The sequence below is a fragment of the Gossypium arboreum genome, chromosome 13 (assembly GCF_025698485.1).
Source record: "Gossypium arboreum isolate Shixiya-1 chromosome 13, ASM2569848v2, whole genome shotgun sequence".
Classification (NCBI taxonomy): domain Eukaryota; kingdom Viridiplantae; phylum Streptophyta; class Magnoliopsida; order Malvales; family Malvaceae; genus Gossypium; species Gossypium arboreum.
The window spans coordinates 880,686-952,774 of record NC_069082.1 but is presented as its reverse complement, the minus strand read 5'-3'; the positions used below and the strand labels follow the sequence as shown (position 1 = coordinate 952,774).

The 72,089-nt window shown below is 34.3% G+C and overlaps 3 protein-coding genes across 3 annotated transcripts; 2 read left to right on the top strand and 1 right to left on the bottom strand.

The window, feature by feature from the left end:
* Positions 1-6,074: 6,074 nt before the first annotated feature.
* On the top strand, positions 6,075-9,766 carry LOC108463184 (cationic amino acid transporter 7, chloroplastic). The gene is made up of 3 exons (XM_017763130.2): positions 6,075-7,300; positions 7,371-7,596; positions 8,973-9,766. The coding sequence occupies exons 1-3, from the start codon at positions 6,350-6,352 to the stop codon at positions 9,542-9,544; spliced, it is 1,749 nt and encodes a 582-aa protein (XP_017618619.1). The 5' UTR covers positions 6,075-6,349; the 3' UTR covers positions 9,545-9,766.
* A 48,468-nt stretch (positions 9,767-58,234) lies between these two features.
* On the top strand, positions 58,235-59,277 carry LOC108463374 (protein GL2-INTERACTING REPRESSOR 1-like). The gene is made up of 2 exons (XM_017763321.2): positions 58,235-58,452; positions 58,684-59,277. The coding sequence occupies exons 1-2, from the start codon at positions 58,315-58,317 to the stop codon at positions 59,071-59,073; spliced, it is 528 nt and encodes a 175-aa protein (XP_017618810.1). The 5' UTR covers positions 58,235-58,314; the 3' UTR covers positions 59,074-59,277.
* Positions 59,278-62,601: 3,324 nt separating this feature from the next.
* On the bottom strand, positions 62,602-71,638 carry LOC108464073 (pentatricopeptide repeat-containing protein At5g04810, chloroplastic). Its single transcript, XM_017764157.2, has 10 exons — positions 70,632-71,638; positions 70,157-70,284; positions 69,562-69,702; positions 68,176-68,262; positions 67,322-67,475; positions 65,848-65,907; positions 64,755-65,183; positions 63,997-64,292; positions 63,725-63,854; positions 62,602-63,278 (listed from the first exon to the last, which is right to left on the bottom strand). Exons 1-10 carry the CDS (start codon positions 71,517-71,519, stop codon positions 62,754-62,756), a joined length of 2,838 nt encoding a protein of 945 aa, XP_017619646.1. The 5' UTR covers positions 71,520-71,638; the 3' UTR covers positions 62,602-62,753.
* Between the last annotated feature and the right edge of the window lie 451 nt (positions 71,639-72,089).

Sequence of the window (72,089 nt, the reverse complement as noted above, 5' to 3'; positions counted from 1 at the left end):
TTTCACTGAGCCTCTACTATTGGGCGATATTTCATCATCACTAAAAGAAATGAAATTATCCGCATTCAAGTTGTTCATCCATCTAGTCAGTTTTTCAACGGATACATTGTTTGCCACATAAGCTTGATTTAACACTTTCAGCAGAGCATTTCGGTGTGGTTCTGAATTCAACAGCAGAGATATTACTGAGATTCGCACTGGCTGCTTACTCAATTATTCTACCACTATGCTTGATAAATTTTAAGAATTCACGTGCTTCCTCCTCGTCCACGTGGATTTTTAGCTTCTTGTCGGCGCATTTCATGCTCATCATCATCCGTGCATCGGTGCTTTTTCTTTCTGTTTCAAGTCACGTTCTTCTTTATCTCCTTGAATAACATCTTCCACTAAGAGTGAAATGACCTACTTCCCGACGTTTCCAGTCATGGCTTTGGGCTTTTCATCTTGAGTGTAACGATGTTGACATCGATACTTCCACGTCTTGTTTTATTGTCCTTATAAGAGAAAGGAGATGGTACTTCAATTATCATTTTTGGTTTCACCGGCTCCTTCTTCGCGTCATAATAGATTATTAACGGTCGGTCGGCGCTATATGGGAAACCTGATGATTGATTGTGAGAGGCACATATTTCTCTTTCATTAGTCTCTTCCCTTTTGTTAAGGACCTTAATCTCTTTATTATCCATCCGGTCTTGAAGCAACCTTTTAAATTCCTCACACGACTGAATGTCGTGTCCCACAATCCATGGAAATTGCAAAAACTTTGACCTTCTTCTTCGAGAATTCTATCGGGGTGACAAAGTAATCCTTTCTTAACTAGTACCTCCCAGATTCTCTGCAGAGGTGTTTTTATTTCAGTAACCTATCTTCTGACTTTCCATTCGTCCACTTTCCCCACTATGCTCACATCCCTTTCGGTATGGTTAGGGAATGGGTTCCCAGTTGCATTACTGGCACTATCGAATCATAGGATACCTGCATCAATGAGTCATTGAACTCTTCTCTTAAAGGCTAGGCAGTTTTCCGTGGAATGTCCCTGGTTTCCCGTATGGTATGCACAACTAGCGAATTGTATGTTTTAACCTCAGCGAATGAGTATGGAATATGCAATGAATGAATGAATGCATAAATGAATGCATGAATGTTAAATGAATGTCAGTCATGAATGAATATACAAAAATTTGGTGTTAATTTCAAGATAGCCCCTATTTAGGCATTTCCTTAATCAAAGGAGTATTACACAACATTTCGGTCACTCGTATAATTGACTCCTCTATTAGAAACCCGTTTTTGGCAACCAATCTCTAATCAACACCTTCCTAACAAGATGCCTTCGATGCATGATGAAAAATAAAAATACAGACAAACGACCTTGGTTAGCGCAACACATATAAACATAGAAAAACTGTGGAAAATCTAACAAATTAAGCTACTTGGTCCAGTGGACTCGATTCCCTTGCTTAGAAAGCACAAATGTAAAAGAAATAGAAGGTAAGATGTGCTTTTCCCGTGTACTTATTTCGGTGACTACTAAACGAGCGGTGGTTCGGCATGGCTCTAGTTAGGTGGCTCATATAGTTTATTATATGCGATTTTGGTTCTAGATAGGTACTCGAATTGTCCGTATGTCATCTGCTAAGATTAGTACGAAGCCTCAGTCATAACCCATCACAGGCTCACGAGTTCAATTCGAGGGATTACATTTACTTATGCCTATGCGGAGGGACAAGTTAACTCACGAAAGCATAAGTCATATGTAACCCGAAAGTATTCACTAGCTTTGTGCGGAGGGACGAGTTAACTCACGAAGGCGTAACGTTTACTTTCACTTAAGCAGGGGCCGGAGCCGGGTATAGAGCTCATGTTATGCAACAAAATGCACGTGCACGTGTGTGGGGAGAAACTTGCAAACCTTTACATTTTATTTAAAAACTAAACCAAAACTAAAATCACAAAAATTTAAAGTGAAAAACAACCGGATAAAACAAGTTAGAATATATACAACACGATGCAAATGCATGATTTTTTGAAAACAAAAATTTGAGGATCACGACTAAATGTTAATTTGAACAAGGAACTTTGAAAATTTTGACAACGCGAGTTTAATTCGACTCGACTCTCAAAACGGGTCCCCGATTGGAGTCGCCAAATGTAGTGACGTAAAAAAATTTTTAGTTTCGCTTGGTCGCTAATTGTGGCGATTTATTAAACATTTGAAAACCAACTTTCGATTTTATTAACAAAGGAGTCGCCACCGATCCTTTTTATAGGTGTGATCGGACACCTAATAAAATTATTTTAAAACAAAAAGAAGGCCAAATTTAGGTCTACATGAAAGTCCAGAGAAAAATTGGGGTTCGGAGTCGATTCTGCGTGAGGAAGGTATTAGCACCCTCATGACGCCCAAAATTGGTATCTCATAAACATGTGTTAACTTGATTTTCAAAATACGAGTTCAATATAATATTTAATCGTGATCCGATTGAAAAATGAGAATTTTAGTTTTCGATTTTTTTTAGAAAGGGTGTCCGTTTTTTAACACAAGCCGATTTAATTTCACCCAACATAGCAATGAAATCAATGGCTTAATATTAAATCGGTACATTGCCTTATTTTTGAAATTAATTAAAACATGAGAAAAATATTCCTAAAGTGAGAAATTTAAAATAGATAAAGGACGAAAAAAATGATATCATTAATGAAAAATATTAACATGGAATACTAGAATATTAGAATAACAATAATAATGATATTTATAAAATAAAACAAATCATGTACTAATAATAAAATAGGAAAAATGATATATTTGGTAATAATAATATAAAATAATAATATGTACATAAAATACATATATATATATATATATATATATGTGCATATAATAAAATATGTAATAATAGTAATAATAAAATCTACAATAAAAGAAAATATTAGGAAACGTACATAAAAAATATATACATAAAAATTTACAACAATAATATAAAATGATGATATGTGCAAAAAAAAAAATATATATATATATATATATATACATATGTACATAAAATATACACTAATATAATAATAGTTATAATAATACTAGCAATAGTAATAATTTGTAATAATAATATATACACAATATGGTATTTAAAATATATATATATATATATATATATATATATAATAGTATTTAAGAATATATACATAAGAAATATATAACTAATGGCATTAAAAATATATACATAATACATATAAAATACCTAAAAAAAAGGGGAAAAGAAGAGAGAAGGGAGGGAAAAGGAAATCCGGCTAAGGGGGCGGTCACGGTCGATCGTCGGTCGCCGCCATCGTCGTGGCATGCCACCACATATGGTGGCGGAAAAAAATTCTTAACAATATATGTATATATAAAGAAAGAAAAAACACAACACAAAAAAGAAAGAAAAAGATTCGAAAGAAAAGGAAAAAAGAAAAAATGCAACCTTTTTATTGATTTTTTTTTGTGTTCAAAATTTGAAGGGATTTTTGTGTTTTTTCCTTTTTCAATCTTTCTAAAAATCCCCCCTCCTCCTTTTTTTACATGATTTTTGAATGGCTTTTTATAGCCATCTTTTACATGATTTTCTATTTTTTTTTTCTATTTTGTAGGTGGTGGTGGTAGACAATGGGAGGAAAAATGGGGCAAGTAGGAAAGTGGTTAGGTGGCTAGGTTTTTTTATCTTTTTTTGTTAGGTTTTTCTTTTTTCTTCTTTTTTTTTGGGGGGGTTAGGTTTTTTTTGGGGTAGGTTTTTCTTTTTCTTTTTCTTTTTTTTTCTTTGTTTTTTTTTTTGGGTTAGGTTTTTTTGGGGGGGGCTTAATGGGCTTTTGAATTGGGTTTGGGTAAATGTAAATGGGTCATGGGTTAAGGGTTTTAGTGGGTTTAGAGGTTTGGTTGGGTTTTCATATAATTGGGCCCGGGCAATTTGGGCTTCTACACTATGGATGATATTAGATCTAACAATTCTTCTCTCATCTCTAGTGCTACTGTCACTATGAAGAATTACTCTAACATTAATCAATGTGCAAAGAATAAAGAGGTAAACTATTAGTCGGTTTAAATTCCTCATGTATGTGTTCTTTATATGGTAGATTATTCATGTCAAATTTATTAATTTGAACCTTTTCTTCTTCTTTTGTTAAGAGTCTCCGAGTAAGTCCATGCAAGTCCCAATAAGTTATTAAAATCGGGCAAAATCTGATGATACTCTTAATAAAGGAATTCATTTCAATTTATCAACTTTTTATGTTTTTGTGGGTTTCTTTTTTTTTTTTTGTCTTTTTTAAGGAATATTATCGGAGAAATGCTTAAAAGATAAGTTTGACTGAAACCATCAAGAAGAAAACAAAAAAAAAGCGTAGATTTGAATTCTGAGTTAACTCTGATAGGCCTACCCCGAAAAGATCCTTTATCTACTAACCAATGTCCGGAGATCTCATTGGCATCACTGTCGAAAACGTCATGCATGCTTCTGAATCAACAAGACTCTTCTAGTGAAGAAATTGAGTTCAGCTACTCAAGAGTAGAGGGGTCGTCACTTATGGTGATGGCTTGTACTCGTTGTTTAATGTATGTAATGGCATGTGAAATCAATCTTAAGTGTGCCAATTGCAAAACCTCTTATCATCTTCTCGATTTATTTCGCGACCTCCCTCAGTCCCCTTTAAGAAATCAAGGAATATTTAGTTTATTTTAATTTTAATGTTGTTCTCCTAGCTATATAGGTTAGGTTTTAAGTTTAAGTTTAATGTTGTTGTCCAATTTATATATCTAATGTTTGGTTTCTAAGTTTTAATTCTAATTTTAATGTTGTTCTCCAAATTATCTCTTAAGTTTTAATTTTAGTTTTGTTATATGTTATATATTACTCTATTTATTTTCTCTCTCCTTTCAAATTATTGTTAAATTATTTATGATTTCGTGGCTAAATTAGTTGTTAATTAATAAACGAAAAACTGAAACTTAATTATAAATAATTTGAGCTCTAATTATATGTATCCAATCGGTCCCCGCTAGCTCATTGAAATTATAAATGAATTGCATTTAGAATCAAATGAGTATAAATAGATAGAAATGATAAAGTTAGAGAAATAAGTTACATTCGAAATGAATGTATTTTCTCACTAAGTATGGAAATGACCGAGAATTTTTAAGTTTTTGAAATATTATTTAATTAAATAATTAAAGTTCGAAAATAAAATAAAATTAATTTTCATTGGGAATTAGGATTAGAATTGAATTGAGAAAATTATTTAATTGAAAAATAATTTAAATTAATTTAATAAATAATATTTATTTTGGGAAGTGAAAAATATGTATTAAGTTGGATTAGATTATAAAGTATTGGATTAAAATCTAAGAAGCACATAGGAAAGACACAAATCCCTTATAATAAGCATGAGGAGTGACAACCCTAGTATACTTAACTAGGGTTAGACGTCCTTCTCTACTAGTAGAACTAGTTTATTATTTATATTCTATTAATTCAATTAGGATTCTTTAATCTGGACTTTTAAATAGATCACACTAGTATATCTATTTACATAAAAGTTTTCAATATTGTTATTCTACCTAAAAAGAATAAAATAGTGAAAAATTCTATTTTTGTAAATAACAATTCTACCTATTTATATATAGAGAAAGAGATTTACTTTTCTAGTGAAAGTAAGAAAATTATTTTTAATTCTGCCTTTATTTCGTGATTGTTCGAGTCTACACACGAATCGATTCATGATATAAGAATAGCGAAGAATATCACGGGTTAAAAGCAATAAGCGTTTAGGAGCTGCCTCGCACTTTATAAGAAAAGTTTATTGTTACAAATATCACAAAACGATTCAATTTTCAAATTTTTATTTTTTTGCAGTGAAAGAAAGTCGTTTTCAAATCAAATTTTTTTCCAATAGTTTTTAGTCGTTAGAAGAATTTATTTGACGCATTTAATGTAGCTTACAATAATTATGTCTCGAGACCACTCGATCTAATTAAATTAAAATTTTTTAACATTTTTTTTAAATAATTTATTTAATCAAGAGTTATACGAAATAATCATATTGAATGAATTAGACTTAAATGGTATAATCGGTTTCAAGAAGGATTGAATTTTGAAATCCTTATTTTAATTAGTTGCAGAGTGTTGTTTTCTAAGGATCAGACAATTCGAATACAAGGAAGGAACTACAAGTGAAACTAAAACCTTTCTAAAGGAAAAATACTCCAAAACTGGCTCCTTAATCTTTTCTCTATTGTCTCCATAAATCGTCAAATGCAACCAACCCAAACGCCATAACTCTCCCTACACTTCACAAACTAAACCCCATCCTCCACCTTCCAATGGAGTCCCCGCCTTCCTCTTTCTCTACTTTCCGGTCTTACCTCAGGGCCTTGGCTCAAACCCCATCTCGTTTCGCTCATCGTGCACCCTCTGTTTCTTCCTCATATGAAGAGTTAAGTTGGGTCAAGTCCCGTTCCGGCTCCAATATGCACAACTCCCTCCGATGGTACGACTTAATTGGTCTTGGAATAGGAGGTATGGTCGGAGCTGGTGTTTTCGTCACCACCGGAAGAGCTAGTCGTCTCTATGCTGGCCCTGCAATCTTAATCTCTTACGCAATTGCTGGTCTTTGTGCTCTCCTTTCCGCTTTCTGCTACACTGAGTTCGCTGTCCATATGCCCGTCGCGGGCGGCGCCTTTAGTTACCTACGTATCACATTCGGTGAGTTCGCCGCGTTTTTAACCGGAGCCAATCTGATAATGGAATACGTAATGTCAAACGCCGCCGTTGCTAGAGGCTTCACCTCTTATTTAAGCGCCGCAATCGGTATACCCACCGCAAAATGGCGGTTTACAGCTGCAGCTCTCCCAAAAGGGTTCAACGAAATCGACTTGTTGGCCGTCGCCGTCGTATTAACCGTCACTCTCATAATCTGTTACAGTACAAGGGAAAGTTCAATACTGAACATGATACTCACCACATTACATATCCTTTTCATAATCTTTGTAGTATTAATGGGTTTTTGGAAAGGAGATTGGAACAATTTCACTCGTCCAATGAACCCAAACAGCCCTTCCGGTTTCTTTCCGTACGGACCTTCCGGTGTCTTCAATGGTGCCGCCATGGTTTACTTTAGTTACATTGGATACGACGCCGTATCCACCATGGCTGAAGAAGTAAGGTACCCGATCAAAGACATTCCCATTGGAGTAACAGGCTCCGTCGTTATCGTCACCATTCTGTATTGTCTCATGGCCGCTTCCATGTCCATGCTCCTCCCTTACGACAGGGTAGTACTTTCTAACTTTTTGTTTATGTTTTGGTTGGTATTATTTGGTCAACTAATTGCCGAGCACGCAGATCGATGTAGAGGCGCCATTTGCGGCGGCGTTCAGTGGGAGGTTGGAGTGGGTGTCGAAGGTGATCGGGGTGGGGGCCAGTTTCGGGATATTGACGTCGTTGCTGGTGGCGATGTTGGGCCAGGCTCGGTACATGTGCGTCATTGGACGTTCAAGCGTGGTCCCGACATGGTTCGCCAGGGTGCATTCTAAAACATCTACGCCTCTCAATGCCTCCGCTTTTCTTGGTACGTATTTCTTTTTATTTACTGAATATATTTCTTTTCATTAGGGAACTGTTACCGATGAGGGAGGATTAATTGGGCTCTATGTGCATTTTCATTGATTTCTGAGTTCAGCCTCGGCCGTTGCAGTTGAACCCACTTGAACCGTTTTTGTTCATGCTGGTGCTCTTTTTTTTTTTTTTTTTACGTCTAAATGACTACAAAATCCGTTTTTAATAATAATTATCTCACAGTCACTGAAAGAATTCTTTTAAAAAAAGTAGATATATTTATAGTTTTATTTTTAAAATTTCTTGAATTTGAAATTTAAGGTGGATTTGAATGAATAGTTAGTATAAAAACAGTAGTGACGATGAGATTAGATATTGCAATAGTACTGTAACGTAAAATAAAAAATAAGCTAAATAGATATTCTCGCGTAATATTGTAATGATTTGCGGTTAGTATAAACACAACACCGAACCTATATCCCAAGTAACATATGTTGTAAGGATCAAGTCAAAAATCAAATTGACTGAATTTCCTATTTTCAATTCAATTGGTTCAATCAATTCTAACCCTTTTAAAATATATAAAAGAATAAATTAATCATAATTAACAAAGCTCTTTCATATCTATTTAGGGGGGAAAAAGGCACATGGGTCTACATTATTGATTGATAATTTCAGCATGGCCTTTCACACAACCTCTTTCATATCTATTTTGAACTAAATTAAGGTTTATTATGAATCTATATTAGTCTATACGTCTTCAATTTTTGGCCCATTATTGATATTTGATAGTGACGTCCTTTCTCCTCAATTTTCATCAACAATGGTAAGGTTTATTATGTATTGACTCCTAGTTTAACAGATATTATTGTTATTCTATTAATCAAGAGGATATGATTTAGTGAATTTTCGTGTATTTTTTTTAATTTAAAGGTTAGAGATAGATTAATAGAGGTAGCTGATAAAAGTATTATAAAAGTTATTGTATTAAGATTCAGATTGTATTTTTCCTCTATAAAAAAAATAAGTAAATTAATCATTATACGTTAGATCAAAGAGTAAATTGGTGTTTTTGTTAAAAATTTTATCAATTTCTATTATTAAAACTGATCTTTATATGTCGGTATGAGATATGCATGACACATCATATATTCTTGGTTATTTAATTCAATCATATCGGTTTTAATGGTACAAATTTATGAAATTTTTAACATAAAAAATTAATTTACTTTTTGATCTAATATATAGAGATTAGTTTTAGTGAAATACAATCAAACTCTTAATATATAAACGTTTATAATACTTTTACCAAGTAGGCCTAGTATAAAAAAATTGTTTTACTTATCGTAGATATTGCTGTTAATTATCACAATTCTTCTTCATTTTCAGGAATTTTCACGGCTGCCATTGCCCTTTTCACTGATCTAAACATCCTCTTGAACCTCATGTCCATTGGCACACTCTTTGTCTATTACATGGTCGCAAATGCCGTAATCTACAGGCGATATGTCGTTATCGGGACAACAAAGCCGTGGTCTATATTATCCTTCCTATGCCTATTGACCCTCACTTCCCTTCTATTCACCCTGTCGTGGCATTTTGCACCCTCAGGGAGTTCGAAGTCCTTTCTACTTGGCCTATGTATCGGACTCGCCACGGCTATAACACTAATTTTTCGTCACACGGTACCGCAAGTGCGGAAACCCGAATTTTGGGGTGTACCTTTCATGCCTTGGCTACCATCTATATCAATCTTCATGAATATATTTCTGTTGGGGTCTTTGGATGGACAGTCGTATGTCCGGTTCGGGTTCTTTTCGGGTTTAGCCGTGCTCGTATACGTCTTGTACAGTGTTCATGCTAGCTTTGATGCTGAAGCAGAGGGACTTTTAGGTGTAAAGAATGGTGAAATGATCAGAGAATCATCAGAAAGTGAAGAAGACCCAAATCACAAGGTGTAAGAACTTTGGCTCACCTTTTTTAATTTAATTATAATATAATATAAATACATCATAATATAATATAATCGAGTAGACAGCAACTTATCGTACACTTGGTGTCTTGAAATAGGCTGATTAGATTCTGATCTTTATTTTGTACATTATCATGTGATCATTATCATTATTTTAAAGCTTCATCGTAAATTGGAAATTTTACATCAATGGAAGAGCAAATTAAGCAAAGCAGTGATAAACTAGTTTTACAAGGTAAGCAAAATTTGATTTTGCTGGAAAAATCGAATTTTTTTTTTTAAATTGTGAGGTAATCGAATCAAGTTATTTAATTGAGTTTAATTTTTAACTTAATTCAAATAAGTAATTTAGTTTTTCGAGTTAGAGTTAAGTTTACAAATCTAATAATTTGAATAATTCAAATAATAAATTTGTGTAATTATCCTTTGATAATTGTCAATTTGAAAGATGAATAAATTAGTCTCTTTCAACAAAAATACAAAATAATTTTAAAAATTAAAAATTTATAATTTCATTTCAATATTTCATAATTTTTAAAATAAAAATTAAAAAATTCTAAAGAGTATGTAAAAAGCTAAAAATTTTATTTTTTTTCAAAAAATAAATTTGAGGACCTAAATAAGTAAATTATCAATTCAAATTTATTACACTAAAATATCTTTCTTTTTTTTCTTATATATTTGAAAAGTTCTCAAATATATACGGTTTAAATTATGTGTTCTATCGTGAAATTAATTAAACTGTAACAAGATTTTAATTTGACATATTTATTTTTTTTAATTTAACTTGAATAATTTCACTCGATTCAAAAAAATTTCAGATTAAGTTTAGATGATAAAATAAGACTCGTTAACTCAATTAACTTGAAATTTTAACACTCGATATGATTGTATTCGATTAGATCAAACACTCACCCCTAGTTTTCCACGTGGAATGGGTTGGGTTAGATTCAGGTTGGGTCTATGTATGATAATAGTACGTAGGGGCAAAGCCAAAATAGTTTTTAGGAGTCAGAATTGAATAATAATTTTTTTAAGGGATTAAACATAATGTATTAATTTATTATTCATCATTTTTAAGGGTTAAACATAATTTTCTCTATTTTGAAAGTCAAAGTACAATTTTATCATAAACAAATGTTTAATTTTATTGTATTATAGAGGACTTAAATAGAAAATTTTCATTTAAGGAGGCAAGTTTGCCCCTTACGCTTTATGTTTGTTCAAATTCATGTGACTTAAAATGAGAGTATGAAATTTTGTCAAATTTTGTTTATGTTTATAAATGATTAACCTATATCCATTTAATTAGGTCAGTTAATATTATTATTTTAAATGATATATTATTTATAATTTCATATTTCATATTTTAGATTTTAGATTTTTCATTTATTTTATATTTAATTTTGCGATATAAATTATACAATATATAAAATTATATCTTAAAAGTATAAAATTGGTTGGGTCGACTGAGCTCAAGTTTTAAATGTTGAAATCCAAGCTTGATCTATATTTTAAATAAATTTAATTTTTTGTTCAAGCCTATTTTTTGAGTCTTATATTTTATTCAAACACTCTTATATTTCGAGCGAGCTTCGGAGTTTAGAAAAATAACCCAATCTAAACTTATCCTATATACATGAATGTACAAGACTTCACCTATGCGAGAGAAACTTGTTGAAACCTATAATTATTGAAATATTCAAAAATAAAGTTTTGTTTAAGTTATTTAACTATTCAAAAGTTTTTATTTAAGTCATTGAGTTATTATTATTTTTTAAGAAAAGTCTGACTAATAAGCTCCAAGCAATGATTCGATGATAGGTACAGTGGATTGATACTCATTGATGAGTAGAAGAATATACATTAAATCCAAGTCAATTTGATAGTTAGTGTCGAAGATCAGAGAAGAAAACTATTTGAATTTTGATTTGCAGATTCGTAATATTCAAAGTCGTTTCATGAAAAATGAGTTGTAAAAGAGAAGGGAAAAAAAAAGTTTAATTTGTGTAGGTGATGCGAATAGAGAATGCCATACAATAACGATTTTAATAATTCAGTAACTTAAATGAAATCTTTTGAATAATTTAATAATTAATTTGTAATTTTTAAAATTAAGTAACCAAAATATAAAGTTAAAAATAATTTAGTAATTATTTATTTTTCTAATAATAAGGAAACTAATCAACATGCTTTTGTAGTTTTTGTTTTTTTCAACCATTACCTTTTATTTTATTTTATTGGGCTTCTGGGCTAATTTGATTGTATCTCTGTTAAAAGAAAAAAAATACTGAAATTGTCAAAAAAAAATTATTGATTGATGATAACATTAAAATTAGAGGTTTCGACATTTAAAACGTGGTTGCTGCCATAAAAGAAGTGTAAAACAATTGGTAAATGATAATTCCACAAATGATTTCTAACCACATTCTCAACTTTTTTTTTATAATTTGAAAATTAAAAAAATTTGTCAGAATTGAAGATAAATTAGGAGAGTTTTTTTTTCTTTGTTAAATTATTGGTTAAAGAAAATTTTGAAGTTTTAGTATTTTAATTTTTTATTTTTACACGTGTAGTGCTAATAGAAGTAGTAACGACCTCGTTTAGTAGCTGTTGTCTATGAGAGTGGGGTTGAGTGGTTTTAAAAAATAGTCTCAAACTAATATTGAAGCAAAGTAATAAAAAATAAATTATTTAGAAAATTAGGAGTTTCAACCCCAAAAATTTATTGAAAAGAAAGAGTTAACCAAATTTGAGATAACAACAAACTTGTTTCAACTCAACAACCCCAACTTTAATAAATAAAAAGTTGTAACTGTTAAGGTAATTAATATGAGAGAATCCATATATTAAATATCACATTTAAAGTAATTTAATGTAAGATATTATTATAGTGTAACTGAATTTAAAATAATATTATAAGAGTCGGTTAAGTCTTAACTTAATTTGTATGAGTATTGTTTTCAATGCAGGAGGACGTGGATTTGAGTGCGCACATTATCTTTTTATTTATGGGTTGGAGAGAGACTATGGATAGATATTGTGTCAAAAAAATAAAAAATTAAATACCTTTAATTAAGAGAAATTATCATTATTAATGATAGGTAAAAATCATTAAAGATATATTATTTAAGATGGTCATATTATAAAAATGAGTAATCAGGAAGAGGTCCAAGATATAATTAATGATAGCATCCCATAAGAGACATGAGTACTTGAAAATAATGAAAATGAAGAGATTTCGATAAGTTATGTCATTACGAGGAAAAAGATGAAACCAAAATGAAATAGTTGTTAATAATGTTTTTTCATATAATGTTTTTGTTGAAATAATGGAAAACACCGAGGATGTTGAACTTAAATCTATTGAAGAGTGTAGATATAGATATGATTGGTGAAAATGAAAAAAAACAATTCAAGCATAATTAAATTCACTTTTAGAGCATGAAGTTATTTCTATCAATATTTTGAATAGTCGAAAGAGTAGAAATTATTGGGAATAAATGTGTATCTCTGTGAAATGAAATTAGAAAAATGAAATTGTAAGATATAAATCACAATTAGTTACAAAAGGCTTTTTGAAAAGGTCTAGTATTGATTATGGGAAGACATATTCTCCTATAATGTATATAATTACGATTAGATATCTTATCAGTTTAGTAATATGGGGAAAACTAAATTTGCATCTAATGGATATTGTTATAGTCTATTTATATAGCTCATTCGATAGTGCAATTTATATGAAAATTCTTGAAGCATTTAAAATGTTGTGTTGAATCGAATAGTTGATAATTGGTAAGTAAAACAAAGTGCTAGAATGAAAGTGACAATGGAATTGGGCATTTATGATGACACCACATAAAACAAAAGAAAAGCAAAGGACAGTGAATTGTTTACGCAATTTGATTTCCCAACTCCTGTAGAGCTTAGCTCATCCACTATCTTTAATCACAATACAACAAGTGATCTAAGTCCTATCATGCCCCATTATAACAACCTCACTGTTTCATCTAAAGACTTGATCTCTCAACTTTAAATTCTCCCATCGAGAACTTATGTTGTAAAACTAAACAACAACCTAAATTTACAATCTCAAATGCACTCTCATCAAAATGTTCCTCTATAAATTTATAAGTGCTTTAATACTTAGTACAAAAACTATAGAGCAACATTTATAAAATAGAAAAATACAATATACAAAAAAATACCAAATAAATGGGACAATTTAGAAATATGTCTTAATGATATCTCAGTCCATTCCCCACAATCTAAGGGATCTGTTTGCTTAATCCGGATTGATCTTTATTGATAGGTTTGAATATTTCATATAATTAGCACTGAATATAGCCCCAAAGATTTTGTTTCAAAAATTACAAACTTTCAAACATGGGAAGTGGGAACTTCTATTGGCACATAGAACCAGTTCAAAAACTTGCCTTAACAATCTCCCATGTGATAATTTTTTGAACAAAACCAAACAAGACATGAAGCTAATCAACAAAACATCTATGGCTGCACTTTAGTAGAATCCTTAATCCAACAAACTTAATTTAGAACATTTTAATGCTTTGCCTAGATTTTGGATCAATAATTAAAATACTATAATTATATTTAAGTAAGATGCGGATAAGAAAATTTGCACAAAAGTAAATCATCCAAACATTATAAAAGTTCAAAGTTCATGAGTACTAGAGTTCAAAAGAAAAATAGAAATAAGAGCAAAACTAAAAACAATATCTCTACTCGAAGCTTTGCAATAATGCGATTGTGTGAGTCAATGGAACAAGTAAGATGATGAACCATCATCTTGTTGAAACCAACAGAATTGGAAGCAGTGCTTGTTGTAGTGGGCAATTCAGGAGCACTTTGAACTGGTTCATCTGTACTTTTTGCTTTCTAAATTTCATCAAGTAGCTTTTCAGGGTCAGTGGTAGTGTGTTCTCCCTCAAGCCATTTTGGAGAGAACTTCAATTCAGCAATAGTTCTTTTAATATGCTCAGTGGCTCTAACGAGCCTTGGATTCTACTTTAGTAGAACTTGAAAGATGAGGAAAGGAAATGGTAGTAACTATTATCCATGGACCTTTTCAGTATGCATGACAATTTCTTCATCAATAATAAGGCCTAATTCGAATTCCACCATTTCAACCACTTTGTTAAGTTTCAATCAAATGATCAATGAAAACAAAACAAAGAAATTTTGTGTTTGAAAACTTAAAACAGAAGCAAAATTGGATGAACAAATTGAGATAACAAGTTGGCAACTCTCATTACTTGAAAAGTTCAAATTACATGTACATAAGTAGAAGAATTACATAGAAAGAAAACAAAGCTTGCTTGTGCAAGTATCTAAGCTATAAAATCAGCATAATTACAACTTAAAAGCTACTAAATTAGCTAAGCATCTAACTAATTCTTAGCAAATACAAAAGGTTACATTGAAACAATAAAAGTTAACTATCACATGAACATGTCTATCGAATTACCCCTTGAACAATAGCATGTTGCAGCTGTGATGCTCGGTCACTTGCTTGCTCCTGCATGGTTGCATGGTTGCATGCATGTTGCTGCTGTAGTTACCACCTTTGAACACTCCTCCTTGGCTACAAAGCAGCTAACTCTAATTTCCTTTCTTAAACACTCGAACCTTGCAGCAGCCAATGGCTTGGTCAGAATATCAGCAAATTGCTCTTTCGAACAATAATGGACCAAGCTCATTTCCTTAGTCAATTATGCTTCCCTCACAAAGTGGTATCTGATCTTAAAATGCTTTGGTTTTCCATGGAACACAGGGTTCTTGGCAATAGCAACAGCTGACTGATTGTCAACTTTGATCTTTGTTGCTTCCACTTGACCAGCATTCAAGTCATCCAATAGCTTTCTATGCCAAATGGCATGATTAATAGCAATAGCAGCTGCAATATATTCAGCTTCTGCATTGGACTAAGCTACTGTCTATTGCTTCTTTGGGCTCCAACAAAAAACCCTTGAGCCTAGGGTAAAGAAGTAGCCTGATATGCTCTTCATGTCATCAGCTAAACCAGCCCAATTACTGTCTGAGTAACCAACAAGCTTTAGCTCCTCTGTCCTTCCAAACTTCACACCAAAATTCAAGGTTCCTTTGACATATCTTAGAACCCTTTTTGTTGCTTTAAAATGTGTAACATTACAGCAGTTCGTGAACCTTGAGAGAAGGCTAACAGCATACATAATGTCTGGCCTTGTTGCTGTTAGGTAGAGTAGGCAACCAACCAAACTTCTGTACTGCTTTTCATCAACTCGATCATGCTTGTAGCGACGTAAAAATTGGTTTCGGGGTCGCTAAATTATGGTGATTTATTGAAAACTTGGAAATTGAAGTTTAATTTTCAAATGAAAAAGAGGGGTCGCCACCGATCCTTTTTATAGGTATGATCGGACACCTTATAAATTTATCTTTGAAATGAAAAGAAGGCTGAATTTAAGTCCACGTTAAAATCCAGAGAAGAAATTAGGGTTCGGGAGTCGGTTACGCACGAGGAAGGTATTAGCACCCTCGCGACGCCCAAAATTGGTATCTCATAAACACGCGTTGTCTTAATTTTCAAAAATAAGAGTTCAATGTAAAATTTAGTCGTGATCCGATTAAAAGAATACGAGAAATTTTAGTTTATTCCGATTTTGAGAGGGTATATCGATTTAACACGAGTCAATTTTCGTTCACCCAACATAGCGATGAACTCGATGACTTAATGTTAAATCGATACATTGCCTTGATTATTGAAATTATTTAGCAAAACAAGAATATGATTTTCAAAATAATGTGAAACAAAGTTGATATGTAATAAGAATAAATAAATGGAAGAGCTATAAATATATTGAAACAAATAACAAATATGACAGAATATTGAAGGAAAACACTAATAATGCATGCAAGATTAAATGTGATATAGTATTGAATACAAGAACACAAAGAGAATACGATGAATATACACATGAAAATAATTGAGAGTATATATGTAAAATATGTATATATAAATATTAATGGTATTAGAAAGATATATAAGATAATAAAATATATAACTAGTAATGTTAAATATATATTCATAATATTTACATATGTACATAAAATAAATATTGAGGAACACATGCACCTAAAGAACATATATATACCAATGTATATAATAATATTATGAAAGGGAATGAAACAAATAATGCATAAGATTAAAACAAAGTTTTGAAAAATTATTACCTATATACGTATATAATAATAAAATGGATACATGAAATGACATGAGAAATATACGTATGAATTTAGTATACAAAACTAACAATTAAATAGAATCATATACGTATGCGATATTAAAATGTATATACATACATAATAATAATGTTGGGACACCTATTAATAATATTACATAAATATATACATATATGTATAATAATGATGAAAATAACAATAATAATAGTGAAAATAAATAATATAATAATAAATATAATAGTAAAAAAGATAATACTATATGAAATGTGTATATATATAATAACATATATATGCTAATATGAATAATAATAATAGTACTAATAATAATAAAATACGAAGAAGTATATATAATATAATAATAATATTAAAATACAATAATTAAAATAATATTATATATAAATATATACAATATTCACATGTAAAAGAAAATGTATACTAATATATAATAATAATAATAATATAATATTGGAAATAACAATAATCATATTAAATAAGGAAACAAAAGAGGACCAAAAATGAACTAAAAACAAAGCTTTGGGGCGAATTTTAAAAAAATTAAAGGGGAAAGGACCTATTTGAATGCGGGTAAAACCATGGGGTATTAAAAGTGCAAAATTTCAAACTTTCCAAAACGCTGCGCATATACGGGGGTTAAATTAAAAACTGAGCAAAATTCTAGGGTCAATTCATAAACAAACATAAACCTAATTTAAAACACTAAAAATGCGGAAGGGCCAATTGCGCAAATAGCCCTTTCGCTCTTAAAAACACGCGGATCCTTGCTGGGGCGGGTCGGGTCGACCCGACCCATCCTTGAAACGGCATCGTTTTATTGGTTAAAAGGGGGGACCAAAACGCACCGTTTTGGTCATCTATATAAGTTAAAAAATTTTACTTTTTTCATTTGAAACAGAAGAAAGAAAAAAAAAGAAAGATGAGGGAGAGAAAAGAGGGAGCGGGGAAAGAAGAGAGGGGAGGGGCAAGGGAAAAAAATTGGATTTTTGCGCGTAAAATCGAAAAGAAACAGAACGAAAAAAATCAATAATCACCTCAGTTTTAACTTTCAATTTTTAGCACCTCGTATCTTCTGATTTGGTGCAATGTTTTGGTTTTGCGTTTGAGATTGATTTTGTATGCTTGTTGCTTTGAGGGTTAACCACGTTTCTGTTTTGATTTTCTTTTTGGAGAAAAAAAAATTTCCAACCCCCTTTTTACATCAGTTTGAATGGCCTTTTTATAGCCGAATGTTCCAAAGAATAGTACAAAAATATTGTCTCTTCTATTGGCTCTTGCTTTCTGTTCTTCTTTGTTGCTTTATTTTCTTCTTGCAGGTACAGAGCCTGTTGGCATGCGCACGGGGTGTGGCGTACGAGGACTGTGGAGGTATGGGACTGTTGTAGTGGGGGTATGGGGCTGTTGTAGTGGGGGTATGAGGTTGCTTCATGGTTGCGGCGCAGAACAAAAGAGGGGGGGACTTAGGGTTGCTGAGATATTTTGTGTGTTGGGCTAGGTGGGCTTTTAGGGTTTTTGTATTATTTGGGTCTTTTAGTTTTAGGTTTGGGCCTTTCAATGTGGAAATTGGGCCTATTTTGATTTTTGGGCTATTGTAAAATGGACTTGAATTTTGGTTTTTGCTTAGGCAAAAAATTGGCCATTACAACTGCCCCTCTTTGCTCATTGTCGTGTAACGAGAATGGAGCAAAGATTCCAAAATGGCCAATTTTGCTTAGTCTCACTGAATCTTAACTTCTTGGTACTTCTTTTTTTCTAATAGCCTCGTTTCATCCCACTGCATCTTCTGATATACGCCTTGTAGCTTCAACCTACTCCAATGTAACTTCAAGGATATGAGATTTGTAGCTTCGATTTGCTTCCATGTAACTTCAGAAAGATGAGATCTACAACTTTAATCTGTCCTTCTATCGCTTCAGTGAGATAAGGTTTGGGTCTTCTTTTTTGTAACTTTAGAAAGGCAAGATTTGATACCCTCGATCATTTCCGCTGCAACTTCAGGGAGACAACATCTGCTACTTTGACCTACTCTACTTCAACTTCAGGAAGGCCAAATCTGGTGTCTTCCATCAGCTCCAATCTTTATTCTTTATTCAGCATGTGATCCTCAGCGTGTCTTGAGGCTCAACTCACCTCCCGCAATATGAGTTGATTTTGAAAAAAGTAGAAATTAAAAGGTTCAACCCACCTCTCGCAATATGAGTTGATTCTTGAAAAATAGTAATTGGAAAGTAGAAATTGAAAATACCTCAGCGTGTCCCGAGGCTCAGCTCACCTCTCGCAATATGAGTTGATTTTTGAAAAACATAAATTGGAAAGTAGAAATTGAAAATACCTCAGAGTGCCCCGAGGCTCAACTCACCTCTCGCAATATGAGTTGATTTTGGAAAAGTAAAAATTAAAGACAGGATTTGAACAAGAGAATTTGAAAATACCTCGGCGTACCCCGAGGCTCGACTCACCTCTCGCAATATGAGTTGATTTTGGAACATAAATTGAAATTACCTCAACGTGTCTTGAGGCTCAACTCACCTCTCGCAATATGAGCTGATTTTTGAAACAACAGGAATTAAAAATACCTCAGCGTGACCTGAGGCTTGACTCACCTCTCGCAATATGTGTCAATTTTATAAACTAAAAATACCTCAGCGTGTGACCTGAGGCTCAACTCATTTCTCGCAATATGAGTTAATGTTTGAAAACATGAATTAAAGATACCTCAGAGTACCCAAAACATATCATCTGGTGGAACTCATGTGTCTTTTCCTTTGATTTAATACAACTATCATCACGTCCTTTGCTCTATTGGATTTACTGTATATGCCATGCATGATGTTATCATGATATGCACATGTTTGCCTTAAATGCCTTTATGCCTACATGATTATGCAGTGTCCCTTAAGCATGTTTGTCGTATGTCTTTTTTCGTCACGATTGTTGAGGATCTGCGTTCATTGCTTTGATTCTCGACTTTCTCTTCAGGCCTCGTACCCGTCTTCAAGCTTTACGGGTAATCGGCGTTCCTCAGATATCACTCTTCTACCCCCGATGAACTTTGTTCTTACTTTGAGGCTCTTGTGCTTATTAAATTTTCATCCAGGTAATGCTTAACATTTCTTTTGTTTGGAGTATGTCATTTCACCATTTATCATGTAAATAATGAGATGCATGAAAAAGGTCAGATAGGGACAGAAATGATATTTCATATTCATCTACTTCAAATGTGGCAAACAAAGCAAGTTAAACAATGAGAGTAAAAAAAAATGTCAAAAAGAAAGAAAGGATCGTATTCAACGGATACAAATGCTCTAGATATTCAATACATGAACCCTTCCTCGTTCCTCAATCAAAATTTTTCGAGCGTGGCTTTTACTTAGAAGATTTCGAGCTTTAAAATGCTTCAAATATCAGTAGCCTTCTTGCTGACCTATCGCTCGACCGCCAGTTTGTTTCATTAGGACGCCTCTCGGGTTTTCATCCTAATCTTTTGTACTAATCAAGACGCCTTTTCGGTTTTCACCTTGATCTTTTTTTTGAGGTGCCCTTTTCGGTTTTCATCTTAAGAATAATATTTCTTCACAAAGATCCGAGTTCACCGGGATTCGACAACTCTTTCCCATCCATCTCGGTAAGGATCAAAGCTCCGCCTGAGAATGCCTTCTTTACAATGGTCCTTCCCAATTTGGTGCCCATTTTCCTCGCAGGTCTTTCTGTATTGGGAGAATTTTTCTCAGTACAAGTTCCCCTTCATGGAATTCTCTTGGCCGTACCTTCTTGTCATGGGCCGCGATCATTCTCTTCTGGTACATCTGCCCGTGACAAATTGCCCTTAGACGTTTTTTTTCGATGAGGTTCAACTGATCATACCGAGCTCGAACCCATTCTGCTTCTTGTAACTTTGATTCCATTAAGACTCTCAGCGAGGGGATTTCAACCTCGATAGGTAGCACAGCTTCCATTCCATAGACCAGAGAGAAAGGAGTTGCTCCCGTAGATGTTCGCACGGATGTACGATATGCATACAAAGCAAATGGTAGCTTCGTGCCAATCTTTATATGTCTCACCATTTTCCCAATGATCCTCTTGATATTTTTGTTGGTCGCTTCAATGTTCTGCTCATCTTTGGGCGATAGGGCGAGGAGTTATGATACTTTATTTGGAATTGCTCGCACACTTCTTCCATCATCTTATTGTTCAGATTCATGGCATTATCTGAAATGATTCTTTCAGCAAACCATATCTCGCAAATGATTTCCTTTTTCAAAAACTTGCACACCGCAGTCTTCGTCACATTGGCAAGCGAGCGGCTTCGATCCATTTTGTGAAGTAATCGATAACCACAAAATGAATCGATGTCCATTTGAAGCTTTTGGAGAAATTGGCCTATGACATCCATGCCCCACATAGAAAAAGGCCACGGAGAAGTCATGACATGAAGGGGTGAAGGGCTACATGAATTTTATCGTAGTAGATTTGACATTTGTGGCATTTTCGCAAAATTGATGCGATCACTTTCCATTGTCAGCCAATAATAACCGAGTCTCATGATCTTTCTGGCCATATTGAAACCTTTGGCATACGTCCCGCAAATTCACTCATGGACCTCTTCAAGTATTTTTCTGGCTTCAACATCATCCACACATCTCAAAAGTATCTGATCCTTTCCTCTTTTATACAGGATATCCCCATCAAGAACAAATCCCGCTGCCATTCTTCTAATTGTTTTTTTGTAGTTCTCATTCGCTTGTTCGGGATACCTTTGATTCTTGATATATTCTAAGATATCATGAAACCAAGGCCGTCCGTCTACTTCTTTCTCAATGCTACAACAGTGTGCAGGGACCTCGTATATGCTCATTTTGAGGGGCATTATATCTGCTTCTCTACTTGCTTTGAACATTGGAGCCAAAGTGGCCAGGGCATCAGCCAGTTGGTTCTCTTCTCTTGGGAAGTAATGAAAAGTTATTTCTTTGAATTCCTTGATCAATCCAGCCACTAAATTGCTGTACTTAATCAATTTTGAGTCCCTCACTTCCCACTCTCTACGGATTTGGTAAATCACTAGGGCTGAGTCTCCGTACACCTCCAAGATCTCGATGTTTCATTTGATAGCTGCACGAAGCCTCATGATACAGGCCTCATACTCTGCGATATTATTGGTACAGAAGAAGTTCAGTCTTGCAGTGAACAGATAATGATTCCCGTCTGGTGATACCAGGATTGCGCCAATTCCATGCCCTAAAGCATTTGATGCACCATCAAAGCAAATCTTCCAAGACTTCTCTTTTGATGACTCGGATTCTATTTCTTTGATGCACATTAAGTCTTCGTCTGGAAAATCGAATCTTAAAGGCTCATATTCTTTTGTCGTTCGAGTTGCTAAGAAGTCAGCTATTGCGCTCCCTTTTATCGACTTCTGACTTACATAGGCAATGTCATATTCTGAAAGGAGGATCTGCCATCGTGCCATTCTTCCTGATAGTGCCGGCGATTCTATCATGTATTTTATTGGGTCCAGCTTTGAAATTAGCCATGTCGTGTGATACAACATATATTGTCTGAGTCTCCGAGCTACCCAAACCAGAGCGCAATAATATTTTTGAATGGACGAATATTTTGCCTCATATTCAGTGAACTTTTTGCTGAGGTAGTAGATCGCCTTTTATTTCTTTCCTGACTCGTCATGTTGTCCCAGTACGCAACCCATTGAATTTTTGAACACTGTCAGATACAAAATTAATGGTCTTCCCAGAGTTGGCGGTACTAGCACTGGAGGACTGGACAAATATTGTTTTATCTTATCAAAGGCCACCTGGCATTCCTCGTTCCATTCTCCCGGGTTATGTTTTTGAAGAAGCCGAAAGATTGGGTCGCATTGGTTGGTAAGTTGAGCGATAAATCGGGCGATGTAGTTTAATCTCCCTAAAAATCCTCTAACTTCCTTTTGCGTGCGCGGAGGTGGTAATTCTCGGATGGCTCTTATTTTATCTGGATCAACTTCGATGCCTCTTTCACTGACAATAAAGCCTAGCAACTTTCCCGAGGTAGCCCCAAATGTACATTTGGCTGGATTAAGCTTTAGCTGAAACTTTCTCAGCCTTTCGAACAACTTCTTGATATTCACTACATGCTCTTCTTCCCCTCGGGATTTAGCAATCATGTCGTCGACGTAGACCTCTATTTCTTTATGCATCATGTCATGAAATAACGTTACCATAGCCCTCTGGTATGTTGCCTCAGCATTCTTTAACCCGAATGGAATCACCTTATAGCAGAACGTTCCCCACATTGTTATGAAGGTAGTTTTCTCCATATCCTCAGGGGCCATCTTGATCCGATTATACCCCGAGAATCCATCCATGAAAGAAAATAATGAATGTTTTGTGTGTTGTCCACCAACGTGTCAATATGTGGCAAGGAAAATTATCTTTGGGCTTGCTCGATTCAGTCACGGTAATCCACGCACATTCGTATTTTGCCATCTTTCTTTGGTACCGGACTATGTTAGCCACCCATTCGGATATTTGGAGGCTTGTAGGAAGTCGCCACAAATTGCTTCTTGATTTCCTCTTTTATTTTCAACAAGATTTCGGCCTCATCCGCCTTAATTTTTGCTTGGATGGGCTTGCATTCGCTTTAATGGGAGCTTATGGACCACTAAATCTTCATCTAGCCCTGGCATGTCCTGGTATGACCATGCGAAAACATCTTTGTATTCATGAGTAAAGTGATCAAACTATGCCCGGTACTTTCAAATAGAAGTCCCAATCTTCACTTCTTGTTTCCTCTCTTTAGTGCCCAAATTTATTGTTTCCACAGATTCTTCATGAGGCAGAATCTGTTTATCCTTTTGTTCCACCATTCTTAAAAATTCAGGAGACGAGACATAATCTTCAGCATTTTCTTCGGCTTCAAATTCTCCTAAGCAAACAGCCTTCTCAAAATCAATTTCAAGATTCGTAACGGGCTTATTCATGTCGTCAATATCTGAGCACCTGAAAGTTGAATGGAAAAGGAAGCTATAGAGGGACATCTAAGTATTGGAAACAACAAACAAAATGTTATGTCATGGCAATGAGGCAAATGTAAGGATAGGCTATAAAATGAGAAAATGATTATGAAATTAGTGATAATGCGAAAAATCGTGACAAAATGCATCTTCATTGATATTCATTTAAATGTTAAAGAGCAAATGCAAGCTCTTACAAAAGAATTCTATTATATCTAAGGACACAATAGAAGGTTAATGTTTAGCATTACTCTGAAGACTTATAAACTACAAGAAGCTCCTCGGCAGTCCAATTGTTCAACACGAGACCAGGAGGGCAAGGGCGTATCCTCGAGACATCTTTACTTGCACCAGCCCCTTTGTCAATGACATTTATACTGACATTCTGAAAACCCCTTTCAATTAACCCCAGCATGTTTCGTGGATCATCTTGTTCAGGGTACATCATTCCCGCAAATGTAAATGTTTTTGACAAAGGAGGGTACTCTATTGGTTCCCATTCTGGTTCTCGGCCCAAAGTTCTTGCAATTCTTCTCTCTTGATCCTTCTTCCACTGTCTTCTTCTTTGACGCATGTCAGTCGAACCCCAAACCGTATCGGGCCTTGTGGTGCAATCGGCTTTAAAGCCCTAACTATTCCTTGCGATGTCTCCCTAAACCTCTTCTCGCACGAGCTCCCATTCCTACGGTCAACTTGACACCCATTCGGTATTTCTCGCAGTTTGGCATCGAATTTGCTTCCTCGGCGACGAAAGTGGCATTGATGAATTCAAGGGATCGAAGGAACATTCCACTGCGTCCTTGCTTACTTCCAGGTATGGTGCATCAGCAGAGATAGATACGACAATGTCTTTTTCGCCCTCGACTGTGACCAAACAGCCATCCATGATAAATTTCAACTTTTGATGGAGGGATGATGGGACTGCTCCAGCAGAATGGATCCAAGGTCTTCCCAAAAGGCAGTTATAAGAGGGTGTAACGTCCATGACTTGGAATTCAACCTCATAGATGTAAGGGCCCACTTCCAAAGGGATTTTGATCTTTTCCATGACTTCGCGCCTCGTCTCGTCGAATGCCCTTACCGTGGAATGACAGGGACTTAAGTGGGACAAATCCATCGGTATTCTGGAAAGCATGGCCAATGACATAACATTTAACGCTGACCCATTATCGATGAGTATGTTCGGTATTATGTAGCCCTTGCAGCGAGTCGTGATATGCAGCGCTTTCACCGAGCCTCTACCATTTGGCGGTATCTCATCATCACTAAAAAAGATGAAATTGTCCGCATTCAGATTGTTTACCCACCTATCAAGCTTTTCGACAGATATGTTGTTGGCCACATAAGCTTGATTTAACATCTTCAATAAAGTATTCCGGTATGGCTCTGAATTTAACAGTAGAGATAGAATTGAGATTCGCGTTGGCTGCTTGCTCAATTGTTCCACCACACTATACTCGCTGTGCTTAATCAATTTCAAGAATTCTTGAGCTTCTTCCTCATTCACAGACTTTTTAGTTTCTTGCACGGGTGGAATTTCTTGCTCGACTTCGACTTCGTGCATCACTGTTTTCCCTTTTTACTTTGAGTCGCTACTTTTCTTTACCAGTTCAACTTCTTTAGAATAACATCGTCCACTTCGAGTAAAATGACCTACCTCCCCAACACCTTCAGTTATGGCTTTGGACTTTTCAACTTCCGGTGTAACGATATTAACATCATATCTCCACGGTACTGTTTTGTTGTCCTTATACGGGAAAGGAGACGGTGCTTCAATTACCATCTGTGGTTTCAATGGCTCTCTCATCGCGTCGTAATAAATTACTAACGGTCGATCAGCACTATAAGGGGCCCTGACGATTGGCTATCAGAGACGCATACTTCTCTTTCATTGGCATCTTCCCTCTTGTTAAGGACCTTGATCTCCTTATTATCCATCCGGTCTTGAAGTAACCTTTTAAAGTCCTCACATGACTGAATGTCATGTCCAACAATCCCATGAAAATTGCAAAAACTTTGACCTTCTTCTCCAAAAATTCTATCAGAGTGACAGAGTAATCCTTTCTTAACCAATACCTCCCAGATTTTCTGCAGAGGCATCCTTATTTCTGAAACACATCTTCTGACCTTCCATTCATCCTCTTTCCCCACTGTGCTCACATTCCCTTCGGTATGGTTAGGGAACGGGTTCCCGGTGGCGTTACTGGCACTATCAAATCATAGGATACCTGCGTCAAGGAGTTCTTGAACTCTCCTTTTGAAAGCAAGACAGTTCTCAGTAGAATGCCCCTGGTTCCCTGCGTGGTATGCACAACTAACGTTTGGATCGTACCACTTGGGGTATGGAGGTTTAAGGGGTGCCATGTAATGGGGAGAAATTAGCTGTTTTTCCAAAAGTTTTGGGTACAATTCCCCATACGACACAGGGATGGGGGTAAATTGCGGTCTCTCGGGATTATGCCTTGCTAGTCTTGGTTCGTTTCTGGGTTGGCTTTGGGTGGGTATCGTGTTTTGTGGGAAAGTGGTGACGGGTCTTTGGTTGTTCGTGGCGTATACGGGGTAGGACGGATGTTGTGCTTGGTAGTAAGGGGTTTGAGGGGGATAATAGAAATTCGGGGGTGGATAATTTCGAGGTCGGGGTTGGCTTAGATATGGATTAGAGGCATAACGGTTTCCCATTCTGACCATGTGGGCTTCTGGTTCCTTCTTCTTCATAGGTGCTGCCCTTTTTGCACCTTCCAAGCCTTCCATTCTACCACTCTTGACGGTATTCTCTATGAGTTCACCGGATATTACAATATCCGCAAAATCCTTTGTGGCACTTCCCACTAATTTGTCATAAAACGGTGCCTTTAAAGTATTGATAAAGAGTACGGTTATCTCCGTTTTTGTTAGTGGGGGTTCCACTTGAGCTGAGACGTCTCTCCATCTCTCAAGATACTGCCTAAAAGTCTCGATGGCTTTTTCTCCATCATTTGCAAGGTCATACGATTCGGCACCATATCCGATACATACTTGTATCGCTTTCAAAAAATGTCGACGCCAAGTCCTTCCAGGATCGAATCTTTTCTCTACTAAGTTGATTGTACCACCGAAGAGCTGACCCTATTAGACTATCTTGAAAGCAATGTATGAGTAGTTTATCCTCGTTCACATAACCGGTCATTTTTCGATAGAACATAATGAGATGTGCTTTTGGGTACCTTGTCCCATCATACTTCTCAAAATCAGGTACTTTAAACTTCGGAGGCAAAATTAGATCAGGTACCAAACTGAGTTCCTTGGCACCTAGTGCGGAGAAGACTTCAATGCCTTCTATTGCTTTGAGTCTTTCCTCTAGACTCCTATATTTTGCGTCATGGTTATCCAATTTCAACTTGGCTACTTTTGCTGGGTCATCTAGATCTGGAACTAGTGGATCAGCAGAACTAGCCCCTAGGTTCGACGCGAATATTCCTTGCCCCAAATTAGTGGGTGGAGCAAGTGGCATAGGTCGATGTTCCAAGCCTGTGGGTTCCCTTTGAGTATACCCTCTTTGTGTTGTATATGCGGGCGGTGGAGTGAATCCCGGGGGATAGAGTGGATCCTGATCGTGGTGAATTCTTGACTGAGGTTCCATAACATCGGGATTCTGCATTTTTGCTTTGACCAAAGTTGTCATCATCTCCATCATTTTAGCCATCTGATCTCTTTGCTCGAGTGATTCCTCTCGAGATCTCACCATTAGGTCTCTCGTCTCTTGTTGCGATTTGGCCAGTTGCTCTTGTAATTTCTTTTGAGCCCTTTCCATCCTTTCAATTCTCTCATTAAATTCAGCTTCCATTACTCTAGCTTGTCGGGGTGTTTTATAGGAATGGCGTGGTTCCAGATTTGAAGTCTTGCAACTGCGGATTACACGGTTCTTTAGTTTCGGTGGATGATTATGGTGATATGTACACGCGATGAATGAATGAATGAGTATATGAATGGATGAATGTCCAAAGAGTAAATAATGCATAAATGTTAGTTATGAGTAAACATGCAAGAATTTGGTGTTGATTTCAAGATAGCCCCATATTTAGGCATTTCATTTATCAACATAGTCTATTACACAAAGTTTCCATTTTTCCAACGGTTACACAAATTTCCTAGCCACATTGCCTTGTTTCTTCACTTGCTTTAAAAGCTCTGATATGCTCGATCTTTGGCTCGGAGGGAATTGGCAACTGAGAACTTTGGCTTCATCTGATAATTGAACAACTTGTATAGCCGCTTTGCAAATTTCATTGATCAAGAAGTTGAGTTGTATTTCTTTTTCTTTGAGAGTTCCTTCATACGCGTGAATGTCCCTATCGTACTGCTCACTCTTTTCTTCTAGAACCTTCAGGAGGTTATCTAATTGTTGTTGACGAGATTGCAGCATATTTTCTAGATCTCGTGTTTTCCTTTTTAATTCTTGATGTTCAGGCTGACTATTCACAAATTCTGCAGTCACCATTTCATACTCGGCGCTCTTCCTTCTTAACTCTATCACAGCGCGCGCAGCTTTTTCCTCCTCTTTCTTTGCTTTTCCCTTCCAAAATTCCATTCCTCCCTTGATATTGCTAATTTCTTCCTTCCATTCTGCTGTCGACTTGCCCAACCCGCTATTCTTTATAGTGTTTCTTAATTTCTTGTTTTCCAAATGAAGGTCCCTTAAGTCATTTCTCACGATCTCGGCTTCTCTTTGTACTTTTTCAGTTCTGGACCTTTCAACCTGAACTTCAATCTTCAGTTGATAGTTTTCTTCTTAAAGGGCACTAAGGTCCCGAGACATCTTGGCCTTTTCTCGTTCGAATTCTTGTCTTGCCATCTCTAGCTCAGACGGCGTTTCCTCCGAGAAAGGATTCTGGATGGTGTAGTTTGTTGACGAGATTTGCTGACTATTTACCCGTTGCTTCCTCCATATGTTGTAATCTTGGGTAAGGGTATCAGCATACAAGGCTAATTCCATGAGATGAATTTCCTCCCAAGACTTTGCAGTGTCTCGGACTCTCTTCATATATCCTTCACCATGAAGCGAACTCGAATCGTGCTAATCCTCCAGCTATGGGCGTGAATTGTCGCAAAGAAAATTGCCTTTGGACTAATAGCGGAGCATACCCAACTCCTCCCCATAACCCGAGTAAAGGTACCCAATCTTGGCTTCCACATTTGTATAGCAGAATTGAAGGACGGATCCAGGGTGCTCTCCATGTTATATCCTAGGTGCGAAGATTCTGAATACCCAATGTTGCTCGGTGACTCCTTTCGGCCATTCTTTCTTAAGGTAAGCTTCTAGCGGGGAGAATGTTTTAGAAAACATATGGAACGGAGTGCGCTCTACCTTCCAGAAGTGACTCAAAATCCAAACATTGAGCAACTGCGCGTATCCGATAAATCGTCCCTCCCCTTTTCTTCGACAACTACTCGGGGACCAAGGTCTCAAAGGGATGGTCGGGACAGGGTTGATTCATTGTTTTAACCTTTCGAAGAAATCAACTACTGCAACTTCGAGATGTCCGAGAACTTTTGGGAAAATGACCAAACCATAAATGGCCAAAGCGAATAAATTTACCCTTTTCAGCATGTCGGGATGGTTCAAAGCCAAATCTCGTAGGGAGGACCATGGAATGCAAATGGTTTCATTCTTCTTCTTTATCTATTTTTCAGCCCATGCATCAGTCATGTCTGTCAGTCTCACTAACTTTTTCTTGAAGGTCATCGGCTTAGGCTCCTTCACATATATTTTGCCGAATTGTACATTGTCGATGCGGAGTAAAGCAGCATACTCTTCTATGGTTGGAGTCATGTCTTCTTGATTGAAGGTGAAACACTGATAAGCTGGGTCCCAAAACCCAACCATGGCTTGAATCAATTGTTTGTCTACACGGATGGTGATCATGTGAGCTATATCTTCATACCTCTCAGTGAAAATGTCTCTAGTGTCTGAACCCCACTGATTCCAAATTCGAACCAAATCCTCAAAGTTATTTTGGCGAACATTTACAGTTATATTTTCGGGCAAATTGGCGACACACCCTTCCACTAGACTATCCCCCTTTTCTCTCTGAGTTTTTAGAGACCAGTCCCGAACCACGGCATTCTTCTCGGTTATTTGTGTAATTGACTCCTCCATCAGAAACCCGTTTTTTGGCAACCAACTTTTAATCAACACCTTCCTAATATGATGCTTATGATGCATGATGAAAATAAAAATAAAAACAAACAAACTTGGTTAGTAAACACAACAAATATAATTTGAAAAACAAATTAAACTACCCAATCCAATTATTTTGCATAAACAGTGCAAAAGAAAGGCAAAAGGCTTTTTCCCCGTGTACTTATTTTGGTGACTATAAGCAGACAGAAGTTCGGCATGGCTCTAATTGGATAGCTCGTATGGTTCGTTATATGCAGTCTCGGTTCTAGACAGGTACTTGAATTGCTCGTACTATCATCTGCTAAAATCAGCACGAAGCCTCGGTCATAACCTATCACAGGCTCACGAGTTCAATTCGAGGGATTACATTTACTTATGCCTATGCGGAGGGACAAGTTAACTTACGAAAGCATAAGTCATATGTAACCCGAAAGTATTCACTAGCCTGTGCGGAGGGACGAGTTAACTCACGAAGGCGTAGCGTTTACTTTCACTTAAACGGACGGAGCCCGGGTAGAGAACTCATGTTATGCGAAAATGCAAGTGCACGGTGTGTGGGGAAAAACTCATAAACCTTTACGTTTTACTTAAAGAAACTAAACCAAAATTAAAACCATAAAAATTGAAAACTGGAAAAACAACCAAATAAGCAAGTTAGAAGAAATATTTACAACATGATACAAATGCATGAATTTTGAAAACGAGATTTTCAGATCACGACCAAATATTTACTTTGAACAAGGAAATTTGAAAATTTTGACAAAACGTGTTTAATTCCAGACACGACTCTCAAAAATGCGGTCCCCAGCGGAGTTGCTAGTTTAATCCTTTTGATTCTTCTCTTCATAGTTTTCTTTTTCTGATAGGGGAATGCGGAGCAATAGGTCGAATTACTATATCTATATAAAAAAGAGTTGTAAACTATAGGACTTCTTGTTTGAGTAGGAAGATTTCGGTTTTTCTCATTCCATAAGAATAGGGATTTGAAAAAATACAAATTCCTCTTCATTCTGTTGTGCTCAGCGAAGGAACTGGCTAAGCATATTTTTTCGAGACACATCAGCAGTTGAAGGCAAAGAAAGAGGAAGAGAAGAAATGGATTTGGACCAGCCGTCTTGATGATGAAAAGGGGCCGCTAGGCCGCTGTCCCAAGACCGCTTTCCCAATAGGCAACGGAGCGGAACGAGAAGGAATGAAGACATAGTCTGCCGTCCTTGTAGAGTAAGTTGTCTAGCCGGCTGTAGCCATCTGCTGTCTGCACTCGGGCCGTCTTCTCCCAGACGCCTTTCTTTTTCGACGTCCTTCCGAGTACTCTGCCGTAAAGTCCCCGAAGTCCAATAAAGTGGTAGAAACAGCAGTTGCAGCGCTTTACTAATAACAGCAGTTGCAAGTACTTTTTCATTTTAAGGATCGGTAGCGACGTAAAAATTGGTTTCGGGGTCGCTAAATTATGGTGATTTATCGAAAACTTGGAAATTGAAGTTTAATTTTCAAATGAAAAAGAGGAGTCGCCACCGATCCTTTTTATAGGTATGATCGGACACCTTATAAATTTATCTTTCAAATGAAAAGAAGGCTGAATTTAAGTCCACGTTAAAATCCAGAGAAGAAATTAGGGTTCGAGTTGATTACGCGAGGAAGGTATTAGCACCCTCGCGACGCCCAAAATTGGTATCTCATAAACACGCGTTGTCTTAATTTTCAAAAATAAGAGTTCAATGTAAAATTTAGTCGTGATCCGATTAAAAGAATACGAGAAATTTTAGTTTATTCCGATTTTGAGAGGGTATATCGATTTAACACGAGTCAATTGTCGTTCACCCAACATAGCGATGAACTCGATGACTTAATGTTAAATCGATACATTGCCTTGATTATTGAAATTATTTAGCAAAACAAGAATATGATTTTCAAAATAATGTGAAACAAAGTTGATATGTAATAAGAATAAATAAATGGAAGAGCTATAAATATATTGAAACAAATAACAAATATGACAAGAATATTGAAGGAAAACACTAATAATGCATGCAAGATTAAATGTGATATAGTATTGAATACAAGAACACAAAGAGAATACGATGAATATACACATGAAAATAATTGAGAGTATATATGTAAAATATGTATATATAAATATTAATGGTATTAGAAAGATATATAAGATAATAAAATATATAACTAGTAATGTTAAATATATATTCATAATATTTACATATGTACATAAAATAAATATTGAGGAACACATGCACCTAAAGAACATATATATACCAATGTATATAATAATATTATGAAAGGGAATGAAACAAATAATGCATAAGATTAAAACAAAGTTTTGAAAAATTATTACCTATATACGTATATAATAATAAAAATGGATACATGAAATGACATGAGAAATATACATATGAATTTAGTATACAAAACTAACAATTAAATAGAATCATATACGTCTGCTGATATTAAAATGTATATACATACATAATAATAATGTTGGGACACCTATTAATAATATTACATAAATATATACATATATGTATAATAATGATGAAAATAACAATAATAATAATGAAAATAAATAATATAATAATAAATATAATAGTAAAAAAGATAATACTATATGAAATGTGTATATATATAATAACATATATATGCTAATATGAATAATAATAATAGTACTAATAATAATAAAATACGAAGAAGTATATATAATATAATAATAATATTAAAATACAATAATTAAAATAATATTATATATAAATATATACAATATTCACATGTAAAAGAAAAATGTATACTAATATATAGTAATAATAATAATAATAATAATAATAATATAATATTGGAAATAACAATAATCATATTAAATAAGGAAACAAAAGAGGACCAAAAATGAACTAAAAACAAAGCTTTGGGGCGAATTTTAAAAAAATTAAAGGGGAAAGGACCTATTTGAATGCGGGTAAAACCATGGGGTATTAAAAGTGCAAAATTTCAAACTTTCCAAAACGCTGCGCATATACGGGGTTTAAATTAAAAACTGAGCAAAATTCTAGGGTCAATTCATAAACAAACATAAACCTAATTTAAAACACTAAAAATGCGGAAGGGCCGATTGCGCAAATAGCCCTTTCGCTCTTAAAAACACGCGGATCCTTGCTGGGGCGAGTCGGGTCAACCCGACCCACCCTTGAAACGGCATCGTTTTATTGGTTAAAAGGGGGGGACCAAAACGCATCGTTTTGGTCCTCTATATAAGTTAAAAAATTTTATTTTTTTCATTTGAAATGAAGAAAGAAAAAAAAAGAAAGATGAGGAGAGAAAGAGGAGCGGGAAAGAAGAGAAGGAGGGAGAGCTCTACCACGGGCGATCACCGGACGGTCGCCGAGAGCTTCAGCCGGCCAGGCCACGCCAAGTGAGGGTAAAATTCTAAATTTTTTCTTCTTTTTTTTTTGCTTTTTATTATTTATATTATATTTGTATATCTAAGTGAAAAAAAATTGGATTTTTGCACGTAAAATCGAAAAGAAATGAGCGAAAAAATCAATAATCACCTCAGTTTTAACTTTCGATTTTTAGCACCACGTATCTTCTGATTTGGTGCAATGTTTTGGTTTTGCGTTTGAGATTGATTTTGTATGCTTGCTGCTTTGAGGGTTAACCACGTTTCTGTTTTGATTTTCTTTTTGGAGAAAAAAATTTTCCAACCCCCTTTTTACATCAGTTTGAATGGCCTTTTTATAGCCGAATGTTCCAAAGAATAGTACAAAAATATTGTCTCTTCTATTGGCTACTGCTCTGTTGCTGCTGTTGCTTTATTTTCTTCTTGCAGGTACAGAGCTTGTTGGCATGCGCACGGGGTGTGGCGTACGAAGACTGTGAAGGTATGGGACTGTTGTAGTAGGGGTATGGGGTTGTTGTAGTGGGGGTATGGGGTTGCTTCATGGTTGCGGCGCAGAACAAAAGAGGGGAGGACTTAGGGTTGCTGAGATATTTTGTGTGTTGGGCTAGGTGGGCTTTTAGGGTTTTTGTATTGTTTGGGTCTTTTAGTTTTAGGTTTGGGCCTTTCAATGTGGAAATTGGGCCTATTTTGATTTTTGGGCTATTGTAAAATGGACTTGAATTTTGGTTTTTGCTTAGGCAAAAAATTGGCCATTATAGCTGCCCCTCTTTGCTCATTGTCGTGTAACGAGAATGGAGCAAAGACTCCAAAATGGCCAATTTTGTTAGTCTCACTGAATCTTAACTTCTTGGTACTTCTTTTTTTCTAATAGCCTCGTTTCATCCCACTGCATCTTCTGATATACGCCTTGTAGCTTCAACCTACTCCAATGTAACTTCAAGGATATGAGATTTGTAGCTTCGATTTGCTTCCATGTAACTTCAGAAAGATGAGATCTACAACTTGAATCTGCCCTTCTATCGCTTCAGTGAGATAAGGTTTGGGTCTTCTTTTCTGCAACTTTAGAAAGGCAAGATTTGATACCCTCGATCATTTCCGCTGCAACTTTAGGGAGACAACATCTGCTACTTTGACCTGTTCTACTTCAACTTCAGGAAGGCCAAATCTGGTGTCTTCCATCAGCTCCAATCTTTATTCTTTATTCAGCATGTGATCCTCAGCGTGTCTTGAGGCTCAACTCACCTCTCGCAATATGAGTTGATTTTGAAAAAAGTAGAAATTAAAAGGTTCAACCCACCTCTCGCAATATGAGTTGATTCTTGAAAAATAGTAATTGGAAAGTAGAAATTGAAAATACCTCAGCGTGCCCCGAGGCTCAGCTCACGTCTCGCAATATGAGTTGATTTTTGAAAAACATAAATTGGAAAGTAGAAATTGAAAATACCTCAGCGTGCCCCGAGGCTCAACTCACCTCTCACAATATGAGTTGATTTTGGAAAAGTAAAAATTAAAGACAGGATTTGAACAAGAGAATTTGAAAATACCTCGGCGTACCCCGAGGCTCGAGCAATATGAGTTGATTTTGGAACATAAATTGAAATTACCTCAACGTGTCTTGAGGCTCAACTCACCTCTCGCAATATGAGCTGATTTTTGAAACAACAGGAATTAAAAATACCTCAGCGTGACCTGAGGCTTGACTCACCTCTCGCAATATATGTCAATTTTATAAACTAAAAATACCTCAGCGTGTGACCTAAGGCTCAACTCATTTCTCGCAATATGAGTTAATTTTTGAAAACATGAATTAAAGATACCTCAAAGTACCCAAAACATATCATCTGGTGGAACTCATGTGTCTTTTCCTTTGATTTAATACAACTATCATCACGTCCTTTGCTCTATTGGATTTACTGTATATGCCATGCATGATGTTATCATGATATGCACATGTTTGTCTTAAATGCCTTTATGCCTACATGATTATGCAGTGTCCCTTAAGCATGTTTGTCGTATGTCTTTTTTCGTCACGATTGTTGAGGATCTGCGTTCATTGCTTTGATTCTCGACTTTCTCTTCAGGCCTCGTACCCGTCTTCAAGCTTTACGGGTAATCGGCGTTCCTCAGATATCACTCTTCTGCCCCCGATTGAACTTTGTTCTTACTTTGAGGCTCTTGTGCTTATTAAATTTTCATCCAGGTAATGCTTAACATTTCTTTTGTTTGGAGTATGTCATTTCACCATTTATCATGTAAATAATGAGATGCATGAAAAAGGTCAGATAGGGACAGAAATGATATTTCATATTCATCTATTTCAAATGTGGCAAACAAAGCAAGTTAAACAATGAGAGTAAAAAAAAATGTCAAAAAGAAAGAAAGGATCGTATTCAATGGATACAAATGCTCTAGATATTCAATATATGAACCCTTCCTCGTTCCTCAATCAAAAATTTTTCGAGCGTGGCTTCTTACGTAGAAGATTTCGAGCTTTCAGAAATGCTTCAAATACTGTAGCCTTACTGCCTGACCTATCGTTCGACCGCCAGGTTTGTTTCATTAGGACGCCCTCTCGGGTTTTCATCCTAATCTTTTTGTACTAATCAAGACGCCCTTTTCGGGTTTTCGCCTTGATCTTTTTTTTTTGAGGTGCCCTTTTCGGGTTTTCATCTTAAGAATAATATTTCTTCACAGCATCTGAGTTCACTGGATTCGACAACTCTTTCCCATCCATCTCGGTAAGGATCAAAGCTCGGCCTGAGAATGCCTTCTTTACAACGTATGGTCCTTCCCAATTTGGTGCCCATTTTCCTCGCAGGTCTTTCTGTATTGGGAGAATTTTTCTCAGTACAAGTTCCCCTTCATGGAATTCTCTTGGCCGTACCTTCTTGTCATGGGCCGCGATCATTCTCTTCTGGTACATCTGCCCGTGACAAATTGCCCTTAGACGTTTTTCTTCGATGAGGTTCAACTGATCATACCGAGCTCGAACCCATTCTGCTTCTTCTAACTTTGATTCCATTAAGACTCTCAGCGAGGGGATTTCAACCTCGATAGGTAGTACAGCTTCCATTCCATAGACCAGAGAGAAAGGAGTTGCTCCCGTAGATGTTCGCACAGATGTACGATATGCATACAAAGCAAATGGTAGCTTCTCGTGCCAATCTTTATATGTCTCAGTCATTTTCCCAATGATCCTCTTGATATTTTTGTTGGCTGCTTCAACAGCCCCGTTCATCTTTGGGCGATAGGGAGAGGAATTATGATGCTTTATTTGGAATTGCTCGCACACTTCTTCCATCATCTTATTGTTCAGATTCATGGCATTATCTGAAATGATTCTTTCAGGCAAACCATATCTGCAAATGATTTTCTTTTTCAAAAACTTGCACACTGCAGTCTTCGTCACATTGGCAAACGAAGCGGCTTCGATCCATTTTGTGAAGTAATTGATAACCACAAAAATGAATCGATGTCCATTTGAAGCTTTTGGAGAAATTGGCCCTATGACATCCATGCCACACATAGAAAAAGGCCACGGAGAAGTCATGACATGAAGGGGTGAAGGGGCTACATGAATTTTATCACCGTAGATTTGACATTTGTGGCATTTTCTGGCAAAATTGATGCAGTCACTTTCCATTGTCAGCAAATAATAACCGAGTCTCATGATCTTTCTGGCCATATTGAAACCTTTGGCATGCGTCCCGCAAATTCCCACATGGACCTCTTCAAGTATTTTTCTGGCTTCAACATCATCCACACATCTCAAAAGCATCTGATCCTTTCCTCTTTTAAACAGGATATCCCCATCAAGAATAAATCCCGCTGCCATTCTTCTAATTGTTCTTTTGTAGTTCTCATTCGCTTGTTCGGGATACCTTTGATTCTTGATATATTCTAAGATATCATGAAACCAAGGCCGTCCGTCTACTTCTTTCTCAATACTACAACAGTGTGCAGGGACCTCGTATATGCTCATTTTGAGGGGCATTATTTCTGCTTCTCTACTTGCTTTGAACATTGAAGCCAAAGTGGCCAGGGCATCAGCCAGTTGGTTCTCTTCTCTTGGGAAGTAATGAAAAGTTATTTCGTTGAATTCCTTGATCAATCCAGCCACTAAATTGCTGTACTTAATCAATTTTGAGTCCCTCACTTCCCACTCTCTACGGATTTGGTAAATCACTAGGGCTGAGTCTCCGTACACCTCCAAGATCTCGATGTTTCATTCGATAGCTGCACGAAGCCCCATGATACAGGCCTCATACTCTGCGATATTATTGGTACAGAAGAAGTTCAGTCTTACAGTGAAAGGATAATGATTCCCGTCTGGTGATACCAGGATTGCGCCAATTCCATGCCCTAAAGCATTTGACGCACCATCAAAGCAAATCTTCCATGACTTCTCTTTTGATGACTCGGATTCTATTTCTGTGATGCACATCAAGTCTTCGTCTGGGAAATCGAATCTTAAAGGCTCATATTCTTTTGTTGTTCGAGTTGCTAAGAAGTCAGCTATTGTGCTCCCTTTTATCGACTTCTAACTTACATAGGCAATGTCATATTCCGAAAGGAGGATCTGCCATCGTGCCATTCTTCCTGATAGTGCCGGCGATTCTATCATGTATTTTATTGGGTCCAGCTTTGAAATTAGCCATGTCGTGTGGTACAACATTTATTGTCTGAGTCTCCGAGCTACCCAAACCAGAGCGCAGCAATATTTCTCAATGGACGAATATTTTGCCTCATATTCAGTGAACTTTTTGCTGAGGTAGTAGATCGCCTTTTATTTCTTTCCTGACTCGTCATGTTGTCCCAGTATGCAACCCATTGAATTTTTGAACACTGTCAGATACAAAATTAATGGTCTTCCCGGAGTTGGCGGTACTAGCACTGGAGGACTGGACAAATATTGTTTTATCTTATCAAAGGCCACCTGGCATTCCTCGTTCCATTCTCCCGGGTTATGTTTTCGAAGAAGCCGAAAGATTGGGTCGCATTGCTTGGTAAGTTGAGCGATAAATCGGGCGATGTAGTTTAATCTCCCTAAAAATCCTCTAACTTCCTTTTGCGTGCGCGGAGGTGGTAATTCTCGGATGGCTCTTATTTTATCTGGATCAACTTCGATGCCTCTTTCACTGACAATAAAGCCTAGCAACTTTCCCGAGGTAGCCCCAAATGTACATTTGGCTGGATTAAGCTTTAGCTGAAACTTTCTCAGCCTTTCGAACAACTTCTTGATGTTCACTACATGCTCTTCTTCCCCTCGGGATTTAGCAATCATGTCGTCGACGTAGACCTCTATTTCTTTATGCATCATGTCATGGAATAACGTTACCATAGCCCTCTGGTATGTTGCCCCAGCATTCTTTAACCCGAATGGAATCACCTTATAGCAGAACGTTCCCCACATTGTTATGAAGGTAGTTTTCTCCATATCCTCAGGGGCCATCTTGATCTGATTATACCCCGAGAATCCATCCATGAAAGAAAACAATGAATGTTTTGCTGTGTTGTCCACCAACGTGTCAATATGTGGCAAGGGAAAATTATCTTTTGGGCTTGCTCGATTCAGGTCACGGTAATCCACGCACATTCGTACTTTGCCATCTTTCTTTGGTACCAAGACTATGTTAGCCACCCATTCTGGATATTTGGAGGCTTGTAGGAAGCCAGCGTCAAATTGCTTCTTGACTTCCTCTTTTATTTTCAACAGCATTTCGGGCCTCATCCGTCTTAATTTTTGCTGGATGGGCTTGCATTCTGGCTTTAATGAGAGCTTATGGACCACTAAATCTTCATCTAGCCCTGGCATGTCTTGGTATGACCATGCGAAAACATCTTTGTATTCGCGGAGTAAAGTGATCAAACTATGCCTGGTACTTTCTGAAATAGAAGTCCCAATCTTCACTTCTTGTTTCCTCTCTTTAGTACCCAAATTTATTGTTTCCACAGATTCTTCATGAGGCAGAATCTGTTTATCCTTTTGTTCCACCATTCTTAAAAATTCAGGAGACGAGACATAATCTTCAGCATTTTCTTCGGCTTCAAATTCTCCTAAGCAAACAGCCTTCTCAAAATCAATTTCAGGATTCGTAACAGGCTTATTCATGTCGTCAATATCTGAGCACTTGAAAGTTGAAAGGAAAAGGAAGCTATAGAGGGACATCTAAGTATTGGAAACAACAAACAAAATGTTATGTCATGGCAATAAGGCAAATGTAAGGATAGGCTATAAAATGAGAAAATGATTATGAAATTAGTGATAATGCGAAAAATCGTGACAAAATGCATCTTCATTGATTGCAAAAGGCTTTTTGAAAAGGTCTAGTATTGATTATGGCAAGACATATTCTCCTATAATGTATATAATTACGATTAGATATCTTATCATTTTAGTAATATAGGGAAAACTAAATTTGCATCAAATAGATATTGTTATAGTCTATTTATATAGCTCATTCAATAGTGCAATTTATATGAAAATTCTTGAAGCATTTAAAATGTTGTGTTGAATCGAATAGTTGATAATTGGTAAGTAAAACAAAGTGCTAGAATGAAAGTGACAATGGAATTGGGCATTTATGATGACACCACATAAAACAAAAGAAAAGCAAAGGACAGTGAATTGTTTACGCAATTTGATTTCCCAACGTCTGCAGAGCTTAGCTCATCCACTATCTTTAATCCCAATACAACAAGTGATCTAAGTCCTATCATGCCCCATTATAACAACCTTACTGTTTCATCTAAAGACTTGATCTCTCAACTTTAAATTCTCCCATCGAGAACTTATGTTGTAAAACTAAACAACAACCTAAATTTACAATCTCAAATGCACTCTCATCAAAATGTTCCTCTATAAATTTATAAGTGCTTTAATACTTAGTACAAAAACTATAGAGCAACATTTATAAAATAGAAAAATACAATATACAAAAAATACCAAATAAATGGGACAATTTAGAAATATGTCTTAATGATATCTCATCCATTCCCACAATCTAAGGGATCTGCTTGCTTAATCCGGATTGATCTTTATTGATAGGTTTGAATATTTCATATAATTAGCACTGAATATAGCCCAAAGATTTTGTTTCAAAAATTACAAACTTTCAAACATGGCAAGTGGGAACTTCTATTGGCACATAGAACCAGTTCAAAAACTTGCCTTAACAATCTCCCATGTGATAATTTTTTGAACAAAACCAAACAAGACATGAAGCTAATCAACAAAACATCTATGGCTGCGCTTTAGTAGAATCCTTAATCCAACAAACTTAATTTAGAACATTTTAATGCTTTGCCTAGATTTTGGATCAATAATTAAAATACTATAATTATATTTAAGTAAGATGCGGATAAGAAAATTTGCACAAAAGTAAATCATCCAAACATTATAAAAGTTCTAAGTTCATGAGTACTAGAGTTCAAAAGAAAAATAGAAATAAGAGCAAAACTAAAAACAATATCTCTACTCGAAGCTTTGCAATAATGTGATTGTGTGAGTCAATGGAACAAGTAAGATGATGAACCATCATCTTGTTGAAACCAACAGAATTGGAAGCAGTGCTTGTTGTAGTGGGCAATTCAGGAGTACTTTGAATTGGTCCATCTGTACTTTTTGCTTTCTAAATTTCATCAAGTAGCTTTTCAGGGTCAGTGGTAGTGTGTTCTCTCTCAAGCCATTTTGGAGAGAACTTCAATTCAGCAATAGTTCTCTTAATATGCTCAGTGGCTCTAACGAGCCTTAGATTCTACTTTAGTAGAACTTGAAAGATGAGGAAAGGAAATGGTAGTAACTATTATCCATGGACCTTTTCAGTATGCATGACAATTTCTTCATCAATAATAAGGCCTAATTCGAATTCCACCATTTCAACCACTTTGTTAAGTTTTAATCAAATGATCAATGAAAACAAAACAAAGAAATTTTGTGTTTGAAAGCTTAAAACAGAAGCAAAATTGGATGAACAAATTGAGATAACAAGTTGGCAACTCTCATTACTTGAAAAGTTCAAATTACATGTACATAAGTAGAAGAATTACATAGAAAGAAAACAAAGCTTGCTTGTGCAAGTATCTAAGCTATAAAATTAGCATAATTACAACTTAAAAGCTACTAAATCAGCTAGCATCTAACTAATTCTTAGCAAATACAAAAGGTTATATTGAAACAATAAAAGTTAACTATCACAAGAACATGTCTATCGAATTACCCCTTGAACAATAGCATGTTGCAGCTGTGATGCTCGGTCACTTGCTTGCTCCTGCATGGTTGCATGGTTGCATGCATGTTGCTGCTGTAGTTACCACCTTTGAACACTCCTCCTTGGCTACAAAGCAGCTAACTCTAATTTCCTTTCTTAAACACTCGAACCTTGCAGCAGCCAATGGCTTGGTCAGAATATCAGCAAATTGCTCTTTCGAACAACAATAGACCAAGCTCATTTCCTTAGTCAATTATGCTTCCCTCACAAAGTGGTATCTGATCTTGAAATGCTTTGGTTTTCCATGGAACACAGGGTTCTTGGCAATAGCAACAGCTGACTGATTGTCAACTTTGATCTTTGTTGCTTCCACTTGACCAGCATTCAAGTCATCCAATAGCTTTCTAAGCCAAATGGCATGATTAATAGCAATAGCAGCTGCAATATATTCAGCTTCTGCATTGGACTAAGCTACTGTCTATTGCTTCTTTGGGCTCCAACAAAAAACCCTTGAGCTTAGGGTAAAGAAGTAGCCTGATATGCTCTTCATGTCATCAGCTAAACCAGCCCAATTACTGTCTGAGTAACCAACAAGCTTTAGCTCCTCTGTCCTTCCAAACTTCACACCGAAATTCAAGGTTCCTTTGACATATCTTAGAACCCTTTTTGTTGCTTTAAAATGTGTAACATTACAGCAGTTCGTGAACCTCGAGAGAAGGCTAACAGCATACATAATGTCTGGCCTTGTTGCTGTTAGGTAGAGTAGGCAACCAACCAAACTTCTGTACTGCTTTTCATCAACTCGATCATGCTTGTAGCGACGTAAAAATTGGTTTCGGGGTCGCTAAATTATGGTGATTTATTGAAAACTTGGAAATTGAAGTTTAATTTTCAAATGAAAAAGAGGAGTCGCCACCGATCCTTTTTATAGGTATGATCGGACACCTTATAAATTTATCTTTGAAATGAAAAGAAGGCTGAATTTAAGTCCACGTTAAAATCCAGAGAAGAAATTAGGGTTCGGGAGTCGGTTACGCGCGAGGAAGGTATTAGCACCCTCGCGACGCCCAAAATTGGTATCTCATAAACACGCGTTGTCTTAATTTTCAAAAATAAGAGTTCAATGTAAAATTTAGTCGTGATCCGATTAAAAGAATACGAGAAATTTTAGTTTATTCCGATTTTTGAGAAGGGTATATCGATTTAACACGAGTCAATTGTCGTTCACCCAACATAGCGATGAACTCGATGACTTAATGTTAAATCGATACATTGCCTTGATTATTGAAATTATTTAGCAAAACAAGAATATGATTTTCAAAATAATGTGAAACAAAGTTGATATGTAATAAGAATAAATAAATGGAAGAGCTATAAATATATTGAAACAAATAACAAATATGACAGTAATATTGAAGGAAAACACTAATAATGCATGCAAGATTAAATGTGATATAGTATTGAATACAAGAACACAAAGAGAATACGATGAATATACACATGAAAATAATTGAGAGTATATATGTAAAATATGTATATATAAATATTAATGGTATTAGAAAGATATATAAGATAATAAAATATATAACTAGTAATGTTAAATATATATTCATAATATTTACATATGTACATAAAATAAATATTGAGGAACATATGCACCTAAAGAACATATATATACCAATGTATATAATAATATTATGAAAGGAACAAAACAAATAATGCATAAGATTAAAACGAAGTTTTGAAAAATTATTACCTATATACGTATATAATAATAAAAATGGATACATGAAATGACATGAGAAATATACGTATGAATTTAGTATACAAAACTAACAATTAAATAGAATCATATACGTCATGCGATATTAAAATGTATATACATACATAATAATAATGTTGGGACACCTATTAATAATATTACATAAATATATACATATATGTATAATAATGATGAAAATAACAATAATAATAGTGAAAATAAATAATATAATAATAAATATAATAGTAAAAAAGATAATACTATATGAAATGTGTATATATATAATAACATATATATGCTAATATGAATAATGATAATAGTAATAATAATAATAAAATACGAAGAAGTATATATAATATAATAATATTAAAATACAATAATTAAAAATAATATTATATATAAATATATACAATATTCACATGTAAAAGAACAATGTATACTAATATATAGTAATAATAATAATAATAATAATAATATAATATTGGAAATAACAATAATCATATTAAATAAGGAAACAAAAGAGGACCAAAATGAACTAAAAACAAAGCTTTGGGGTAATTTTAAAAAATAAAGGGAAAAGACCTATTTGAATCTTTGGTAAAACCATGGGGTATTAAAAGTGCAAAATTTCAAACTTTCCAAAACGCTGCGCATATACTGGGGTTAAATTAAAAACTGAGCAAAATTCTAGGGTCAATTCATAAACAAACATAAACCTAATTTAAAACACTAAAAATGCGGAAGGGCCGATTGCGCAAATAGCCCTTCCGCTCTTAAAAACACGCGGATCCTTGCTGGGGCGGGTTGGGTCGACCCGACCCACCCTTGAAACGGCGTCGTTTTATTGGTTAAAAGGGGGGGGACCAAAACGCACCGTTTTGGTCCCCTATATAAGTTAAAAATTTTTATTTTTTCATTTGAAACAGAAGAAAGAAAAAAAAAGGAAGATGAGGAGAGAAAAAATGGGCGGGGAAAGAAGAGAGGGAAGGAGAGTTCCTACCACGGGGGCGGTCATGAGACGATCACGGAGCTTCATGCCGGCGGCCACGCCACCAATCGTGCACAGTGGTAGGAGGGGTAAAATTCTAAATTTTTCTTCTTTTTTTTTTTGCTTTTATTATTTATATTATATTTGTATATCTAAGTAAAAAAAAATTGGATTTTTGGCGTAAAATCGAAAAGAAACGAATCTAAAAATCAATAATCACCTCGGTTTTAGCTTTGATTTTTAGCACCTCGTATCTTCCGATTTGGTGCAATGTTTTGGTTTTGCGTTTGAGATTGATTTTGTATGCTTCTTTGCTTTGAGGTTAACCACGTTTCGCTTTTGATTTTCTTTTTGGAGAAAAATTTTCCAACCCCCTTTTTACATCAGTTTGAATGGCCTTTTTATAGCCGAATGTTCCAAAGAATAGTACAAAAATATTGTCTCTTCTATTGGCTACTGCTCTGTTGCTGCTGTTGCTTTATTTTCTTCTTGCAGGTATAGAGCCTGTTGGCATGCGCACGGGGTGTGGCGTACAAGGACTGTGGAGGTATGGGACTGTTGTAGTGGGGGTATGGGGCTGTTGTAGTGGGGGTATGGGGTTGCTTCATGGTTGTGGCGCAGAACAAAAGAGGGGGGGACTTAGGGTTGCTGAGATATTTTGTGTGTTGGGCTAGGTGGGCTTTTAGGGTTTTTGTATTATTTGGGTTTTTTAGTTTTAGGTTTGGGCCTTTCAATGTGGAAATTGGGCCTATTTTGATTTTTGGGCTATTGTAAAATGGACTTGAATTTTGGTTTTTACTTAGGCCAAAAATTGGCCATTACAATGCTCACTGGTGCTTGACAATTTTTCTCCTAGTGTAATAGGAGTGCTAGCAAGTTTGCACTTTGACATGCTGAATTTGCTTAGAACTTTCAGTGCAAATGCTTGCTGGCTTATGAAAATGCATTGTTCTTCCTGATTTACCTCCATACCAAGGAAGTATGTCATCAAACCAAGATCAGTCATCTCAAAAATGTCTTGTATTTACTTCTTAAAGTCTTCAATTAGCTCTCTTTTGCTGCCAGTGACTAGCAAGTCATCAACATACAGAGACACAATCAGCAGGGTCTCATTTTCATCCTTCTTGACATAAAGAGTAGGCTCACTTATGCTCTTTGTGAACCCGAGCCTTGACAGATAGGAATCTATTCTGTCATACCAGGCCCTTGGAGCCTGTTTTAGGCCATACAATACCTTCTTGAGCTTATAGACTGTGTTCCTCACAAGAGACTTTAAAACCTTTAGGTTGCTCAATGAAGATTTATTCCTTGAAAAATCCATTTAGAAATGTTGATTTGACATCTAATTGATGCACTTTCCACTGTTTCTGAGCTGCCAAGGCAAACAATAGCCTTATGGTGTCCAATCTTGCAACAGGTGCAAAGGTTTCAAAGAAATCGACCCTTTGCTGCTGACTGTAGCCTTGCACAACCAACCTTGCCTTATGCTTGTTCAGTGACCCATCTGTATTATTCTTGGTCCTGAACACTCATTTGACACCAATAACCTTTCTATTTTCTGGCCTATTAACTAGCTCCCAAGTGTCCTTCTTTTAAATCATCCTCAATTCAGCTTCTATAGCTTCTTGCCAACAGCTCTCTTTTGCAGCTTCATCATAGCAGGAAGGCTCAACCCTGGTCACAGCACACCTTTCATAGATCTCTGCTAGTGTCTTAGTGCCCCTAACAGGTGCATCATCATAGTCATCATCTGCTTCAGCTTTAATCTCAGCATGCTGCAGGTTAAGGTCATTCTGATCTACCTCAAATAGACTTGTATCAGTTCAATTCCATTTCCAACAGCTTGCTTCATTGAACTTTACATCATTGCTTACTATAATATTTTTGGTGGATGGATCATGGATCCTATAACCCTTTTTCAGATTGCTGTAACCAACAAATTATCCTGCTTAGTTCTCTTCTCTACTGGCACAAGTGCATAGCACAAACAACCAAACACCTTCAAGTGTGAGATAGTTGGTTTTTGTCCAAACCAAGCTTCAAAAGGTGTCTTATCTCTGACTGTATTTGTTGCAAGTCTATTCAGTAAGTAAACAGAAGTGTTTACTGCCTCAGCCTAAAAGTTGTTAGGCATTTTGGCCTCAAACAGAAGGCACCTAGCCATGTCAAGAACTGTCCTATTCTTCCTCTCACAGACACCATTCTGTTGTAGTGTGTTGATTGTTGTTAGTTGGTGTTGAATCCCAGTATCATCACATATATTTTGGAACTTCTGAGACACATACTTGGTTTCATTATCTGACCTTAAGCATTTCAGCTTGCAGCTGGCTTGGTTCTCAGCCAATGCTTTGAATTTACAAAAGAAGTCAGCAACATCTGATTTTTGTTTCAGGAAGCTTACCCAACAAAATCTGGTACAATCATCAATGAACAATGTAAAATACCTACTGCCATTTAAGGAGGTGGTCTTCATAGGTCTACAGATGTCTGTGTGAACCAATTAAAGCCTCTATTAGGCTCTCCAAGCTTTGTTAACAGGAAAGGGCAGTCTGTTCTACTTGCCAAGCTGACAAATCTCACATACACCCTCATTTGGCTCGATTTTGGACATGTCTTCAACCAAGCTCATTTTGTGCAACAAACCAAGTGACTTGTAGTTCACATGCCCCAGCCTCCTATGCCACAAACTTGACTCATCAGCCTGAGCTACATATGCCTTTGGTTCTAGTTGATTTATATCTAAAATAAAACTTCGATCATTCATGGCTAGTATTGCTAGCACTTGGTCAACAGCATCTTTGATCACACAAGTTTTGCCTTCAAAAAAGAGAGAGTAGCCCTTCTCCAAAAGCTGACCAACACTCAATAAATTTTGGTCAATGTCAGGTATATAAAAAACCTCAGAGATAGTTTTGTTACCTGACTTTGTGCCAATCATAACCTTGCCCTTGCCTTTGGCTTCGAGGAGCTCACCATTCCCAATTCTGACTTTGGACACAAAGGTGGCATCTAGCTCCTTAAACATACTTTTTTCTGAAGCTATGTGGTGTTTACATCCACTATCAATTAGCCATATCTTGCTGACCTTGTTTGAGCTTGTAAAACAAGAAGCTGTAAAGATATGCTCTTCCTGTGTTTCAACATCTTCAGCAGCCTGAGCTTGACTTTGGTGGTGTGGCTGTGCTTTTGGCTTGTTTCTGCACACTTTTTCAATGTGGCCTAACTGTTTGCAGCCTTTACACTAAATGTCTGGCCTGTACCAGTAATATTTTTCAAGGTGAGTGGTCTTCTTGCAATGAGCAAAAGGTGGAAACTTCTTTTTGGTAGGTTCTTTCTTGCCTTTCTCTTTCTTTTCTGTCCAAGGCTTCTTGCCTTTGAAACTTGAGCTCGAGCTTGAGCTTTCTCTACCTCTGGCCTGAAAAGCTCCCTCAGAATACTCCTCCATTCTATTTGCTCTTCTTTGCTCTTATGCATAGAGAGCATTTATCAAATCTGTCAAGGGAATAGCTGATAAGTCCCTCGAGTCCTCCAAAAGAGAGATCTTAGATTCATGCTTCTCTGGCAGGGTTGTTATGACTTTCTCAACTACCTTCTGATCACTAAAATCATCCCCAAGCAGTCTTATATTATTGACTATGGCCATGATCCTGTCAGCATACTGCTTGATAGTCTCTGACTCATTCATCCTCAGATTTTCGACGTCCCTTCTCAAGTTGATTAGTTGTTGTTGCCTAGTCCTCTCTGATCCTTGAAACTCCTCTTTAAGTTTGTCCCAAGCCTGCTTTGGAGTGTCACAGGCCATTATCCTTATGAAGATCATATCTGAAACTCCACTTTGAAGGCATGATATGACCTTGTACTTCTTTGCACAGTCTTCATTATACTGCCTGATCTGAGCAATGGTCGGATTTGCTCTCAAGGGAGGTGGCTCTGTGTCTTTTTAGACAACATTCCACAGGTCATGTGCCTGCAGGTATGTCCTTATTTTCACAGCACAAATATTGTAGTTTTCACCAGAAAAAATAGGTGGTGGTGGTGGTGAGAAGCTCATCTTTGCAGCAACTAAAACAAACCAACAAAATAGCTCCTGCTTCTTTCTTTCAAACACGAGTCAGCCACAAAACAGTACACAACCAAGGCCCTCAAAGATAACAAACTCTTGATACCATTTGTTAAGTTTCAATCAAATGATCAATGAAAACAAAACAAAAAAAATTTGTGTTTGAAAGCTTAAAACAGAAGCAAAATCGGATGAACAAATTGAGAGAACAAGTTGGCAACTCTCATTACTTGAAAAGTTCAAATTACATGTACATAAGTAGAAGAATTACATAGTAAGAAAACAAAGCTTGCTTGTGCAAGTATCTAAGCTGTAAAATCAACATAATTACAACCTAAAAGCTACTAAATCAGCTAAGCATCTAAATAATCCTTAGCAAATACAAAAGGTTACATTGAAACAACCAAAGTCAACTATCACATGGACATGTCTATCGAATTACTCCTTGGACAATAGCATGCTGCAGCTGTGATGCTCGGTCACTTGCTTGCTCCTGCATGGTTGCATGGTTGCATGGTTGCATGCATGTTGCTGCTGTAGTTGCCACCTTTGAACACACTTTCTTGAGTAGCACTGTAGTCGTCTTGTTGACTGCATCTATTTTACTGTTTGGTAGTCAATTTTTGGTTGCAATGACATAAATAGCAGCATAAATAGTGAATAAGGATGATGCAAGAATATTACCTTTAGCAAGAAAAGAAAAGTGGACGTTGTTGGTGGTGATTGAAGTTGTTTTGTCCAAGGTCTCAACTATTCCATTAATTATGAGTTCAGTTCTTGATTTTTTGGTTATTTTAAGTAGTAATTTTATTTTTTTTATTTGAAGATTTTATGTAAAAATATGAAAATTCAAAAATATCATTATAATGTTCAATTGAGTCTTAGTTCGAGTGGCATGGGCATTGTTATCAATGACAAAGGCATGGGTTCGAGTGCACTGAAACGCATTATTCTCCTATTTATGCTTTAAGGAAAAGCTAGAAGTAGTTATAAGTATTATATTGCTTCGAAAAATATGATTGAGCTAATGACAAATGTATATAGAGTATAGTAAGAAATTTTAAAACAAATATATAAAAGAAATAGGCCCCATGATAAATTTATAACATTACTTGTGGAGTTAAAATGTGCATTACTAGTGCACTAAATATTCAACGAAATGTATATATTGATAATGTATTGAATACAAACTCATTTTTTACCAAAATTTCTCACATTTGTTTAATAAAATATTATTTTTTCTTTACCAAATTTGGTGTGTCATAATTTAATATAAATTACTTAGTTGTTTTAATGAAACTCTTTTTATTCACTTTTACCTAGAAATTCTCAAAATCATTTTATGGAAAATTTTCAATTTTGAACTAAACTTATTATTATTTGGTACATTAGTAGTGGAAAATTTTAACTCTACAAATGAAGTTGAGATTTTATTATGTGTCCTTAAGTTGCATTTAAAAATTAAAATAAATAAATAGAATATTTGCCAAAATCTCAACCTCGCTTGTGAAGTTAAAAGTTTTCAGCACTTAGGTACCAAATAATTATCCCTATTATTATTGTTATTATTACTACTACTATTACTATTACTACTTTACCTACTCATTGTTCTCTATAAAACCATGTCCTCTCACTAGCCAATTCTCTATAAATCGAGAGTAAACAAAGTCGAAAGAGTCCATTATTCCTCTCTAATTCCAATCAATGGCCTCTGAAATCTCCGGTATCACTGAAATCACTGAAATCTCTGAAATCATGCAAGAGAGTTCTATAGATGATGTTAGATCTAGCAATACTTCTCTCATCTCTAGTGCTAATGACACTATGAAGAATTGCTCTAACATTAATCAAACTGCAAATCATAATAAGGTAACCTATTAGCCAATTTAAATTCCTCATAATATATGTATTCTTTATATAGTAGATTATTCATGTCAAATTTATCAATTTTTAACCCTTTTTTCTTATTTTGTTAAGATTCTCCATGTAAATCCATGCAAGGTCGAATCAATCGTTAAAATTCGACAAAATCTGGTGATACTTTTAACAAAGAATTTCATTTCAATTTATCAACTTTTTATGTTTTTGTGTTTTTTTTTTGTCTTTTTTAAGGAATATCGTCAGGGAAATTATCGAAAGAGAAGTTTGACTGAAACTGGTAAAAAAGAAAACGGAAGAAACATATATTTGAATCTTGAGTTAACTCCGATAAGTTCGCCCCCAAAAGATTGTTTATCTACTAACCAATGTTTGGATACCTCGTCGACATCACCAACGGCAACGTCACGCATGCTTCCGAATCAACAAGATTCTTCTGGTGAAGAAGTTGAGTTCAGCAACACAACACCGGAGGAACCGTCACTTGTTGTGATGGGTTGTTCTCGTTGTTTTATGTATGTGATGGCATGTGAAATCGACCCTAAGTGTGCCAATTGCCGAACCACTGATTATCTTGTGGATGTAATTCATGATAATCCCCCTAAGAAACCAAGGAATGTTTAGTTTATTTTAATTTTAATGTTGTCCTCTATAAGCAAGATGTTGCTTTATTAGGCTTAAATTTTAAGTGTTGTTTTAGGTTTTAAGTTTAATGTTGTTGTCCAAACTATATATGTAATGTTTGGTTTCTTTTAATGTTAATGTAAGTTTTAGTTTTAATTTTAATTTTAATGTTGTTCTCCAAATTATCTCTTAAGTTTTAATTTTAATTTTGTTATCTAAACTTAAATTGTTGTATCACTCCTAAGTGTAGGATTAAATTGAAAAATTAAAAAAAAAAAGAATTGAACTATAACATAACTTGATCCTTTTAGAAAACGAAGGTACACTGACAACTTGGTTGCAATTTTAATTTATTCCAAGTGAAAAATAAAATTCTTGATGGTTTCGAAACTTGCAAATATTGCCAAGACAATTCAAAGCAGGAGCGAAGTTAGATTTTTTTTTTGTGGCAAAATTAAATTGTATACTTTTATAATAGTACAAATGCAATTTCACCATTTAATAGTTTATATCTTTATAATTTTAAAGGATTAAATCAAAATTTTATTATTTTGGGGATAAAATGTAATTTTACCATTACTAATTTAAAATTTTATAAATTATAAAGGAGTCTAATAAAAAAACTTTCTATTTTAGGAGAATCGGGCCCTTACCAGCCTGCCTGGCTTTGTTAATGATTCCAAGATGCAAAAACTTTTTGGCATTGAAAGCAATTTAAGTTTTAAGATTTGCTCACTTTTTAAAGTTAACAATTTATGTTCTTGTTTTATTGTTATTTATCTCTAATTAAATAAATAAATTAAATATTTTTCTAGTTTCATTCTCTATCCACTTCATTCTAGTAAAAAAGTTAAATATTTCTTTTTTTTTTTTTTTTAAAAAATTGATTTTTTTTTAATTTTTACTGATGTGTCATCACCACATCAACAACTATTTTTGACATGTAACGCCACATCAACATTGTAACAGTCAAAGATGAAAAACATTGGTTAATGGGCTTAATTGATGCAATTTGAGAGTTTGAAGGCTTAATTGAGTGTGTATTTTGCAAGGGTTTAATTGTTTTTTTGGCCAAAATTTAGGGGCTTTTATACCCCTTTAGCCTTTTATTAAAAAATAACTTTTAGAAAATGATTTAAGAAAATTTGTCAAATAACATAAAATAGTTTAGGTAGAATTATCCAAACACTAGAAAGTATCAATTTTTCTAAAAAGTCAATCCATTTTTTATAAATCATTTTCGAAAAGTTGTTTTCAATAAAACAAATGCAACCTAAAAGCTTTCTCCAAAATCATAAGAAATAAAGAAACTTGAATAAAATTTGAAGAACACCGCTTCAATTCTAAAAAATTGGCCTTTTGATCGTATTTAATTAAAATGCATGGGACTAAACTCATTCTTCAAGATCAAGTCTAGAACGTCCTTGATGTGGAATCATTAATCTAATATCAAGTCTTGAAGATCCTTAGATCAAAGCTCTCCTAATTTGATTGTATCAACATTGTTAGAGTTATGTGACCTGAATCCCGTTTGATTCGGCCTGAACAGTTTGAGGTGCAACTCACTTGTTAAAGAAATAAAATAGAAGGCAAAATAGAGGATCTGTGGGGCCGAAGGACCGAGGCCGTAGCCCACCATAGATCCCCATCCACCACTAAACTCAACTAAAGTGCAGGCGAGCCCCATGGTGCATGATCCATCTTGCACAAGTTGAATCCTTATAGGATTATACTTTTTCTATTAGAAATTGATTACAATAGGTTGTTTAACCCTTAAAATATGTGTAGTGGAAAACTTCTTGTATTGTTGTTTTTCAACATTAGTGAAATTCTCCTCATCTGCCCATGGTTTTTCCCGATAAGAGTTTTCCACTAAAATCTATGTGTTATTATTTTTCTTTCTTATTGCTTTGTGATCATTCCTACTATCATTATCGACGGATAGTATAACAAACACAAAGGAGGTTAAATTCGTTCTTTAAAATCAAGTCTTAACTGCCCTTAAAGCAAACCCTGTTGACCCAAGATTAAGTCTCGAAGACCCTTAGATCAATTCTCAAGCAATCTCAAGCAAATAACCCTCCAAACCATTCTCAAGATCAAATCTTGACGACCTATAAAGTTGATTGCATCTATCCAAAATTAAGTTTAAATAACCCTTGGATCAAAACTTCATTGTAAAAAAGTATCAAAGGATTTATTCAACTAAAATTTTATAATTTTTTTATTTTTCTAATTTTCAAATCTTAATTTCGTCTTGAAATTTGTGTGTACAATTTTAATCTAATTTTAATTCTTCCATAGATAATAAAATGAAAATTGGTTCTTTTTATATATTTATTTAATATAGAAAAGGTAAAAAATTATAATAATTATATTTATTATTTTGTAAAAAGAATGAGTAGTTTAGTCATTTCTCAATAGAATTTGTGTTCAGTTGACTCGACATTAACTCAACCAAAATAGTATAGATGCATATAAGTAGAATTAAGACTTACATTAAAAACAAAATTCTATAAGATAACAATTAAATTGATACTAATTAAGTGTGTAACAATAAAATAATTATAATTACTAAATTTATAGTACATTCATAATGTGAGTGTAAAAAATTATGTAACAAATATATATAATAAAATTCATTTAAAAATAAATGACGTTGAAATGATAAAATTAAAAGTTTGATATTAATGTGACTTGAGTTCAAATCAATGTAATCAGTTCTGGTCCGTGCACCGTTCTAGTAATAAACTAGCACAATCAACTCCCTTTTTCATACCAGTTAAAATTCCAATCTATTTCGTTTAATTGGGGTTACACCAGCTCGAACATTGTACACCAACTAATGCATGAATAATATTAAAAAATATAAAATTTCTAACTTTTACCATTATGGTAATAAATAATAAAAACTTTTATCAAAATATTGTGCATAAGTTGGTGCATGAATATTTTATATTAGAAATTTATTTAATATTATTCGTTTGATATTTGTAAATATTTTAGTGATATCCCTACTAAATTGATGTCCAGTTGATTTATTATACCAATTCAATTAAGGACATAATATAAGTATAGATAGATAATAACTCGTACAAAAATGTTCAAATTATTTTATTTTTTTGAAAGGATTGTTTAAACTAATCCTATCTACATAAAATCATGTAAGTAAATATTATATTCTAGCTATTGTGATATTTTATTGGGATAAAACTCAAAATTGTTCATAAATTTTGATTTAATGTGCCATTTGATACATCAACTTTGATTTAATGTAATTATACACATGAATATTTAATTGTGGTTGAAATGTATCCTTGAAACTCTGATTTTTATTCAATTATACAAATTTAAAAAATAAATACATCAATTTATTTTTACATTGGATAAATATAATTATTTGTGTATGTAACATATAAACGTACGATTGTGTTACATCAATAATGGTGTTGATGATTTATGAAAATTGAATCAAATCAAAATTTCATGTATAAAATTGAACAAAATCAAAGTGTATGTTTAACTTTACACATTAGACCAAAATTCATGTACAATTTTGATATTTATCCTTATTTTATTTGAATATATATTTATTGATATAATTTTGATACAACCACCCATAACCCTTGAACCGAAATCTTTCTATACTAAAAATAATATCAAGCCGACTAAATTAAAACTCAGTTGACTATTTAAATATTCTATATTAATGGTCACACTATTTAAACTGAATGGAAATTTGTTATTAGAAAGCTAATATGCATAAAATTTTAATAAAAATAATTTAAACTCTAAATACTTCAATATTCAAAAAAAAGAAACATTTAAGCGTAAAATGAAATTAAAAAAAAACAAAGAAATGATCATTATAATCAAGGATGAAGTTAGAATTTTTTTAGGGTAATATTAGATTGTACATTTTACGATAGTAAAATATAATTTCACCATTTTAATAGCTTATGTCTTTATAATTTTAAAGGATTAAATCAAATTTTTATTATTTTAGAAAACTAAAGTGTAATTTTATCATTACTAATTTAAATTTTTATAAATTGTAGAGGGTCTAAATAGAAAATTTTCTAATTAAAGGGAGTGTGGCCTTGCCAACCTCTTGACTTCGCCATTGATTATAACGCCCTTTCCAAATTTTTTCAAAATGATGTGGAAAAAATAACGTATAAATGAATTAATACCTCAATAAAAGAAAATAAGCTAATATTAGAAAATAAAAAATAGTAATTAAAAGGAATATTGTTATAATATTAATATACATTAACCCAAATTAAAAGAAAAATCTCAAATTAAAAGTTAAAACATGAACAAGAAGCATTATTTAGAAACATTAGGATTTGAAATCCAAAAAATTTATTTCAAACATTAAATTCATTGAAGAGATTTAACCTAATTTGAAATAAAAACAAAATGTTTTACAGAAATTATAGTAAATAATTTATTGCAAATAAAAGTTGTAACTGTAATTGTAATTAATGAGAGAATCACAATATTAAAATCACATTTAAAGTCATTTAATATAAATATTATTATATTGTAACTGACATTGAATGGGTATCGAACCCCATGTATTAATTTGATAATTAAGGGGTTCATCATCTCAAGTATGTGTTGGGTTTAAGTTGCAATGCAATTATAATTTTGGCCTGATTAGTATAGGTATTATTGTCAATGTAGGAGGATGTAGGTTTAAATACGTTGAAGTGTATTATTCTCCTATTTATAAATAAATTGATAAATTATTTGCGATGAAAATTAAGAAAAATGAATGATAACGCCTAAATAAAGTAAAAAGGTTACACTGAATTAATGGTTGTGTGTAGATGTATTTATTATATAGTAACTGCTAATTAGGATGCAGTCTAAGTTTACATCAAATTTCATCAAATTTCAGTTTAAGTTTTATGTGTGCATCCTAATCAAATTTACATTTCAATTCAAGTTAACGTTTGTTAATTTTACACGTAAATTATATATTAAGATTTTCGAAAATTTTAAGACCTCAAATATGAGCTTCACCTGAATAATAGAGGGATAGCAGGGGTTGTGGCACTCCCCCAAAGAAAATGACAACTTTATTTTCCTTAGTTCCTTTAATTTTTAAAAATCATAAATTAGTATAATGATAAATTTACATTTTAGTTTTTTTTAAATTTTTATTTATTTTAACTCCTAAATATTTTTCATTTTTCAATTTTAATTCTTCCAAAATTAGTTATACAATTCGATATTTATAATGATTGATTCTAACAATGAAAACATAGTAATGAGATTAAAACGCTTTCTTTTGAACAAGAATAAATGCAGTCCATTGAAGAGTAAGGCATGGTGACGGTGGGGAAAGAAGACGTTAATCCTCTACAAATGGGAATTTGCTGTTTTTATGTCTGTTTGTGTAATTACAACGGTTACTAATATTTCCCTTTTTGGATTTTTCCTTCAATACATTAATGCTAATAAAAACCTCTGATTTCATTTCAACTTGTCACCTTTATATTGTTTCAGTTTCTATTCCTTTTTTCTCATGTATAATTTTTTAAATATTTTTTAAATTATTAATATAAAATAACGAGACATATAAATATATGTTTGAACAATTATAATGTAAAATTCAATCAATATAATATATAACTGATGAATAATTAGACAAAATTCATATAAGGCATATGCACAAGGTAGAGACTAAGGAGATCCACACGGTATAAGATGATGGGGCCCAAGGTGGGGGGATGGAGACTCACATATTGCAATTGCTAATGGTGGTGGGTCTTGGGGCATACACATAGAGTGGGAGGGAGACCCACACATTATAATTGTAGATAGTAAAACTTGAAATCCAAGCTTTAATATTCGAGATCTTAACCTTTGTCAACTATATTAATAGTTTATATAAATCGGTCTCGTGAATCAATTAATATCGTTATTTTATTTTAAAAGATAGAAAAAATCACATATGGGTGAACATACTTTTACTATAAAGACTTATCAAATTAGTCCATCTATTATTAAATAAATTAATTTAGTCATGTAATTGTTAAAAGGATGAAATAAGACCAAATTTTAATAGAGTTAACATTTATTGTTTAACAAAGTTTTATTTTAAAAGCTCTTTTATGTTTCCATAAATGAAATGCTTTTTGGAGTTAAACTACAAATGAAAAGAATATTTTCATATTAGTTTTACACAAAATGTTAACTCTGTTATAATTTGACATTATTTGATTCTTTTAAAAGTACAACGATTTAATTGATCCATTTAATAATAGAGATACTAATTTAACCTAATCTCTGTACTAAAGAGACTTCACATGTACTTTCACCCCTATATTATGTCACATTTATGATGTAGTTGAAAGTAAAATCTTTAAACAAACAAATATAATTTTATAATTGCAAGTTCAATTTTGAACTTTTGGATATTTTAAGTAGTGGTTTTTTAATTATTTAAAGATTTTATGTAAAAATATGAAAATTTAAATATATCAATAATAATATTTATTACTTTTTTATAAAATAATTTTTAGTTATTTTTCTGTCCAATTATTTTATCAAACCAATACAATCGAAGCATTATAGTAGTATAGATTTAATATATTGTTAGTGTATAAATATATGAGAAAATATTTGGTACATTATTAATAGAGTTTAAGATTAGAGGGTTGACAAGTATCCTATAGCAGTATGGTAAAATATTAAAAGAAATATTTTTAAAAAGAGACATGATAATTTTAAAATCTGCTTATGATAAAAAAATATAATACTAGTATACCAAATACTAATCCTAAATATATACGTGAAAATGTTAACTACATAATGTCACCTATTCAAAGTTTAATTATTTGTATTTATTTTGAAGGTTTTTGAATGAGGTGTTAAGGATTTTTTTAAAGATGTCATCATGTGATTAAAAGTTTGGTGTATATATATTGATAAGAGTATTAAGTACAAACTCATTTTTACCAAAATTTCTCACATTTGTTAATGAAACTCCATAGTTGTTTTAATGAAACTCCTTTTCTTAATTACTTTTAATTGAAAATTTTAAAAAAATATTATGGGAAATTTTTAATTTTTAACTATAAACTTGATTACTATTATTATTTGGTATACTTACGATGAAAAATTTTAACTTCATAAGTAGGGTTGAGATTTTGCCTTGTGTACTTAAATTGTATTAAAAAAAATAGAAGATGTCAAAATCTCAATCTTACTTATGCGTTACAAATTTCCATCGCTGTATAAAATAATTACTCCTATTATTATTATTATTATTATTATTATTATTATTATTATTACCTACTCATTGTTCTCTATAAAACCATGTCCTCTCACTGCCCAATTCTCTATAAATTGCGAGTAACCAAAGTTGAAAGAGTCCATTATTCTTCTCTAATTTCAATCAATGGCCTCTGAAATCTCTAAAATTAAGCAAGAGAGTCCTATGGATGATGTTAGATCTAGCAATACTTCTCTCATCTCTAGTGCTAATGTTACTGTGAAGAATTGTTCTAACATTAACCAAAGTGCAAAGCATAATGAGGTAAATTATTATCTGATTTAAATTTCTTATATATGTATTCTTTATATAGTAGATTATTTATATCAAATTTATCAATTTTTAACCCTCTTTCTTTTTTTGTTAAGATTCTCCGAGAAGTCTGAGTAAATGATTGAAATCCAGTGAAATCTGACGATACTCTTAACAAAGAAATTCATTTCAATTTATCAACTTTTTATGTTCTTGTATTTTTTTTTTGTGCCTTTTTTTAAGGAACCTCGTCAGGGAGTTGCTCGGAAGAGAAGTTTGACTAAAACTGGCGAAGAAGAAAACGGAAGAAGCATAGATTTGAATGTTGAGTTAACTCCGATAGGTCAGGCCCCAAAAGATCGTTTATCTACTAACCGATCTTCGGAGGTCTCATCGACATCACTATCGGAAACGTCACGCATACTTCTGAATCAACAAGACTCTTCTGGTGAAGAAGTTGAGTTCAGCAACGCAACACCGGAGGAACCACCACTTGTTGCGATGGGTTGTACTCGTTGTTTAGTATTTGTGCTGACAAGTGAGACCAACCCTAAGTGTGTCAATTGCCAAACCCCTGATCATCTTATTGATGTACTTCATTATAATCCCCCCAAGAAACCAAAGCATGTTTAGTTTATTTTAATTTTAATGTTGTCCTCCAAACTATATAGGCAAGATGTTGCTCTCTTAGGCTTTAATTTTAAGTTTAATGTTGTTCTGCATAAGTAAGTTGTTGCTGTTTTAGGTTTTAAGTATAAGTTTAATGTTGTTGTCCAAACTATATAAGTAATGTTTGGTTTCTTTTAATGTTAATGTAAGTTTTAATTTTAATTTTAATGTTGTTCTCCAAACTATATGTAATATATTACTCTATGTATTTTCTCTTTCCTTCCAAACTCTTGTTAAATTAAGGGATCATTTTAAAATAAATTTAAAATAAAAGGACCAGAGTCCAAATACATTAGGAGGATAAAATGTTAAAAAATATGTAACTGAATAGGTGTATAATAAGTTACTAATAAAATATTTTGTTATTTTTACTTAATTCAATTAAAACTTAAAGGAAAAATTATTTTAAAAGGAGTAAATTACACCATTAGTCACTAAACTATGGGTAAATTTTAGTTTTGGTTACTTAATTTTAAAAAGTTTAAGTCATTGAACTATTCAGAAGTTTTAATTTAAGTCACTAGATTGTTAAATCTTCTTTTTAAAGTTTCGCCAATGAGTTCTAAACAATGATTCGACTACCAGTATGATGGATCAATACTCATCGGCAAGTAGAAGAACATACTCTAGATCCAATTTGATTTAATGGTGAGTGTTAGAGATCAGAGAGAATAAATTTATTTGAATTTTGGTTTGTAGATTTATGATGTCTAAAATTATCATAATTATAATTTAATTTACAATTATTAAAATATATTCAAATGATAAATGTTGTTTAATTCTCAATGTTCTGCTTCCTCAATTTCATCAAGTAGCATTTTGGGGTCAGTGGTAGTGTGTTTTCCCTCGAGCCATTTTGGTGAGAAGTTCAATTCAACAATAGTTCTCTCAATATGCTTAGTGTCTCTAATGAGCCTTGGGTTCTACTTAACGAGGGAAGGAGATGGTAGTAAGCATTTCCATGGACCTTTTCAGTATGCTTGACAATTTCGCCAAAGTCGAATTCCACCATGTCAGCCACATTCTTGAGCAGCACTGCGGCCTTCTTGTTGACTGCATCTATTTGGCAGTTTGGTAGCCTTGTGGAATTAAAAAGTGCACCCGAAGTGTGATAAGTATTCACCCAAATTATATATTGATAGCGTATTAAATATAAACTCATTTTTTTCTTAAATTTTCTCACGTTTGTTAAAAGAAATCATTAATTTTTTCACTTGTTGAAGTCGGTGTGTTATAATCTAATATAAATTCCTTAGTTGTTTTAATGAAACTCGTTTCCTTTTTATTTACTTTTACTTGAAAATTCTCAAAATCATTTTATGAGAAATTTTCAATTTTGAACTAAATTTGATTATTATTATTATTTGATACACTGCCAATGAAAATTTTTTACTCCACAAGCCGAGTTGAAATTTTATCATGTGTACTTAAATTGTATTTAAAAAAATTTAAAAATGAATAAATATGACATGTGTCGAAATCTTAACCTAGTTTGTGGAAAAAAATTTCCTGTGCTTTTGTACCTAATAACACCTATTATTATTATTATTATTATTATTATTATTATTCTCTATAAAACCATGTCGTTTCACTACCCAATTCTCTATAAATTGAAAGTAAACAAAGTTGAAAGAGTCCATAATTCTAACTCTAATCAATGGCCTCTGAAGCTTCTGAAATCACTGAAATCTCTAAAATTAAGCAAAAAAGTTCTATGGAGGATGTTCGATCTAGCAATACTTCTCTTATCTCTAATGCTAATGACACTATGAAGAACTGATGTAACATTAATCAAAGTGCAAAGCATAATGAGCTAAACTATTAGCCAATTTAAATTCCTCATATATGTATTCTTTATATAGTAGATTATTCATGTCAAATTTAGCAGTTTTTAACCCTTTTTCTTTTTTTGTTAAGATTCTTCAAGTAACGTTATGCATGCTTCTGAATCAACAAGATTCTTTTGATGAAGAAGTTGAATTCAGCAACACAACATTGGAGAAATTGTCACTTGTTATGATAGGTTGTTTTCGTTGTTTAATGTGACGCCATGTGAAATCAACTTTAAGTGTGCCAATTGTCAAACCTTTGATCACCTTTTTTATGTAATTCATAATTATCCCCTAAGAAACCAAGAAATGTTTAGTTTATTTTAATTTGTGTTGTTCTCCAAACTATATAAGTGAGTTATTGCTCTATCAAGTTTTAAGTTGAAATTTAATGTTATTCCCCAAACTATATATATAATGTTTGGTTTATTTTAATTTTATATGAAAGTTGTTCTGTAAATTATGTATGTAAAATATTGCTATATCTAGTTTCTCTTTCCTTCTAAACTCTTGTTAAATTTTTATGATAATTTATACCTTATCACCAACATTAAAGGGAATTTTTAATGGTGAGATTAAGGATTAACTAATTTAGCATTTTTACAAAAAAAATGTAAATGTTAAATTGGGTCTAACTATTAACAACATATTTTATTGGAATAATAAGAGATCATTTTGAAATAAATTTAAAATATAAAGGACTAGAGTTCAGATACATTAGGAGGGAAAAAGTTAAAAACATGTAACTGAATGGGTGTATAATAAGTTGAAGATAAGATATTTTTATACTTTTTACCCTGAATGGGTGTATAATAAGTTGAAGATAAGATATTTTTATACTTTTTATCCAAATTAATTAAAATAAAAGTAAAAATAAATTATCCAAGAATTTTAAATTTTAATTTTAATTATACCTAATGGTTACTCGCTTATTGAGATCTGAAGAATGACATATTGCTCAGAATATAAAAATATTAAATTATTCTCTTGTGGCTTAAGGTTACATTAATATGAAAATAAATCTACCTGACGAAAGAATCATTCCTCAGTTAACAGAAATAAGTTTCTATCACGCTAGATAAATTGAGAAAGTTACTTTTGTGTCATGATTAAACTATAAAAGACCTCAAAACCATATGATTCATCTCCCATGCAGCAAAGCAACAATAAGATGAAGATGTCGTATTGCTCATGGGCCTTCTAGTGGACATGCATCCAACAACAGGAAACTGAGTTTAATCTTCAGAGGTTCCTTTATATTTAAATACTTTGCATACATGGATGACAAGGTTTAGGATGAATTTCACAGTTAGGCAGATAGGTTGTAATAGCCCAGAATTTTTTGGTGTCATAATTCGTTGGCATAGGTAATCCGAAATGTTTTGAGAAGTTAAAAGTGAGGTCTCTGAGAATTGAGCATCCGTTTGATTTTATAATTCGTAATCAATGTGTAAACATTAGAAATTATTCATTAATTGGTTAGAATAAGAACTAAAATTTTGAGGTATAGACTATTTTGCAAGAAAATCAAAAATGTGAGAAGTAAATGTCTTGGGAGTTAAAGTTTGGATTAGAAATAGGAAGGGGCATTATAAGGATAATAGCCCAAGGGCATAAGAGCAAAAATACCATTTGATAGATACAATGGAGGGAACAATTATCATTTTCTAATTCATGATTTCATTTCTAAAATTTATGACAAAAAATTCTCTCGGCAAAATGTGAGCTAAGAAAATTTTCAAGATAGGAACAATAGTGGATAGGCATATGACCTGGCTGACAATACATAAACTAATAGTAGCAAAACATGATTTATTACCATAATCTGTTCAAATCTTCGTTATCAATATCATTGTCACCATCGGTCACATTATCAAGATATACATCGTTATCTTCGTCATCACTTTTGGGCTCATCATCTGTTTCGGAATCAGAATTTGCAGCAATTGTATGGTATGAATTCCAATCAGGAGGGAAAGTCTTCTGCAGAGCTTCTGTAAGCTCTCCACCTGACCTCTCAATCTTTCGCAAACACCTCGACCAGTGAACTGCAGTTCCCATATCGACAGTCAAACCAGACACAATCATCTCTCGACAAACAGACAACACTCCCGAGTAAATATATGCCTCTGCAACAGTAGCCCTCGATAGAAGTGATGTCATCAAACAATGATATACGGCTTTGTCTGGTTTCAAACCGGCCAGCTTCATCTCTTCAAAGCATTTCAAGGCCTTCTCCGGAAGAGAAGCACGCGCCCATCCATGAATAAGTGTGGTATAGGTTTTAACATTTGGCTTTATTCCAATAGCATCCATTTCTTGAATTGTTTTTGTTGCTCTCTGGTAAAAACAAATATCAGAGTAAGAATTTACTGCTGAAAGAATATTAACATCAATGGACAGGAAACACTCGAAGGCTCGTTTTAGGGAAAATAATGCCAAAAATAAAATTAACAAGGGTCATGCAATCTATCTAGCGAGAATGCACTCGAACACAAATAAAGTCGAGTTCACAGTCTTCTGACTTCCACAGCCTACAAAGGCACGAGTCCACTCAATTCATGGTCAAGTATGCTATTTGAGATGATAAGAGATGAAAAACTAAAGAAATCTAAGACTAACTCATCTTGATCTGAAAAGACCGGATTAAATCCTAAAATAGCCATATATTAAAGCATTTTAGGGTAAATACACCTAAGCAATGGAATAACAACGGAATCTCACACTAAGTGTTATTCGGACTATAAAACTAAAAACAGTTTGTAAAATCCCCTCAAGATACATACCAGCATGTCTCCAGCTTTGCAACACGCATTTATAAAAGATGTGTAAGTATGGATATCAGGCTGAACCCCTTCTTGTTTCATTTGCTGCATCAAGTCAGCAGCCTCCCAAACATCACCTCTCCTAGCCCATCTAAAAGAAAACAAAACAAAAGATGGAAGTCTTTTCATATTATAGATACCCAAAATAGGTGAAGACTAGTAGCAGGCTAAAAGAGGATACTAAGACTGTGTTTTAGTAAATTAGAGAGACAGAAGTTAGTAAAAGTCCAAACCCATCGATTAAAATGTTGTAGACAAAGGTGTTTCTCGGAATATTTTGAGCAGCCATCTCTTTTGTGACAGCTAGAGCACTTTGCATCCTCCCAGACTTGCAGCATGCTTTCAGAAGAGCTTCATATGTATAGACGTCTAGCTCAAGGCCCTCATTTCTCAATTTTGAAAAATACTCAAAGGCTTTTCCAGTATCACCCAATGAAGCATAGCCATGCATGATGGTTGTGTATGTGTGTTCATTTGGAGTTACGCCAGCCAGTGTCATCTCATCCAATATTTCAACAGCTTTTTCCATCTACAAAAATTAATTCAAACCTTATGTTAGCAATATCAATAGATCTTAGTCAAAAGAAGGATGAGATGTCTCAAAATGAATGCCACAATAGATATCACTTGAAATTCCAATTTTAAAGTCTCCAGTTTGAGGTTTGAGGGTGGGAGAGTAGGGTTCATGGAATAGCAGAAGGCTCTCCAAATTGCCTAATCCAATACCTATGAATCCTCACGTGTACGAAAACTTCTCCTTCCATTACCATGTGTAAAACAATTTACCAGCCAACTGGTAATGTTCTGCATGCAGCTACTCCATAGGCTAAATGAAATACCCAGGGATGAAATACTTGAATTAATTATTTTATAAAAAATTAATACTCGACTAATGTGACAAAAATTCGTGATATAAGCGTCCCTCTAGCTTTGCCAGTGCACATGAACAATCTAGGATTTAACTACCTCAGTATCTTATATATCATTATACCTGACGTTTCTCAGTAAGGCCAAGAATCAAAGCGTTGAAAGTGTGTACAGTTGGAATGCAACCACTCCTCCTCATCATATCAAAAACTTCCAAGGCTCTTCTCATTTCCCCAGCTCTTGCAAAACCATGTATAATGGGCATAAATGTACGTGTAGTAGGTCGATGCCTCTCCTTCTGCATTTCCTTGACAGTATGAATAGCACGATCCATGTTACCCATCCCACAAAAGGCCTGGATGATATTATTATATAGTACTACATCAGGCTTCAAACCATCTTTGACCAGATCCTCAAAAATTGCAAAAGCATTGGCCCAGTCTTTTAGTTTCAAATATCCATTGATCAACATGGAATAAGTCTTCATGTTATGCTTTATACCAGCACATTCCATCATTTTGCTAACTTCTAAAGCTTTGGAGACTTTTCCAATCTGGAAACAAAATACATAGAGAAGACAATTAATTCAGAGACATATTAACAGGAGTATTTCACAATAATGTCTTTAAGCATTTTTCCACAATAATAGAGATGCAATTTCAGGGAAAAAATTGAAACCTTTAGAAGTGAAAGTAGCAGAGAATATTTTAATTAACAGAAACTATTTAGAAAATAGCAGAGACATATTAACAAGAATATTTTTGAAGTGAAAATAGCAAAGATGCAATTTAAAGGGTCGGCTTATGCTCTTGACCAGCATACTTGAGTTATGTTTCATAAGAAACAAGTCTATATTTTAGTTCAAATTCAGTTTGCCTCCTTAGAAAAGATCACAAGCTCCTAATTCATTTGTAGTACTAATCCCATCTAATTTCTTTAGAATTTAACTGGCACAGACGAACAGGGACAAGGCATGAAGGGGCTACAGATTTTTCCAGAGACTACAAAGAAAACTAGTTGAACATATATTTGACTACTTTCTAGGGAAAGGACAGGCAAACTAGGATAAAATGCTTCAATTCAACAAAGGGATTCACTGAACTTCAACACTCCCCAAAACACACACACAGAAAGAAGAGGAATACACCATACAAGGGGGGTTTGGGGGAGTGCATACAAAGGAAAAGAATCATTAAGTAAAAATTAAAAATCCTTGCCTTAGCGTAAAGATTAATAAGACATCCATAGCTGATGATTGAGGGAGTAAATCCACATTCCTGCAGCAAAATTCTAGAAAAAGTTAACATAAAGAAAAAGATAAGTATAGTTGGTATAACATGTTCCATGGAAATATTACATTGAACTAGCCCTTTCTATGAAGAATTTACACCCTTCAACCAATAAGAACCCATTTAGTAATTAAGACTGTCTCCGTTCAGTCACATACTAAGAGAGTAAATCTTTGGAAGTCGAATTTTCAAAGGTAAAATATGTTTGACAAGTGAAAAATAACAACGTAATTTAGAATTATATGTAAATCAAAGATAATTGAAATGATTGAGGAATATTGTATGTTTGTGATAGGGAGAGCAATACTATGTGTTTGGTTGAAAGTGGCAGAATGAGAGAGTGGTGTGATGCTCAAATGTGATTGATATATAGGATACATGGTGATGTCCAGTCCAAACCTGGAAATGGAGAATCCATGAATGACAAGGGGACAAAAAAGACAGTAAATTGCATTATTTGAGGTAACAACTTAAATATTTTTCTTGATTCATCCCTCAACCAGCAAAAATTTTCTATTCTAACATCAATTTTACTTGTACAATAACAGACTGACCAGAAAATAGATATTTAAAAACAATTACATGGTTTCATTTTCAAATGCTGATCTCCAATTTGATCAATTTCTAGCAATAGATAACACAATATCCACTTCATCTTTTCTAGGATTCCTGGACCAAAAAGTTCAAGATTTAATCTTTATAAGTATTAACATGTTTTAGTTACTTTTATTTTAAAAATTCAAGAGGTGAATTTTATAATATGATATTCTTAGTTATGCAAAAGGCAGTTTATGTGTAAAAGAGATGAATGAGAAGAAATAAACATAACCATATTCCAAAGAAAAAAAAAAGAGAGAGAAGTTATGAACTCCAGATCTTTTCAAAAGGTTGAGCTTCATGACTAAGGAGAGAAGAAAACAAAAGCAAAATCATGGAAAGAGAAGGTTGGTCTATAAAAACAGCATTCTACACTGCCTAAGTTAAAGGTGAAAGGAGAAAAGATTAAGGCCTTTACAGCCACAATCAAAAATATCTACATACAAAGTTAGCTTTTCAGATGCCAAAGCATTGTCCTTTTGAGTTTTCTCCTATATTAGTCAATTGTTAACCTTTTCCAAAATGCACAGATCATACACCTCAGAGTGATGAGGGATGTCAGGGTACTACCAGCTTAATACAAGGAAAAATCAGAAAGCTCGACCATTCATTGGTAAAAGAACTACCAAAATAAAAAAGCCAAACTATCAAAAGGGCAGTGACTCTTTCTTTTCCTTCAGGGGATACATAGAGACTAGATTAAGACATGGTCTATGAACGCAAATTTATATCTATTTGGTTCTGATAACTTCTAAATTCCATGTGTATAGAAAATTTTACAAGAATAAATGAAATGAGATTTTACCTTAAGTCTTTCAAACACGATCAAGCATTTTTCTTCATTGCCAATCATTGTATAGCCATCCATCATGGTATGATAAATGTCAATAGGGGCATCTATACCTTCTTCTTCCATTTCTCTAACCAATGCTTCAGCTCGCTCCATGTTGCATGTTTGACTGCAAATGAAAGCAAAATATGGAAGCAAAAAATTAGCCTATAATGAAGATAATTATAACAACAAAAATAAGAAGCTTAGACAAACAGAATGGCAAAAGTACAGAGATAGCCAACTGTAGAAACATGATAGCTACCTTGGGAAAGATACTACTTTAATATAACAACATAAATTCATATCTTAAAAAGCTATTAAAAGGATTATCCTAGAAGAACTAACACCTATAAACATAAATTCATCTGTACGTCTATACACATTGGCAACTAACACCTTGCATACTGAACATGTTTCACTAAGACTTAACTCACAAGAAGTGGTGTGAATAGAAAAGAGTTTGAAAATGTTAAAGGTTAACTAACATTGAGTTCTGGAATTGCAGCAATAAAACAACTCCACAGCAGACGAATCTCCAAATATACATTATATCAACAATATCTATGAGATATTGCATCAGTCCACATGAGATCACTTGGACATTTTAGCAAAACCCACTAATTAGAACATGATTAAAAAAAAAAAAAGAACATAGCTGAAGATGTATTAACATAAACACACACTAAGTGAATCCACTATAAGTCTCAAATTTATCTTCGTTGACCTATGAACAAAAAGAAAATGGCCCAAAAATTGCAAGAGAAAAAAACACAAAATACAGAAGAATAAAAATATTGTATGATAGAAGCCAAACTTTTACTACTTACCAATGAGCATAAACAATATTTCCATAAATGATTGCATTCAGAGGTGTATGTCTCTCTTTCGCCTCCTCAAACCAATAATCTGCAGCTCTTCCAAAATGACCCAGGATATTAGTTCAAGATGAAGCAAACTTACCCATTTTGGTCATTGACCATTTCATAGCCCCATAATGGCCATAAAATTCAACAAACAAACTTTAACTAGTCTACCACAATTTTGCAAACAAAAATTATTTTTTTTAAAAAAAGCAAAAGCAAGATGCTCAAGAAACATGGTACTTTAACCAGATAAGTCCATTCAAACACATGAGAGCATTGAACCAGGCATGCAATTAGGAAAATTTTGCATCCTCTTGGTCCCTTAGTGATAAGCATCCAATTTAAAACCATTTGGTAATAAGTAAAGAGTTCAAAAAAATCAAAAGACTTAATAGATGTGGGATGACACCACTTAACACTTATCAAATCAGAAATAACCTCCAAAGAAATTATCAGTTTTGCTTTTTCATTTTACACCAAAAGACTTTTGAATCATGAGAGCACTCCTAATGATATTCAATGTTGTCAAATATATTATACATACGTCAGAGGAAATTAAGTGATATCTTAGAGGCTATAGATTGAGTCAGTACTGGTCATAGCAAAAGACATGCATAGGCACTACATTATCCTTTGGCTGTCCCCCACCCCCATCATAAAACTGGTAACTTTTTGTTAGATTTCTATCAACTTCCAAAAAATAATACTAAATGCATAAAAGTTGATGTAGCCTGAGAAATCGTTAATGTGACACATATTTTCAATGGAATACTAGAAGAGGTTCTGAACAATCCAAACAGAAAAAATAACATATTGCTACAGAAATCTTGGAACATGACTATGATTAACCCACCTCAAAATCCACAAATAATTAGACCCTTAGACGAGTCAGCAATGGTTTTTCAGGAATTTAATATGTTTTACCCTTTATCTAAATTTTAACATATTAGATATATTTTTATAAAATGTTTGACAGTTGCATTATCAGACTGAGTAATTAAATCTTGATAAAGAAAAATATCAAAGTTACATTCAAATGTAATAACTTGGATATTGCACCCACTGTAAATTAATAAAAATGACCATTCCCAATAATTGAAACTAATATCCTGTGTAGCCCCAACCATATTCCATTATTTACAGTTTCATGGAGCCAAGAAAGTCCTATGACCTGAAAAAACACATTGAATTTCAGCAACATTCCAAAAAACAGTTAAAGACTAAGGTCCTAACAAAGCAGGCACTATGTGTCAAAAAAATTAACTGAAGAGCCAAACACTCAAAAGAGAAAAAGGAGAAAAACAAGGAACAAATGTATTGGAAAAGGAAGAACCTGTGAGGTTTACTTACTCAGAATTGCCAATTTTGGCAAATCCTCTGACAAGTATACTGTATGTCACAAGGGTTATTTCAATGCCCTCTTCCTTCATTTTTCTAACACAAGATAAGGCTTCTTCCATGTCTCTGCCAACTGCATACGCGTGAACAAGGCTGCACGACATAAACTATCTTAATATCTGATAAAGAACAATGTATAAACTTTACCCTAAAAACTACTGGAAATCAATCATACAAAGATAAAGGTAAACTTCTATGAAGTATAGAAATACTGTTGAGAAAAAAAGAAGAAGAAGAAGAAGACGAAAGATAAGCAATAGAACCATCTCAGAGGCATTAACAATGAAGCTACTAACAATTTCTAGATATGGGGAAGGCCTTTATAAGATTGAAGATAAAGCAGCTTGGCTCTTCTCTATGGATCTTCTGAAAACAATCAATGAATTTAACATGATTTAAGCCCAATAATATTAGCACCCCTAAACTATAGATGCCTATCAGAAGAACATAAAAGTCATTTGCTAAGATGCTCAGAAACCCAAAATCAAGCCAGCTCGCATAAGAACATGTGAAACTAAGGCAAGGATAATATATAGAAAATACATACTTTGTATAGACATGTGAGGTTGGCTCTATTCCCCTTGATCGCATCCTCTCAAATGTTTCGCGAGCACGGTGCATGTCCCCTCGTCTTGCATAATAGTTCACCATCAATCCAAACTCTCGTCTAGAAGGCTAAGAAAAATGAAAAGGACAAGAAACAATTAAATTCTGTACAAATGAAATTAAATTTCCTTGAAATTAGAACCTTGGAGAAGCTTAAGTTGCTTAAAATATTCCAAGGAATTTAGACTTCCTTAAGAAATGGAAGTTGGCTAACAGACAGAATTGCCGTAGTCAGAAGTTTCATGGCTCTCAAAGATATGGACATAAGAGAACATAAGAGAAGCATATGCATATCTAAGTTTCTCATCATTGAAGCCTGCTAGCAGATGGTATTTTCTTACACTGAAACATGTAACTGTTTTTTCAATATTATGAACAAGTATATACAAGGTTGATATAATGAAGAAGCAAATCACCTTGTCAATCCTCTCAAAAGCAAAAACTACTTTCTGCCAATTCTCCGGCTCGGAATCCAAAACCTTACGAAACAACCTCCGGGACCCTTCTCTCTCTTGATGCCACTTAGACTTATTACTCAAGTCTTGACCTTGATACCGCTCAACCCATCTAGCCCTCTCCTCTGCTTTTCCCTTCAACCTTGTCCCATCATCCAACTTCACCGTCAGGACTCTCCCACGAAACTCAACCCCATCAAACTCCACCGCCTTCAAAGCCGACTTCTCAGCTACTGGAGGCGGACCTCCATATATCACAAACCCAAAACCCGCATTTCTGTGTATCTCATTGTGGGCTTTGATCACAATAACGTCTTTTATTGGACCGAACTGCCGGAAGAATTCAGCCACCTCATGTTTCTTAATCCAACTGGGAAGATTCCCAATGAAAATCTTCCCATGTTGGCGGAAATTTTCAGGCTTTTCAAGTTCTGGCGACGGAGCTTCGGGTTCAGAAATTTGAGTTGCCTTTCGGGTATCATGTAGAAGAGGCGGAGGTGGAGGAGGCGGGAAGAGTTTGCTAGAGAGGCGAAGTTTGGAGACAAGAGATTGAGTGGTTCTTGTAGTTTCACCAGGAGAAGGGACATGAGAAAAATTGTTATTGGTAGTAGTAGTAGGAGTAGTAGTGGAGAAGTTTTTGAGGGGATTGGAAGAGATTTTGGGTTTGGGGGAGGGATTGATGGACTTGGGGCGGCGGATATTAGGTTCGGGAGGTTGAGGTGGTGGTGGAAGGGAGAAGGAAACGGAGGTGGAGGTGGTGGTGGTGGTGGTGGCGGAGGAAGAGTGGGGCTTTGAGGTGAAAAGAGGTGAGTGACAGTGTGAGGTGGGGAGTGAAACAAGGCTATCCATTACCACCACATTCTGTCGAGTTCTGAAATTTTCTTTTGGTAACTTTATAACTAAACTACCCACACAAAACAGGGCGGGTAAAATTTAATCCATCCACTCTTTTCATTATATTTTGTCCAACACCCTTTATAGTTTATCTTGGGCCTGGTGATGTTTGAATTGGTTCAGACTCGACCTGACCATCAGTCCGAAAAATGGTAAAGAGGGCCTACTATAACATATCTGTACTGTAGCTTCCAGTCAATCATCGTTGGATTCAAGAGAATCTTAGTCCATTTTCGAGAGAGATCCCTGCACATACAATAGTAAAGAGGGCCTGCAGGGTAACTTGGAATCTCCTGCCAATGTTCTCCGGGTGACAATAAGATTTCTCTTAATTTCTTGTATAATGGTTGCAGGATTCTGATTTTTCCAAATAACCCAGAGGACTACCGCTTGAGTAGTATAGATGAATTGGTTGTTCTCACTCTTCCAATGGATGGATTGTATCCAATCTTCTAGGCATGGGATTATGTATTGTTCTTATACTCTGTATGTTTGAAAACTTATGGACATCCAAACCACACGGCC

What these genes read in the sequence shown, in the direction of transcription:
- LOC108463184 (XM_017763130.2), top strand. Translation starts at nt 6,350, where the DNA reads ATGGAGTCCCCGCCTTCCTCTTTCTCTACTTTCCGGTCTTACCTCAGG. An exon ending in TGCTCCTCCCTTACGACAGG is followed by an intron (nt 7,301 to 7,370) that starts GTAGTACTTTCT and finishes CCGAGCACGCAG; the next exon opens with ATCGATGTAGAGGCGCCATT. An exon ending in CAATGCCTCCGCTTTTCTTG is followed by an intron (nt 7,597 to 8,972) that starts GTACGTATTTCT and finishes CTTCATTTTCAG; the next exon opens with GAATTTTCACGGCTGCCATT.
- LOC108463374 (XM_017763321.2), top strand. Translation starts at nt 58,315, where the DNA reads ATGGCCTCTGAAATCTCTAAAATTAAGCAAGAGAGTCCTATGGATGAT. An exon ending in AAAGTGCAAAGCATAATGAG is followed by an intron (nt 58,453 to 58,683) that starts GTAAATTATTAT and finishes CCTTTTTTTAAG; the next exon opens with GAACCTCGTCAGGGAGTTGC.
- LOC108464073 (XM_017764157.2), bottom strand. Translation starts at nt 71,519, where the DNA reads ATGGATAGCCTTGTTTCACTCCCCACCTCACACTGTCACTCACCTCTT. An exon ending in TTATTAATCTTTACGCTAAG is followed by an intron (nt 65,184 to 65,847) that starts GCAAGGATTTTT and finishes TTTTGTTTCCAG; the next exon opens with ATTGGAAAAGTCTCCAAAGC. An exon ending in GCCTTACTGAGAAACGTCAG is followed by an intron (nt 64,293 to 64,754) that starts GTATAATGATAT and finishes TAATTTTTGTAG; the next exon opens with ATGGAAAAAGCTGTTGAAAT.